Raw genomic sequence first — 72,089 nt, 5'->3', positions numbered from 1 at the left:
AAACTTTCTATGCTCTTCACATTGTGTTCTCCCTCACCTACTGCCACCTAACCTCTTCCATCTCCCCAGGTGTCATCACCTCCCTGGTACCCACCAGTGACTCCCCCTGGTCTGGCACTGGTGGAATGTTCCCTCACAGGGAGATGGCAGGTACTCAAGGGACTTCCTATGTCCATGTTCCTTTTTCTTTGTCTGATTGTTCCCAAGTAGAGAAATATCTAAGATATTTCTCAAATGACCCCATTAATTCATTAAAGAATTTAGATATTGTATCCAACAAAAAGCTCTCCAGCCCATGGGAGCCATTACAGGCCCCTGGGGCAGGCTTCCTTTACAAAACAGATACTTCCCCCTGATGTTCAGGAATAGCCCTTCCCGACAGATATGCACATGCCCTTTCATAGTGGGCCTTGACCTTCACTGCTCCCTCCTACCTCTCCTCTTCCACCCTAGCCTTTCTGGTTTTCTTAAGGCCATCACTCAGGAAAGCCCACCCCTTGCACACAAACTTTCCATAGGAAGCTTTGCGACCCCTCCTTCTCCTTTTAACCCAAGTCAGTTTGGGGGTAGTCTTTCTAGGGAACACTGGCAGATTTCACACAAATTGTTTCCTAAATAAAAAGAAAAATCATTGATCTTCTTACTTCTCAGGATGGGTGGAAGCTTGCCCTACTGTGGCTAAGGCTGCAGAAGTGGTATATCTCCACCTCATAAATATTCCGATCATATTTGAATCTCCTAGGTGCAGAGAGTCAGATAATGGCCTGGCATTCATCCCTCAAGTCACTCAGCTACCGTCAAGAGCTCTGGCATCTTCCTGTTCCCTACTGCCCTCAGTCCTCAGAAGGGTAGAGAAGGTGGAGTCAACTCTTACCTCTTACCCTATTACCTCGAACACATGGAAGGCCGCACCCTCCCTCGTCCCTCAGCTCCCTTGAGTTAATGTACTGCTGTTCTATCCTAGGAAATTTACCTCCTCTCGACCCAAGCCACAAAAGTCTCTGATATTTACGTTCTCTTACTCTCTTAAGATACTTTCTCAGTGAACACACTAATTGTGTCTTCAACTCAGCTGACCCTATCACCAAGAACACCCTACCCAGGAACTGAGTTGATTTGAAAGTCTCTCACTCACATGCTGTTTACCCAGATGGATGGCTCTATATCTCATTACCCTCACTACACCAACAGTTCTAAGCTTCATGGAATCAAAGACATGTATCTATCTGTTACAGCTCAAACAGACCCTGGATCCCTTCTCCAACTAAGTACTCCTGTCAGTTGATGGGATTGCTAAAGCTAAGAATTGCTTGCCTCTTGGAATGGCTATTCTTGGTTGGCCACTTGGACTATATCCAGAACTAGCTAAAACACCAGTGGCTGGGTATACTTATGAGAGACTTAATCAAGAAATTAAATCACTTGAAATGGGTAAACCCATTTGTAATCTTCAAAGTTTAAGATGATAAGATATACCTCTATTGCAGATCTTTTTGAGATTGGCTTCCAATCTCTTCAATCTGGGCTACATTTTCTGCAGGCAGCCTAAATAAAGAACACGGGGAAAGGACGCTTTCTCTCTGCCTGCTTGCTGTTGCTCTCAGTGGCAAATCCTTCCATATTGGCATTAAAACTTACTTTTACTTACTAATGTTTCTGGCACATACTGAAGGTCAGCCAGGACCCACCAGGGCCTGGCTTTACCAGGAGCCTTGGTTTTGCTGAGAAACAACAATCTGAAGCATTCTCAGAAAATCCCTAACAGCTGCCTGAACATTCTTATATTTTTGGTTGTGAGCCTAGCCTCTAGTGGCTGAGCCATCTCTCCAGCCCTGCCTGAACATTCTTGACCAGAGCAGTCACACTTGAACACTCCTGACCCTAGCAGCAGTTGGCACCTGAATGCTTCTGATCAGTCTCCAGAGTTTCCATGGTTACACACCTGGCTAGTCCAGTGTTTGAGTCCTCCATCGAATTTGCCCCTATGGAATCTAACAACCTGTGCCAGCTTGCTGCTTTCTTATCCATAGAGTTTGGCTGTATTCAGTGGTTTCCTGATGCACCTACTTACAAGCTAACTATTTGTTGAGTCACATACACAGAAAAAGACAATGTTTTCTAGATGAATTATGATTAAGACACCAATTTAAGTTATTTATTATTTAAATACATCCAAGACTTGGAGGTCATTATATACCCATATTTTGGTAGACATTAGTGATATCACTTCTTCATAGCTACTTCCTCCGTGTCCTTCATTGTTTCTTCCACAGCTGCAGTCATCTCACAAGGTCTTCCACTTTGCTTCACATGGATTTCTTTATGTGGATTGCCATCATTGCCTGATTTTGCTGGGATATTTAAAGTGACAAAGAATTAATTCATGGTTATGAGATATCTATGCCACTATCACTATCTCTCCAATATTCATTATGACAATAGTCTGTGCATTGTTTATAATTAATAAACAGAATGATTAAATAGTACATCGTGTGTGTGTGTGTATGTGTGTGTGTGTGTGTGTGTGTGTGTGTAAATTTAAAAGCAATGCCTAAAAATATCCAGGGTTTATTTTGGTGCATTTGATATGACTCATATATTTTTAGATATTGCTTCAGAAGGCAGCTGAGCAAACAGAGACATGATTTTGTACTTAGCTTTGGCAAATATGTGTAGCTCATAACACAGTTTATAGAGCTCTGATTACTCTGTCATCCATTCTGGGCACCCAGACTCCAGGTCACTCCGTTCTAATATGATGAGCCAGTGGCAACTAAGAAATGTGCATGAGTTATCCCTTCAGACAAGATTTAGGCAAATAAATACAGGAAATCAAGAGCATAACTTAGTTTTAGTGTTACTTGGGATTTTGTATTTTAGATTCAGAAGAATCTAACTTCACTGAGATTCTAACCAAACCTAAACAGCCAAGTTCCTGGACTGCAGTACTTGTTTCTCCTCCTTCTACAAAGAGTGTATGAATTCTGACTTGAAGAGATAGTCTGCATCCTTTTTGTCAAAAACAACTGAACTGGAATTAGGTGAATAAAATCACCTAATGTTTAAAATAGTGCACCTATGTTAAATGACCCAAATCAAATTCACAGCATTCCTTGTGTGGCTAGAGTAAGAATCTAAGCAGCTAGAACAGGATTGAGAAATGTAAAGTGTGACAGTGTGTGTTCAACATCCCATTCAAGTTGGCCTTGTAGAGTGAGGGTATCCTTCCTCATACCCATAAGCCATTTTGAAAAGGCCATCCAGAGAGTCACTAATGGGAAGACTGGAGGAGGATAGATATGCAGTAGTTCATTTTTCAAATGGGAAAAGCAAACACTCATTCTCCATGAAGTGCTTTCTGCAGGAAAAAGAACAGGCCGTTTGCATTCCCTTATTTCTTTTATGTTTTACTTTCTGATTAATTTGTTTAGACACAGCTTCTCACTGTGTAGTTCAAGCTGCTCTAAAACTCTGACTCCTCCTGCCTCAACCTGACAAGTGATGGATTTAAACACAGACAGAAACCATTTTACCTAGTTTGGCATTCAGACATGAGTAGAGCAACTTGGGGCGGAACCTCGAGGCAGAAGCTAAGAGCTAAGTTTGTTAACAGTTCCATATATCACCTCATTAACAGTAAGAGCAGGAACTCAAGGAGGGCAGGAACCTCGAGGCAGAAGCTGCTACAGGGGCCATGGAAGGGTATTGCTTACAGGCTTGCTTCCCATGGCTTGCTCAGCCTGCGTTCTCATAGAATCCAGAATCACCAGCCCAGGGATGGCACCACCCACCATGGATTGGGCCCTCCCTCACATCAATCATTAAGTCTTTCAGGCTTGTCTCCAGGCCAATCTTATAGAGGTATTTTCTCAAATGGAGGATCCCTCCTCTCTGATGACTCTAGCCTTTAACCAGGTGACATAAAGCTAGCTAGCACAACACAGGCCGGCCCTGTTGTAAATTTTTTAATTAGTTAGTTAATTAACTCATGTGTACCACTGTGGGAATGGAGTAAAATCCAGGAGTTTGTATGCTGCCTCTCTTTCTTACAAAGGAAGGAAACCATGGTGAGAACCCAGTGCTCCTTCCCACCGTTTCCCATCCCGAGTCAGATCGAACATCCATAAGAAAAAAGAAGCAAAGAGATGAGGAGGGAGCCAAATTCCCCTCATAGTCTTCATCCCATTCTATAATTCCTTCCAGTTCTTCTTCCCATTCTATACTGTTCCTACTGACAGCCCTACCAAGCTGGAGCCAATTCTCAATCACATGCGGAAGGCTTATGAAAGCTGAAAGACAGACACATTTCTGGAATTTAAAGAGCAACTCTGGATGATTTTTCAAAGAAGCATCATGAGTCATGTCTGTTGGATTCTAACATACTAAGTGTTGTATGTTTGAGGTAGATGAATACATTAGGGGGATTGATGGGCAGCCTCATGTGTGGGTATTCAATCTGGGCTCTGAAGAACACTTGTTCTACAAGGCCATTAAACAAACCAAAACTAAATAATAATAATAATTTATGAGTTTTTAAAAGGATTGAAATATTTTTAAAAATAATTATGATGCATTATATATTGTATATATATTAAAGGCTACCAGAGGTCATAATTCCTTTCTAATAGACCTATTGAGATTGCTCTATCGTATCTGATGGGAACAAGGAGTAACCCCTTGAGCTCATTAAAATTTAGCACTTAAAGGAACTTGCTCCAACATGAATATGTTCTATAATGAACTTGCTAATATTTTAGAACTGTCAGATAAAATATAGAGTATTCAGTAAATGCATATTCAAGAGAAGCCCTAACTTTTAAGTGAAAATGTATAATAAGCAAATATACTATTCATTGTAGCCAGGTATGGAGCTAAATGCCTATAACCAGACATTCAGAAGGCTGGGGCAGGAAGACTGCTATAAATTATAGCCTGGGCTCTAAAATGAGATGGTGTGTCAAAACAAAAACAAAACAAAAATTAAATTAAAAAAAAAATAAGAACCTTGCTTTGGGGGCAATTACCCTCTCCTGCAAAGCGAAAGAAGTCACCACCAGGCAGCAAGCAAGGTGGGCAGGTATGTCTGTCCTGTGTAGTTTATTAAAAGCAAAACTTGAATTCCGGGGGCTGGAGAGATGGCTCAGTGGGTAAGAGCACTGACTGCTCTTCTGAAGGTCCTGGGTTCAGATCCCAGCAACCACATGGTGGCTCACAACCACCTATAATGAAATCTAACTTCCTCTTCTGGTGTGTCTGAAGACAACTACAGTGAATTATGCCAGCGGAGTGTGCGGGGCCGTCCTGAGCTCAATTCCCAGCAACCACATGATGGCTCATGGTCATCTGTACAGGGTACTCATACACATAAAAAATATATATCTTTTTAAAAAAAACTTGAATTCTATTACATGTTGTTGAGTCTAGAAAAACTGTTTCAATTTTTCCAGCCATAGAAAATAAAAGGTAAAAAATAAAGCTCTTCTTAACTGATTAGCTACACAATAGCTGGGAACGGCTGACTTTGTTCTCATGAACTGTGGTTTGTTGTAATTCAGAGGTTTCTGTGTTGACAAGGTTTAAATAAGTGTCCCCTTGTCATCCCACTCTGGGAAGTCCAGATCTCCCAGTGTCTTCCAGTCACCCCTGGACTGGCTCATTCCCCAGGGAATGAGTTTTGAGCTTGGTGGAGCTTCCCTTATTTCAGTCAGAAGCACTTGAGGATATATGAGAACTCCGGTGGTTTATGTTAATGTGCGTTGAGAAGAAAACCTTTGACTATGTCGTTCTCCTTGTCGAGGAGCACTAAGTTAATACCTGGTTGTATTGTGAAGTTCAAACCAACAGTTGAACTGATTCTAAAACAGTAAAGGAACAGTCTTATAAGCTCAGCTGACAAAAAAGACTTACACCCAAAACTTACGTAAAGAGGCCGCAGCTTTTTCCTTTAAACCTTTTGACTTGTATCTGCGCTTATAGCTATGGGCAGGAAGACGGTCGATTGTGATTTCTCCCACTGTTGGTTTGACATCAAACCACCCTATAAAATACAAACACCAAAGGCATTTAAAAAAATTCCTAACAATCAATGGGTCCATGCTGGGAGTTTAACTCAGATCCTCTGGAAGATAGATCTGCCAGTGCCTTTAACAGCTGAACCACATCTCTCTATTCCTGACCTCCTGGTAATTATTGCTGAGCAAAGGAATCACAGTATTTTAAAATATTACTTTAAAGGTAGTATCTTTATGTTTCTGTAATTTTTTAACTATTTTGTTGCTTGTATTTGTTTATTTGAATGTATGTGGGGGGTGGGGGGAGGGTGGTCATGCGTATCATAGAAATGAGACAAAGGCCTACGGGAGTCCACTTTCTCCTTGTGGATCAAGCCCAGGTCACCGTGCTTTGTGATGCACTTCCTTTCCCACTGCGACTTCTAGGTGGCCCCTTCTGTTTTAATACGGTTTTATTTGAGATCTTACGTAAAAAGATAAGCCATAAGTATAATTCAGTCCAACAATCTTTCGGGAGAATGAGTCCACATACTACACAGCGCGAAATAAGTCGCAGAGTGCCAGTACTCCAAGCCCTCCACTGCTGCCCGGACTTCCCATGAGGACATGGACGGCAGGAAGGTTCTTCTACCCATTTCTGTCGTTTGTGTAAATAAGTCATACAGCATCTATTTTGTTTTGCAGACCTGTATCTGCTTTTGTGATAAAATTATTTTCACATTTTTTTCAGATTTATTTTAAACTAAGTTGTACACGAACATTTTCTCTTAACCCCTAAAGGCCCTTTCCATCCTTGTAGCTTATCTTACAGGAAGTGTTCCCACTCAGGACTCATGCTTTTGGAGGGAAAAACAAACAAACAAATCCACCACCCCCCCCCCGTGGGAGCATTCCTAGAACAATAACAATTGCTATCAACTGCTTTGGGGATAGATTTTTAAAAACAACTTTTATAATCAAAAGTGCCAAAAAATCAAGATGAGCCCAGTGACATGGCTCAGCAGGTTAAAAAGTTCAGGCAGAAGGAGAGAACTGATTTCACAGAGTTTTCCTCTGACCATGTATGGTGTGGTCTACACACACACACACACACACACACACACACACACACATACACAGTTGGGAACCATTTTGCCTGATTCTGTGAAAGCCTGCCTGTCAGGCAGAGTCAGTTCAGGCCAGGGTCTACTGGCAGATTTCCTGGCCTGCTGACGCATGGAACTATAAGAGGGGATGTACTTGAAGCTCAGGTGAGGGGTTAAATGTTCTGTTAATCCTGGAGGAAGGAGTAAGTAGGAATAGGGAGGCCTCTGGATGGATACAGATATCAAATGTATGTCAGCCATTGTCTCTGCTGGCTTGTGACTTTGTTTCTCACAATACTGTAAAGTATATAAAGCCTAAGAGAATTAAACTGGGGGGTGCCACAGCACTGGACAGCCTTCCCAGTTTCTAACCTATGTCTCTGAGTCTTCTGTATTTCCTATAATCCTCACTCCCCCCTCAGAGGACTGTCAGACTTTGTACCAGCTGATCGGTACAATACACATACACACACACACACACACACAGAGTCACACACACACATACACACTCACACTCACATTCACACACATACAACATATTCACTTACACTCACAAAATGAAAAATACAAAACACCATAGGAGACTTGAGTATTAATTATTTAAAGAGGGAGAGAAGTGATAATGGCTATATGAAGGTATATTCAAAAGAAAACCATATACAGGAATAAAGATGGACTTTTAAATGAAATAAAACATTCAGTCGGGTCTGGTGGCTTGGTTTAGAAGAAACCTAGCCAGGATGTGGAGACTCATGTCTTGTGCTCCTAGCTTTTGTTTTTATTTGGTTGTTTTGTTTGTATTTTGAATTTGCCTGTTCTTGAGAGAGAGAGTAGGAAGGTACGAAGCTGAGAGTTAGAAGAGCCGGGAGGACCTGGGAGAGGGTGGGGAAAAACTGCAATCAGGATATATATTGTATGCACATAATTAAAAAAAAAAAGAGAGAAGACAAGAAGGAACCAGGGGGCGTTGAGAGAGGGGAACTGTATCAGGATATGGGGTAAGAAAAAGTATTTTTCAAAAAAAGAAAAAAAAAGTCAAAGACATTCTCTGAAAAACAACAACAAAATTAAAGAAACCCACAAAGGGAGATAAAGGATTGTATAAAGCATAGAGAAATAACTAAATGGTAAAGGACTTGCTTAGAACAAATAAGGCCCCAGACTCAGTCGCTCATACAACACACGCACAACATGCAAACACAAGTGCGTATATGTGTGGCTAAAATTCAGAATAACATGATAGTACCTGTTGGTTATTTCTTATTTTAATCGAAGAAACTTTCAACAAAAGCAGGAAGGCATAGGTTTCCGTGGGTGGAGGGTGTGGTAAGCTCAGTCAAAGAGGGGGAAGGTATTGGTGATACTCCATTTCATAAACTCTATAGAGATGCACAAGTGCCTAACATCATCATCAGCTTTTAAAATTGTTCATGTATTATATAAAATGGACATGTGACACATTTTGCAGCAAAATTGTCATGTTTAAAATATTCACATTTTGAATATAAAATTCTGCAAAAGAATTAATGCCTCGTATTCTTTGTTTGTGCACACATTCATGAGTAAGGCCAGAGACCATAACAAGTCAAAGAAGAGAAACAATATAATATAGGAGTCTGGAAAATGAGCCTAGTAAGGGTAGACAAAACCCTGCACTGCACTCACTTGCGGGCTATCCAAGTAGCCCTAACCTGGAGAATAATTCAACTTCCATGGTTCCACTTTCCATATACCAGAGAGAAAAAGGCTCTTACATTCTAGTGGCATGCATATTTCTTGGATAGTTGGTATCTTACAGAAATGCTCAGTTTTCTAGGTGTGAAATATGGGTAGTGGATAAGATATATGATAGACATCAGAAAACCACTTTCACACCTGCCTGGGACAATTAATGAGCAGTATGGCAAGAGTTTAAGATGTCTTTTTTTTTTTTTTTTTTTTTTTTTTTTTTTTGGTTTTTCAAAACAGGGTTTCTCTGTGTAACCTTGGCTGTCCTGGAACTCACTCTGTAGACCAGGCTGGCCTCAAACTCAGAAATCCGCCTGCCTCTGCCTCCCAAGTGCTGGGATTAAAGGTGTGCTCCACCAATGACCGGCAAAAATGTGTAGCCCAGGCTGGCCTCAAACTCATGATCCTCCTGCCTCTGTCTCCTTCAGCAAATCCTACCAGTGTTAACGATTATTTGGGTGAACCTTAGGGGAACCTGCCCTTCCATCCACATACCAACGGATATACTACAGATAAAAAGATCTCTGACCATTTTCTTCCCAGTAGCATCCAGAGTGACTTGTGATAATCTAAGCTTTTCCCAACAGCTTCAGAATCACTTTGGTCAAACGTTCCTGCTCCCTTGAGTTAGAGTTGAAATGCATTTTCCACAAAAGTTTAATTAATAGGCTGACAAATTGTTTTTCTAAAAATGTGTGTGTATCTCTGTGTAACATACACTTCAACAAAAAAAGGAATTGACTGCAAAGCAATCCACTCCAATGATAATAAATCCTTTTACTGCATGATTTTGCTCTCATTTCAGTTTAGGAACTGCCTTGGTGATTTCAAAAGCGCTCACCTGCCTCCAGGGAAGGCTTACCTGGGTTCAATTTTCTGCTTAATTTTCTTTGCAGCATTTGCAAAAGGATGAGGAATTCGATCTTGAGTTCATTGCTGAGTGTATTCGGGTTGCTTAGTAGTTCTGATAACCTAATGTTATTCTTAATAGACTTTGATACTGTACTCCTGGGAACCAGGGGCAAACGCATTTGGTAACTGTAGTCTGTGAAGTTGGCGAGATCATCCTGGATACTTCTAATTCTGGAAGGAAGAAACAAAATATTGTTGGCAAACTATACCTTAGGAGCGAGCCTTCTAGCATCCTAAGTTTACGTTAAATTGTGCCATTGGAAAATTTCAAACTACTTACTCTTGATGTGTTAGTAAAGTGTAAATCTCCTGGATCAGTATCTCAGGAACCCCGGCCTTGCAGTGAATGGTCCCATGGATTAGTTCTTTAGGAAGCTTTAATTTCTTTTTCGCTAGAAACTTTGATAATAGAAAATATTTCATCAGAAGTTCTAGAAAAATAATCAAATGCTATGGATTTACTTTAACCAACTCTTTTCTCTTTTGAACTCATTTTTTATGTTAATTATCAACATTCACTATTATTTCTTCAAGAAAGCTACTATTATATATCACCTTAATTGTCATATACTAAAGATTTCATAATTTATAGTTTTGTAATATAAACAATTGGAATTTGACTAATCATTATATCCTAGACTTGACATAGCCTCTCTCTCTTCTCTCTCTCTCCCTCCCTCCCTCTCTTTCTCTCTCTCCTGTCTTTCTGTTTTTCTCTCTCACACAGAGATATAGTGTACTATCTAAAACAAATTTCACAGTAAACTCTTGTCAATTTGGGGCCTTACCTTTTCTATTTGTGCCCAGTTATCCAACTTGACTTTTAAGGAGGTACCATTTTCGAAGGATGATAATCGAAGGTCCCAAGGGTAATATATACAGAATATCTCTGCAACTAGGTAGCCATTTGAAAAATCTCTGATACATAACAATAAGGAAATGGGGGGAGGGAAGGTGTAGTTAAGATCATTATATAATTAATGGTTAAAACATTATATGGACAAAATATCTTGGAAAACTTGTGTTGGTTCGTTTCTCTGAGAAGGATTCTCAATGGGAAAGCAGTTTGCTACAATTAATCTAAAGCTTAGGTGTTCCTTTAATGAATCCTCCTAATTACATTTAACAATGTTGCCAAGTGATTAAAATGCTTATTGAAAGGTTCACAGATTTTTGAAAAACCCAATACTGGCATTACTCGTTTTCCCACAAAAGATTTATGGTTTTCATTCTTATGGAATTTTGTTCACATTCGATAGTAACAGCCGGCTACATTCACTGTCGTTTCCGTTAAACCGCAGCTTTTGGAAATTTCAGGTAACTAGATACATTTTTCTAAAGAAAGGTAAACTGATCCTTACTATGAGTAATACAAACAAAACAAAAACCTCATCTTATGTGATTATCAAAGCATTCCGGATTAGCTTAACTCTACAATTTAATGATCAGGTGAATAAAATCAATGAACAAAATGTTGCATGTTTTTCTGGAGTTTCCTATCTTGATAAGTTTGCTGAGTGGCATCAGTGAGCAGGGGGTTGGATGGAGTGGGGCTCTCTATGAGGAGACAAAGCAAGGCCAGGGCAAGGCTTAGGGAGAGCCTGAACTGAGTGCTGCAGGTGGCCTAAGGGAGAGTGACACCTGGGGAGGAAAGGGTGAATCACTTGGTCCTGTCTGGCATCAGCACCTGGTGACATTCCTAGGGAAGAAGCTGAGATCCAGGCCCTGGAGCCAGCGCATGACAGAACGACTCAGGCGGGAGCTCCTCGGGGGATGTGGATACACCAGACCTTTCTTCTGCTTCTTTCCGGTGGCGGGAACTGCCGGTGGTGTAGGTAAGGTTGTCTTGGATGATTCTGCCGCCGGCAGTGGTAAACACTCCTCTGCCTGGCCGGCGGCAGCCATGGTGCTTTGTGGAGTTTCTATGGCAACAGGCCAGCTGTGCGCTGATAGGGGTGGGGTTTGAGGTTTTAGCGTCGAGAAGCGAGGCTTGGGTCTCCAAGAAGGCTGTGTGTTAGTGAAGTTTAGGATGTGACTCAATGTATTGGAGTTCGTAATCTCTGGATCCATTGAACCTTAAGAGTGTGAGGAACTTAACCTGAAGATAGAGCTTCAAGTGTAAGTTGTTGGCTTCACTTGCACTATGTTGAAAAATGTTTTTATATCCAGTTCACAAATTTTATATTGTATGTATTATGGTTTGCCAGCCAAAGGCCATAATAAATATTTTGAAGAGAAATGTGAGAAAGCTCTAGAAGACAGGGAAAGTTGTTTTGGCTGGGGGAAGGGGGGTTGAGCATGGGAGATAGAACTGGAAACCACGGAAATTTTAAGAAGAAAACAAAATTTTAAACTTTATCATACCTATTTCCTTAATGATTATATAAAATGTACATTAAGGTCACATATTTTAAAACAATCTATAGATTACATTGGTATAGTTCAAGATATCCTGGGATGTATAATTCCATCCAACAAGTATTTACTGAGTTTTTCTTCTGTGCCAGTAACTGATGCAGACATCTGTATTTCATTAGTAAGTGATGTAGAAAATGAAAAATCATTGCAAAGTGGTCATAGGTTAAATATTAATTAAATATCACTTAAATAGCTATGCAGGAAGACCGTAGTGATTCCTTAAAATCTCTATAGCAAGGATACATTTACTATCGAATATGAATATACATCCCACATGTAAACCATGGGCTGGATCTTGGTGGTGCTATGTAATATTTTATTGAATGTTTATTTGTATATTTGATCATTTATAAGGTAGACTAATGTGACTTTGTATATGGTTAAAAAGAGGGCTAGGGAGACAGTTCAGACAGCTTAAGGCACTTGCTGCTAAACCTCATTTCTTCAGTTCAATGGGAGAGTGGAAAAACCCACCTCTCAATTTGTCTTTTGACAATGCATGAACACATGGCACATAAATGTCCTTACAAACACACACACTAGAAAATGTAATTCGTAAAGAGTAAAAATGAAAGAAGTAAAGTAGTATGTTTTCTCTTTGCCCAGTGATATGTCTAACCAATGACTTGTTCTTTTAATAACTGTTTTTAAGAAACTATCTTAAGCTATGAAGTAGACCACCACTGTCAGCTGTTGTAGTTCCTACTTTCATCGGGCCAATGCCCATGTATGATCCTCTCTGTATTAGATAACACTGATATGGGCTTTACCAATGTGGGAAATCATTAGGAGGTACAGATATATTTATATAAGTGAAAAAAGTCACCTACACTGACAAGTGCTGCCATGCTGGTATGGGTGCATATGTATATGTACATATATATCCACATATACATAATATATACATATTCCATATATAACACAGACATATACACATAACTACACTAATATTTTTTGGTCAAGCCTTAAGAGTTGTTTCTTCTTGCCGGGTGGTGGTGGTGGTGGCTGCGGCGGCAGCGGCGGCGGCATAATCCCAGCATTTAGGAGGCAGAGGCAGCGGCAGCGGCGGCGGAGGTGGTACACGCCTTTAATCCCAGCACTTAGGAGGCAGAGGCAGGTGGATTTCTGAGTTCGAGGCCAGCCTGGTCTACAGAGTGAGTTCCAGGACAGCCAGGGCTACACAGAGAAAACCTGTCTCGAAAAACCAAAAAAAAAAAAAAAGAAAAGAAAAGAATTGTTTCTTTTTCTAGTTAGCTATATGACTTGGGCAAAATATGTATAGGTATGTATATGCATGTATATGTATATATGGATGTTTGGGTTTGGGAATAGACACAAACCACTCAAATGGCAATCTTAGTCAAATTGGGGTAGGATGGTTTACTGAATGCCACACCCCAAGACTGATTGATCACATTCCAGGAGCTGAAATGTTTTTAAGCTTCAAGTCCAAAAAACTCCTGAGCCAAATTATTCTACCAATCAGGATTTAGGGATAGGGAGTTTCCTTAGGAACCTGTCTTTGTTGTACACTTATCCTGCTTTTACTGGTTAAGGTACTTGCCAAGCAGGATGTCAGTTCCCGGGGGGTCTTGGGAACTTAAATTTTACTCCATCCCTACTCAAAATGGAAGTCTTGATCCAAATAGTTTCTTACATTAGTGTAAGAATATAGTTTCTTATATCTTTACACTTAGGTCCATCCCAGGGACAGCTTAGCAAAGCAAATCCACAAAAGCCTATATACAGGTACAAGAGGTGCTGGTGGGTGGTTGCTTTGGGTCCAAACTTAGTGTGGACAGCTATCCAAAGCCATTCTATTGACTTCTATCATTCATGATTGGTTTCCTGTGCCCTTCTTCAAGCCTTGAGCAGGCTGAATCAGATCTTGCTTTGCCATAGTCAGCTAACCCGCCTAGGGTGGAGTCTTCCAACCTAGGTAAAGTCTACTCCCCTGCCACATCTGCAGCTTCCTGCAAGAAGCCAGCACCTGCTGAGCAGCTGAGCTTGTCTGCCTGACAAGATCTCCACAAAGCAAGACAAAGCAATGAGATCCTGGCAAAGTTGGGGATTAGTCTTCCCCCTCTACATTCAGACTCAAGTAATAAAGATTGAGTCTTGGTCAGAGAACTTTGTCTTGGCTCGTTATTTCTCTCGCCATCCTTTCCATACAACTCCAGCTTTCCTTTCAGGAACACAGGAACCCAAAGCTGCTGGCAGCTACAGTTTTCAAGAGCACAGAACATAACAGAATATGTAATCAACTTGGGCATTAGAATGTTTCCAAGTAACAGCAGAAAAAAACATATAAGAAAGTTTTCTTATAATATTAATAACAGCACAAAATGGCAACCTAGACAAGTGATAGTAACCTAGGCTTTAAAGTTTCACCTAGGCCTTAATATTTTTACCTAGATCTCAACATATATCTGTAGTGTCCCACTGAGCTGCTCTGCCCGCAACAGGGTTCCTGAGGCAGCTGCTCTGCCTGGCGCATCAGGTGTGAAGCACCGGAGACAGCACCAGAGATCAAAGACAGAACTGGTAGCCTAGACTTCAAAGGAACTGAGACCTCTAATCCGCTTTACTGCCTAGAGCTCTTGCTTGAAGGATGTTATTTCCCTGTTCTCATGTCTATGCTAATAGCTGAAGGATTGTTTTGCTTGAACTATATATATCTTGGTTCATTCAGTAAAAGACACACCTTGATAAATCTACTTGGTGTCGTGCTCTTTGTCTCCCGCCCCGCTTATTTTCACAGAAACTCAACTACCCCAGTTCGTGAGCACCCACGGAAGAAGAGAGACTGCAGGACGGTTTCCTTCATGTATCTTATATATAATAAACATTAAATATATAATAAATATATAATATATATACATTTGTGTGAGTGTGTGTGTATGTGTGTATATGTGTGTGTGTGTGTGTGTGTGTGTATGTGTAGTACAAGTGGGCTATGCTACCAGGCAGGCATAAGAACTGGGGAGGTTGAGTGAGCTCAAACCCCTGGAATCTCAGAGATTTGAGAACAGCAGGAATGGAGCTACTCTCTCCTTGTCTCTTGTTCTGGAACAGGTAACCAGGACCTGGAACTGAAAGGACCACAGGTACTCTGCCATCTAGCATAGTACCTGGAGTTCTTCTTCATGCTAATAAGGTATCAGAGCTTTAGCCTTCAGCCAATGACCTTTCCTTCTTGGATCTTCCCATGTCCTTCCTCCAAAAATATGTATGATTCTCTTGGAATAAAGCATATGCATCCATATCTACCCCCACTAAGGCAATATGAACAAGCAAGTATTGCCTCTGAGAGCTGGTTCATTAAAGATTGCCACAAGGAATGTCTTTGCTATGCCATTAGGACTCACAAAGGTCTTTCCTCTTCTCCTGCCCTTCTGATACTTGGCACTTGCTCCCTACTGGACATGATCCTGATTATCCTAGAGTCTGCTTTTATCTTCCTTTCTGCCTTACAGATGCCCTGAGGGGAAATATGGACTGGGGGCCATCTTTCCTGGCTCTCCTCTCCAGGTGGCATACCAGTGGTACCTAGATATCTAGGGAGGAGACTGGGAACCACAGTGTTAGTTCCAGACCCTGATTTCCCCTTCCAGTATTGCAAGCACTGGTAGAAACATGCAGGCAAGCAGACTGCCTCTCTCATCTCTGAGCTGGTGAATTATTGGTGGCACTCAAAAACTGCTGGTGAAGAAGTGCAACACTGTACCTTGTGCATGTGCATGTGTGTGTCAGTGTGTGTCTAGGTCCCACAATGGAACAAGGAACAAGTAATTTGGCCTGAGGAAATCTAACAAATACTCTCTGAGGAACTGACCTTTGAACTTTTGAATTGGATTTCAGAGGGCAGTAGTACTCTGGTGGATTAACACACAGTTTCAGAGCCTGGAGAGCTAGGGAGATGATTCAGGAGTTAAGAACATATACTGCTCTTGCAAAGGACTGAATTCAGTTCTCAGAGCTATGTCAGGGAGCTCATAGTCACTATAACATTGAAAGACTGGAAAATTTAGAAATTTGGGAAAAAGCATGCTAATGAAAAGGGAAATGTATTAGTAGAAATGTATGATACTGTATAACCTTTACTTAAAGGACATAGAAGGTCTCTGTAATGAGCCAAGAATGTAGACTAGCCAGTTTCAGAAACCTGTTGGCCACAAAGGCTCCCCCTAGTTAGGTCCAAGAACAAAAGGCAGGATATGAGCCATCTGGGTAGTTCTAGGAAATGGTCAGCCATAAAGTGAATAACATTGACCAGACCACATTCTTGTGCATAATAAGTGTGTAGGACGTCTTACTTATGACCCTGACTCAAATAGGGGCTGGGTCTCTTTAGAATTTTCCACTGTTCTCTTGTTATGTTTCCTTGGTAACTCCTTCACCCCCCTAGTTTGTGATTTTTCCCTTTAAATACCCCTCACTTCTTGTGTTTGTGGTTGAACCCCTCTGGCCTGCCAGGCTATGAGTTCGACCCAGGTCTGGCCTGAAAAAACCTCATGTGATTGCAGCAAGTTCGGTCTCTCGTGAGTTATTGGGTGGTCGAGTTATCCCGAGACTTGCGTGAGGGTCTCCCCAGCTATGGGGGTCTTTCAACATCAGCTCTGGGAAAATCAGACACCTCCAGCCTCTATAGAGGGAGCCTGCACTTAAATGTACATATCCACACACAGACATAAACACATAACTAAAATACTATTTTAAGAGGAGCTTTAAAGAACTGGGTCTTCTACTTAGTTGTGTGACTTTGGGCAAGTTGTTTAACCTACCTTATTTGTCCATTATGCAAATAAGACAAAACTTTGGAGGTTTAAAAAAAGATAGAAGTCAAATACATAGTTCTCAAAAGCAACAGAGGAAACAGGTAGTAATTTGCCCTCAATGTAAATTCTTATTTCTATGACTCTGGAAATATGTTTCATTAATAGGAGAGAGGCCAGGTTTCATATGGAATGAGGGATACAGATATATGGTTTTTAAAAACTTTTAATACAATTAGAATTACTACATTTTCTCCTTTCATCTCAATAGCCTCTATCAGCTGTCCTCTCTTGAACCCTTCCCATACCAACGGTCTCAGGTTGATAGCCTCCTTTTCTTTATTATCATTACATACACATATCTATATGCATGTGTATGTATAAACACAAGTACCTGAAGTAAAGATTTCCCCTATTGCTAGCTCACCTATCTCTTACTAAAGGTATCTGAAGAACTAGCTGCTTCCTGTTTGTTGGACTAAGTTAGTGTCGGCCGCCTTACCAGTCCAGCAAGAAGTAAGGAGACAAACACCGAGCCCTTCTCCATGCAGTTTAATCAGGAACCTTCATTTTTACTTCTTCTCTAGCTAGCTAGCTTCTTTTATATTATTCTTCTATATCTTCTTCTTACGTCTTTCTTATTACTATTTACATCTTATTAGTTACATCTTATTAGTTACATACTTATTCCTAATTATCACATCTTACTTACTATCCTTACATCTTCTATATCTACATCTTCTCTCCTATCCCATTACCAGCCCCAATTCTACATACTTACTCCTAAATCTCTCTTAACCTATCATCAGCCCTAATTCTACATACTTACTCCTAAATCTTACATCTTACCTCTAATTCTATCTATATCTATCTATATCTATATCCATATCTATATCTATCTCTATATATACTTACTACTATTCTTTCTCTACATACTTACTATCTCTCCCAGCCTATCACCAGCCCTAATTCTACATAGTTACTATCTCTACATACTTACTCAATACCCTTCCAGCCCCCAGTCCTTATGGGTTAAATACTTTCCCTGGTCCCAATCAGCATCGGCTACGTGGCAAAACATAATAGGCTGTGGGAAAATCATGCCAGCTTGCATCACAAACTAGAGGCACACAGCTTTTCCAACTAAGGCTTGTTTATCTCAATGCTCTCTGCTCTGGCCTGAGACCACGTGTTCAATATATATATATATATATGGTGGCAGCTGTGGCTCCCCACAAGTTAGTGTTGTATCTTAAATGCAAATGATATAATGCGGGGCTTGGTGGCTCACTGCTGTGGCCTGGGTCTCTCTTTCTCTCTCTGCAGCTGAGGCCTGTATTGGGGCACATTAGTCAAAAAAGAGGCAATGTATAAATGAGATACTTTATTATAGGAAAGAGAAAATAGGCTAGTCAAGTAGAGAGAAGGAAAGAAGAGGAAGAAGAGGAGAAAAGGAAAAATAGAGAAAGGAAACAAGAGAGCAAGAAGGCAAGAGAAGAGAACAAAGAGCAGGAAAAAGAGGAAGAAGGCAAGAGAGAAAACAGTGAGGAGGAAGAGAGCAAGAGAGGAAGAAAAGAAGCAAGGGGAGACGAAGAGCAAGAGAAGGGACAGAGCAAGAGAGGGAGGAAGAGGGCAAGAGAGGGAGGAGGGGGCAAACCACTCCTTATATTGTATGGGACGAGGCATGCCTGGCTGTGGTCAGATGTCTAGGGGTAGGGTCCAGCTAGAATGCTGGGAGCTTGGGGCATTGTCTGACAAATAGAGCACACATCTCCCATGGGACAGCTGTGAGGGGTTGTGACTAAAACAGGAGCCAAAGACTTAGGAGTTATAGCCTAACTCCTTCTGCCCCCTGCAGGCAGAAACTGACCACTAGGGTTCTAGGGCTCAAGGCCTATTACTCCACTGAGGCTAAGTTGCCTGAACAGACCCCTGCCCTACAATATAATACACATAAACACACACACACACACACACACACACGCACACACACACACACACACACACGCACACACACACACACACACACACACTGCTGAGTCTTTTTTTCCTAGTGGTACATACATTTTAAATTTTGCAGCTCTGAAAGGTATCCCAGCAGTTGGGAGCCAAGGAATACCAATACAAATTCACTCGGCACAACAAATTTCACACAAGAGATTTATTGGGAGGGAAAATCCCAGGAGGATGGCTGCCTCTGCACCAGTGAGAAGACAGCAAGGGATTCAATAATAGAGAAGACTTTATATAGATATTTTAAGGGGTAGAGTTTTCCAGGACAGAGACTTACAGTGTGAGAATTGGTGGGATTGCAAGTCCAGAGCTTGAAGAGCTTAGTGATTGGAGGATTTTTTCACCCCCCTTTTCCTACATCAGGCCCATGAGTCAGGAATGGATGACAGTCCCTGCTGTAGGTAGCTTTAGCTGAGGTGCTGTCACCGCAGAACCACTTGGGAAGGGTAGAGAGGAGGTGCCACCATAGCTACGGCAGCTCTTGTGGCGTTACCTCATTGGACAGAGGCAGTGGCAGTCCCTGCAGATCACCACTCATGAACTACATATATGATTTCAAAACTGACTACTTTGTGTTGGCTAACCAATAAAGGGGTTTGCCCCTGGGGAATGTTAATTCTAATCTCAGCACTTAGAAGTTTCCTGTAGTTCTTTGTCTAGGTTTGGGGGACCTGATGAAATTTTCCATGTTAACATGGCCATGGATATTTCCATTGTTCTATGAATATAGGGGAAATAAGTAACCCATTAGGCTTACAGAAAGCATTTATGCATGAAGACTAATACAAGATTTGGTTACTAAGACCTACAGATGCAAACTAGCCATGCACTGAGGTTTAATTCTGGAGTCTTACTCTGAAGTCAGAATTTTATTTCTGTAATGTGTCGGTTGTTAAGTGCATGCATCTCTGGTACAACATACTTTTTATGCTGCTAAGCTGGGATTCTGACATCTGTTTTGCTAAACGCGTAAACTCTGCCAGTAATGAAGAGTGAAAAACCCAGGAGGCTAACAGAAGAGAGGCTGGATTTGCTGGTCTCCATTTGCTTGCTAGTCATTTCCACGTTGCCATAACAACAAAGCCTTCCCTGGCACTGGCAATTGCTTCCTGTATCCAAACCATTTTTTTTTTTTTTTGTCTTTTCCTTTATTGTGTTGCCTGCTCCTGCTCTTTCCTGGTTTCATCATACTCTCACAGGGATTTTAGAGACCACCCTCAAGGTGTCCTGAGAAGTTTGAGACCCAGCGTTTGTTCTCAGATGGTCCCCTGGAGTTCCTGAACTGCAGCACTAGCTGCAGGGGATCTCTGCTCAGAACTCTTGGGTCTTTAGAGCCTCACCTCCAAGCTCCAGGCTCTTATGACCTCAGCATCCAGGGCGTTGATGATGCTTCCAAAGCATCAATAGTGATAGTAATTCGATGTTCCTGTTTTAGTTGCTCAGTTTTTAAGCATCTGATTAACACATTTCTTACCTTAGGTTCTCGGAAATTGGTGCAGAGAACAACTTCTCTTTTCTGAAAGAATGCTGACTGATAACCTGAAGAAAAGATTTCCCCTACTCCTAGGTCACCTACCTTTTACTAAGGCATCTAAGGAAATACATGCTTCCTGTTTATTGGGTTGTTCGAATTGTAAGTGTTAAAGACAATTTCCTGAGTCCAGCTATCTCAGGAACAAGTTTCATCTTGTTGGCTGAGCCCAAATTGAGTTTATGTTCTCAGGCCCCAGAACCCTCTCCTACCCTGCTACCTCAGATTTTCATATTTGTCTGTTGACCAGTAAAGAATATAAAGAGGGAAGTTGCCACTATCCCATTATATACACTAAGGAACACAAATAGTAAATGTATTATTGCTTGTCTTGAGTTAATTGACTGTGTACAGCTTGCCCACTCCTTTGTTCTCTGATCATTCTAAATTCCAGACCAGAGTCCAAGAGGGGACTTGACTGCAAAAGCAGAGTCAATATTCTGAAACCATGTGATCCGGATAAGATCCAGTCACCAATGTTAACTTCCTTGCCTAAGCCCTTGTGTCAAAATATGATTGGTCAATGCAATAGTTCACCCTGCTTCCCCCTCTATTTACATTGCCATCCTAAAAAAAAATGTACAATCTTAACAAAAACAAAACAAAACAAAAATGTACAATCCCCCTTCATGGATGCAGTGCAGATCCCATACTGGATGCCTCCCTGCCAGTATAGAAAATGAAGCTTTCTTTTAAAGCTTTCGTCTCTGAAGTAAATATTTTCAGCTTCTACCCCAAACCAACAGTAAGACCCGTGGGATGCAACTTCTCTAACAGTTGTAATGCCTATTTCTAGCCCCTTGATATGAGTGAGCGGCCAGGCCCTGCTCTATAGGGAAAACAATGTGGTGTGACTGTGTGGTATTCTTTGGCTCCCTGACTGCTGGGATACCTTTCTCTTCAGAGCTGTAACACTTAAAAGTATAGCATCATAAATGCAGGGAATAGTGTGACTGTCCATGAGGTGCTATGACCTCACAAATCTCTGCTGGCCTTCGGGGCAGAGGGCAAACACCTTTGCGCCCTCACTTGAATTTGGTCAAAAAATGGGGTGGGATTACTGGATCCCTCCAAGATCAAAGATTGAAAAAAAGTTTTATTTTTAATCACTGCGAACAGTTTACTTGCATTACATTAAAGGTTACAGTAAGAGACAATGCTGTTAAGCATTGTGAAGGGTGTGACGGTTTTGTTTCTTTGGAATTCCTATGGAATTTTTATTTTCTGTTTTCTGTAGAGATCATCTGAAGAGCATTACTCTGACTGTTTTGAGGATCCTGCAGAAGACTCCAGACTCTGGGAACAGTTAGAATACACTTCTTAAGAGTGATTATGCCGGGCGGTGGTGGTGCACACCTTTGATCCCAGCACTTGGGAGGCAGAGGCAGGCGGATTTCTGAGTTCGAGGCCAGCCTGGTCTACAGAGTGAGTTCCAGGACAGCCAAGGCTACACAGAGAAACCCTGTCTCGAAAAACCAAAAAAAAAAAAAGAGTGATTATAAGATTTAATTGTTTACCTAAATATTTCAGTCCCCCAAATAATATTAGGTTGAATAATTTTGAAGCTAATATGTCTAGAATCTCTTTTTTCATTCGTCTACTTATAGAATGAGTTACTCTACCATGTCTAGAGTAGATGTATATCTGAAGCATTAGCCACAATAATATTTGAAAATACATCCCTCCCTTTGTATACACAGATGAAACTGCATAATGTTGACTAATGGCTGTTGACTTCTCAGCCAAAATGTGCAGATCTTGTCTACTGGACCTGGAACCCAAGGACCTGAAAGAATGGGGCAGACTATAGTCTAACGTCTAGACAATCTCACTTTTGTTTTGGTATTCTTTTAGATGTGAATATAACAAAAAAATCAATGATCCAAGGAAGGTTATTTGAACTCAGCAAAACATAATTTAAAAAAATGTAAATAAACATTAGTAAGCACATCCTAAATATTACCAGAGTAGTCGTTTTCCAAAAACTTTCTGAGGACAGACAAACTTAAACATAATTGCTTGGCATGTACTAATAGATTATATCTGGGAAAGCATGAAAACAAGGCAGAAAGCCATATACAGGTTCAGGGTCCACTGACCAGGTATATTCTGAGATCCAACAAGAATAAACATGTCTGCTGGGCGGTAGTGGCGCATGCCTTTAATCCCAGCACTTGGGAGGCAGAGGCAGGCAGATTTCTAAGTTCGAGGCCAGCCTGGTCTAGAGAATGAGTTCCAGGACAGCCAGAGCTATACAGAGAAACCCTGTCTTGAAAAGCAAAAAAAAAAAAAAAAAAAAAAAAAAAAATGTCTTATAAATTGAATGTAAAAGTTTGTCACAGGAGGCATGAAATCAAGTCCAAGAACAATCCAGGAAACAAAATTCAGTTGAGATGAAAGGCCCTCTGTCCTTTCTCCTGAAGTCTTTCTTACCATTCCTTAAGGCATTGTTCACCATGTGTCATTCTTTTTTTTCATGTGTTCCAACATGTGGAGAGCCGTTCCAAGTGTGAGCGGTCTCATAAGCAAGCCCTCATTTGGCTAAGCTTGCTGCCATTGGTTGCTTCCGCATCTGGTGACCAATCTGCTTTTGCCACGTAGCCCATTGGGATTGGCTAAGCTTGGGAGTACTCAACGGCCGAGGGTGGGCCAGAAGGCGGAGCTTAAGTAATGGCTCAAGAGAGGCAGGAGAGGAGAAGCCAGAAGTAGGAGAAGCAGGCAAGAGGAGCAGGAGGTAGAAGCAGGAGGGAGAAACATTGTTAAAAGGTTCCTGAAATAAACTGCTGTCGAAGCGGATGCGACACCAACGAAAGGCAATGACTTGTTTTCCCAGTGGAGGAAACTGCAATGAGCTATAACTTGTCAGTTTACAAACGAAAACTCTAGTGGGAATAAGTAGCTTTCTTTTTCTTAACTATACAGAGTTTCTAGTTGTGTTTTTAGAAAAAGTGACTCAAGTGCTTGTAGAATGACCAAAGCTAAGCTATTGGATCTGGTACACTGGAGGGCTTCTGGGAGTCCCGCTTGGTGTCTAATAATAAAGACACAACAAGGCGATATCTGTGAAGTCTAAGGCTGTTGGATTGTTTTCTGGGGCAGTCCATCAGCTAGCCCACCACACTCAACCAGACTTCCCTGAAACCGGGTCTTTCCATGGGGGTCTGTCTCTCTGCTCTACTTCTCTGCCCTGTGCCCTTTCTGCTTCCATCTCCCTGCCTTTCTCTTCCTCTCTCCTCCCCTGCTCCACCCACCAGTTCTTTATTCCTCAAATGCCACACTTCTTTCTCAAACAAACAAAATCTAACTAGCATAGTGGGAGAGATTCTTCCCCACCAAGGCTGCTCGCCTGGCTTTTTAGGCAGGTGAGGTAGCTACACATATTTACATATCCTGGCACCTATAGCTTAGCAATTAATAATAGGGAAAACAAGGACACACCTTCATAGCCAGGTGATACAATTTGTGTGAGGGTAGATTACCCCAGCATTGGACTCGGATTACCTGAGGTTAAATATTGTTTTGTGCTGCCACAATAGAGAGAGAATCTCTCCAAGATCCTAAGCCTTACAGCCTCTCCGGGAAGACTGACACCCAGCTAGCTAACCTCCAGTTACTTTATTCAAACATCATACATGGTTAATAGGGGCTGGGGAAGGTTCCAGCTACCAAAGTTATCTTGCCCTTGCTGCCCATAAGAGCAAACCACACATACAAAATTCAGTCCCTTTTGACCGTGGCTAGCCAGAATCAAAAGTTAAGATCTCCAGATTTGCCAGACATAAAAGCTTTCCTATACATATTACCAAAGTTAACATATAAGAAAATTAGTTTTGTCAGAGTCCAAAATCGATGAAGGAAGATCCCAAACTCAGATAATATGAAAAAACAAAGAGCACTTATTCTGCCGAAATAACCAGCATGTGGGGTCAACCATTCTTTGAAATGGTGACCCTGACAAACACACACAGGCCTTCCTATAGGGGACTGAGCAAACTCTCTAGAAGGTTTAGGTAATCTAAAATTTCATTGGTAGGTGCTAGCGGGTCACGGGTGGTCTACATTCCTAGGTCATGAGCCTTCAGTCATATGATTAAATAGCGCTATCCGGCTCAGATGGCCCATTCTGAGATAAGATATTTCCCCATTTTTGTGGTTATCCCCAGGGTGTTCTTTGGGAGGGGATTGTATGACTTTTTTTTCCCCTGGATTTTATGGTCTGTTTCTAGAGTTGGTGTCTTATGACTTAGTTTCTGGGACTCATGGTATATTCCTGAAGCTGGTGCCTTATGGATTTTTTTTTTTTTAAATCAGACCTAGTCCTTAAAATGGAGACAAATGGGCTTTATATTGTCCTTTCAGTTTATTAAGGTATGTGATCCTAAATAAACTAGAAAGTCTTTGTGGCCTAATGCTGACATTTTGTTTGTGTTTTGTTTCATGGTTTAAGAAGCAATTTTTCTTTCAGGGATTGATTGTCTTAGTTGGGGGTTTCTGTTGCCATCATAAAACACCATGACCAAAAGCAACTTGGGAAGAAAAATGCCTATATCAATTTATAGTTCCCCATCACACTCCATTATTAATGGAAGTTGGGGCAAAAACAAAAATAGTACAGGATCCTGGAGGCAGGAACTGATGCAGAAGCCATGGAGAAGTAATGCTTATGGACTTGGTTTCATGTCTTGCCCAGCCTGTTTTATTATAGCACCAGCCTAGGGGATAGCACTGCCTACAATAAACTTGGACCTCCTATATCAGTCATCAAGACAATCACACACCCTTACCTATAGACCAAACTGGGGGGATTGTTTTCTCAATTAAATTTTCCTCTTCCCAAATGATTTTAGCTTGCATTAAATTGACATAAAACTAGCTAAGCACAATGACCCAGAAAGATTCAGAGGGCCCTATTGGGTATCTGCTGATGTTGTCATGTGACTGGGGAGATAGAGGACATACAATGGCTGTCACTCTGCAAATGCTGCAAGTGGAACACATCACTTACATTCCTACATTTCAAATGGTTTCAGCCAACATGTATAAAAATCTAAGTTAATCAGAGGAACCAGGGTAGTAGTTTACCAGCATGAGTGCCCATCATGGACATTGTCATTGGGTATTTCTTTGGAAAAAAAAATCGGATCCTCATTTGTAAACAGAATTTGTGGTGATGGAAAAATATTGGGTTTTCTGTAGATTGTCCATGAAGATTCAACCACAGAATCAACTTGGAGGATTCTAGGTGAGAAATGGTCTTGAGGATATTATGTTAATAATTTTATTTCTTTGTTTCCCCATTTTATTCTTGTTGGGTACTTCAAAATTCTTACATTACTGAACTGGATGATTGAAGGTGTTAAATTAGAGAAGTTTCTTGCCAGTAGGACAACAAGATTTTAATTTATTATTATCTGAATTAAATTGTCATTTAGTTTGCTGTCATTAAGCAGCAGTAGGTACTCTGTAGCCCACATACACTTGTAAAAGTTCCTCACAATTTCTTACAAGGAAGGTAATAACTGAGAAGTGAAGAGAAGAAATAAGATGAAAGTCCTTACAAACCCTTGGCATAGATATTTCTATCTTATTGGCATCTACTGCTATATAATAGAACTATTTTTATACTTATTGGTTAAGTCACATAAAAATGCATTTCTTTTATACACTTATGGAGCAGCATGTGGACTGGACGCAACTATTTGTTGGCTACACTTAAAGTTGCTAATATTAACAACTTTACTGCATCCGGGTAGCATGACTTAAGACGGCCACATGTAGTTGTTTTAATGAGGATGCCTCCCATAGGTTGTTCGTGTGCTTGAATATTTGGTTCCCAGTGTGTGTCCCTGTTTGGAAGACTTAGAGACCTATACATAGCCTTACTGAAGAATGTATATCACTGTATGTGGGCTTTGAGGTTTCAAAGCCTATAGTCTTCTTCAGTGTTCTATCTCAGTTTTCCGATTGTGGTTCAAGATGTGAACTGTCAGTTTGCTGCTACAACTGCCATGCTGCCTGCCTGATATCATACTGCCCTATTCTGATAGTGATGGACTCTCATCCCGCTAGAACGGGTGTTCTTAATCTGTGGGTCATGACCCCTATGGCAAACCTCCATCTCCATTATTACAATTCATAACAGTAGCATAATTACCATTATAAAGTCGTAAGAGTCACCACAACATGAGAAACTGTATTAAAGGGTCACAGCATTAGGAAGGTTAAGAACTATTGCTTTAGGACCATAAGCCCAAATAAGCCCTTTATTTACTAGTTACATTGGTCGGGGAGTTATATTAAAGCAATAGAAAATTAATGAATATACCACACTCATATGGTTGTTTTTGGTACTGGCTGTTACAAAACCAACTTTCTCATCTTCCAGTACTCCAACCAGGCTTCCTCCCTCCGTGGTCTCAAATCCTTCCCATGAAAACAGAAGCTGAAGTTTGCAGTGGTATTTCTTAGTCGTGGTGAGAAAGAAGACACATCCAAACATGAGTCACAGTCAAGAGGCAGTCACATGGCAAAGATGTATGCAGAGAGAAGAGGAATTCTTCTAACAGTTTCAACAACTATACAGTCCCCCTTGCCTCTCTAAAGCAAGTATAGTTTCATTTTCTCTAGGTAATTTTCCAAGGAATGATTTAAGGACAGAGGTTCTCAGCCTTCCTAATGCTGTGACCCTTTGATATAATACCTTGTGTTGGGGTGATCCCTGAACAATAAAAAATTTTTTGCAACTTCATCACTGTCATTTTGCTACTTTTATTAATAAAATGTAAATAAATGTAAATGTAAATATAAATAGCTGTGTTCTCTGATGGTCAGAGAACATCATTGAAGATCTCAATGAAAGGATGGTCTTATAAATAACTTTAGGCTCAAATACACTTTAAAATAATTTTGACCTATGGAAAACATATATTGGGAGTAAAAATTGGACAAACTAAATGCTCATGTTTGCGAAAAGTCTACTGTCAACAGAAATAATTTACTTTTTGCTATCTCAAGCTTCTCTTTGCCAAGTGAAATTTGGCCTAACTCAGCCAATTCAGTAATCTTTCACTTTCTTTGAGGGCAACCATTCCGATGACTTAGTTAATCTCACTTTTCACTTCTGTTCCTCTTTTTCCAGGGAGGACGTCTGACTCTCAGAAGTCAGTAGTTCTATGGAATCTACTCTCCATGTGTTACTTGGCCAGCAGCTGTCCTCTGCAAGCCTTGAGTGTATCAGGAAAGCAAGTGTTATAGAGATTCCATGGGGCTGGGATGTGTTCATATCAAAAGGATCTTCATATCAAAGAAGGTTCAAAATATTAAAAGCAGAAGATAGTAGACTTCCAGACACCATGTGGCTACATTACTTCCTCTGCTTAGAATACACTCAGTTGCACCTTACCTATAAAACTATATTTCCATGAACAATTAGCTTTAAAAAATTACTCTTTCAAGAAATAACTAAAGCTTTCAGTGTATTTATACATGTGTCCATATTTAGGACCCTGTGCCGACCTGTAGTTTATATAAATAATCTTTCATCAGTCTTTTCTGATGTTGCTTTTCTATAGGTGGTACTGTTTTACAGACATATGTCTCTCATGAATCAAAGACGCATGTATGCCATTTTCCTCTTAGGGGATGTTAACATGCCTCTTCTAACCTCCTTCCAGTAGGAGTATATGTAAAGAAAGCCCTCTTCCTCCTGGTATAAAACAAGAGGAAGAATATGGAATGAATTTGTCTGCTTCCTTGATCATTGGCCCTATCTCAAAGACTGAAGCCAAGGAATACATTTATCAAGGGAGTGACCCAGTCACTTAAAGTGTAGACTCTCAGGAGTTACGGGGCCCTGGCACACATTCTTCTGAGACAGTTATTGTGGAACACTCTCTTACTGTTTGAATGGATAGCCCAAGAATGCAACTCAGGCCTTTATCACTGAGGTATAGAGTTCATTTTCTTCAGTGTGTTATCAATAGGTTCTGAGAAAGTTTGAACTAGAAGAAGACTACAGCAATATAAGAAAGCTCTGAAGACATTCCTTCAGAAACATCTTTTGAGAAGGGCTTCAAAGTGCCCTCACAGGCGTTTAGCCTCCCACGACTGTCTGTGTAAGGGCAGGACTAACTTTCAGGCCTCCTAACTTTTAGTCTATAATGAAACTTACGATGCAAAAGTAAATTTGAGATCTCTCTGCAGAGGAGGAGAGATTCTCTTTCTTTTATGAATTGATCATTACAATAGCATGTGCATAAGTCATCTTTATTTCAAAAAGCATATTAATTGCTCTAATTTTTGACAGTATTAAAAACACAGGTAACCAATGACAGTAGCTGAAATTACAGTTAACCGAATTTTTTGAGAATACAGATCCTTCAAAATGTAACACAGGATGAAATTTATGATTGAACTAAATTTTTAGCAAAAGTATGCAATTTTGTTTCCACTCTATAATAAAAAAAACATAAAATGAATAAATTCCCATCTTTCCCCTAAATCAAGAAGCTACACCAAGAATGCTGAGATGTTATAGATATTTTAAAGATAATCCAAAGACCGTAGAAGTTGATAAACAGTACCAATGAGTATTCTTCAGATGAAAACCCACTGAGATTTTACAGCTTTCCTGGGTGAAGTTATATGTACCATCACCCTTATCATTCTATATTTTAAAAAGAAAACAAACTAGAAAATTTTGATTTCTCAAGAATATGAAACTATTTACTGTGTTATCGATACTGTAAGAAATTCTGCAGCAATGTTGGTAATTGGAGCTGAGGGATAAGATGCAACCTTTGTCTTCCTATGTAGTTGCGGATGCAGAGTCGGCACAGTTGGCAAAGAGAGCTTGGCGTAGCTACAAGACACGAATATGTTTATTAAAAACAAAATTAGTGTTTACACATGGTAAGACATAGTACCTAAAAGCATAAAAAAGAATTAAATTTGGCTGATGACAAATATCTTTTATTATTTATATTGCCTTTGTTTAAGAAATCTTGAGATATATTTCATGAGATCTTATGACTGAGAAATGTCCCGTACATGTTCTTTAAAGCCTTAAAGCATCACAGTACTGTGGCTCTGCAGTTAAGAGCTCTTGCTGCTCCTACAGAGAACTTGGCTTTAGTTCCCACCACCCACATGATAGCTGACAACCATCCTTAACTCCAACTCTAGGGTATCTGGTGCCCTCTTCTGGCTTCTGTAGGCACCAGGCATTCAACATTCTTGAATGTATACAGGTGAAACACGCAACATACAAATAAGTAATAAAAGACATAATTATCTTAAGACTGTCAAATTATTGTTTCATTGAAATTTTCAGAACAAATTCTGATCTTTAATGATATCTTAAACCAAAAGAACTAAGATATATACCAAAAAGCGAAATTTTAAATTATAATTATATTTCTGAACTAAGGTCTACAAATTTTGTTTAAGAGAGAAAAAGTCTTAAAGGTAAAAATATTTCCTACAGAACATGCACCGTGTCTTGTAAAATGGAGCATGGACGGGTTGGGGATGGAGCACAGTTGGGTAGGCAGCTTACTAGAGTATATGGAGATCCAGTTTGAGCCACAGCACTGAATAAACTAGGCATGGTGACACATGTCTCTAACCCCAGTCCTAGAGAGGCAGAGCATTAGAAAAGTTGCAGGCCAGCCTGAGATACAGGAAATTCTGCTCCCCACTCCCTCCAAAAAATAGCAACAAGGGAGGGAGTGGTTGGAGAGGTATTCAGGTGCCTGTAAATGTGGCTCGTTGGTAGAGAACAGCCCTAGCATGTACTGCTGTATTGTGTATTAGACCTAGGGCTCAATAACCCAGTACTCAAATATTTTTTAAAATAGTACATGTAAGTAAATATTGTATCAGAAAACTATACATTATACATTGTTGAAACAAATCTAACATATCTTACTAAAGAAATATAAATATTTAGATACAATAAAAAATCCTAAAATTATATTTTCCTTACATAGGACCTGATTTGAGTTTTTTTCCCCCTCAATAAGTAATTGGAATTTCATGCCATTGTTACTTTGTACATTAACAAAGCACTTTTTACTTTCATCTATTTTGGGGAAGTATATTTTTTTCATTCATAAGCATTCCCATATTTTCTTCTTACCTTCATGTTGAAGAAGTATTCTTTCTACAGCACTGTTAGATGTAGCCAAGTCGACAGGCCGCAAAAGTTCTGTGTTCTTAGCATTGATGTCCGCTCCAAATTCTAGCAGTAAGTTCACAATTTCGGTACTGGGTTGTTGAGCAGCAGCATGCAGCGGTGTGTCCCAGTATTTGCCTTTGTGCACATCAGCACCTGTATGTGAACAGGAAGGGATGATCAAAAGGAGATCATTACATGAGGAGTATCCTCTGTGGGGAAAAGAGTGCGACAATGTGGAGAAGGGCACATAAAGGACTTACTGATAATATATCGTACTTTCTTCATATATTTCATAAATTTTGCATACATAAATTGTTAAACTTGGTATCTCTGGAGATGCAGTATATACATTAGTTATTTTCAAATATTTCTGATCAGAAGAAAAGAGATTTATAATTTTGAATAAGAATCTTATTTATATACCATTACTGTTTGTGTGTGTGCTTAAGATGTCTGTGCAGGTGTGTTGGCCATAGTGTACATGTTTTGGCCAGGGACAAGTTCAAGGAGTCAGTTCTCTCCCTCCATCTTCACATGGTCTCCAGGGATGAAACTCAGATCACAAGGCTTGCAAGGCAAAGTGCCTTTATCTACTGAGCCATCTCACCAGCCTAAAGTCATGGTAAAGTTCACACATATTTTATTTTTCATCACAGGTATTAGCTCTTAAAGTTATTCAAAATAATATTACTTTCAGTATTTTTCATTTAAGGGATGAAAACTCATGGGTTTCTTTGAAAACTCATGAATACAGATATAATGAGTCATTTGGGTAAAATGTATATAGATACACCTGTCGGTTTTTGCCTGTGTTGTTTCAGCTAGTACACATGTAAAGACAATAGACTTCTGTAGTGGAAAAACACTTTAAGGATATCTTCATAAAAAGCCAAACTTGTGAAAATGTTTTCCTTAAGAGACATAAGCCTAGAGAGCTGCCTCAGTGGTTAAGAGCACTCACTGTTCCTCCAAAGGACCAGAGTTCAATTCCTAGCACCCATGGGCAGCCCAAACCTGTCTGAAGCCATCTTCTGGTGTGCAGATATATAAGCATAAAAAAGTAACCAGTTAACCAACCAACCAACCAACTAACTAACTAACCAACGAACTAACCAAATAAATAAATAAATAAATAAATAAATAAATAAATAAATCTTTTAAAAAACCATAAGCTTACACATACAAAATTCTCTGTTGCCTGCTTACTCATTTTAGCACAATTCTGGCATACAGGACTCAAGCCCTGTAATGAGCAGATAATATTTAACACTACAAAAATATAATAATATCATTGTCTAGTATATAGTCAGAAACCAGAAATGTCTACTAATAAAAATCATACATTTTTTGACAGTTTGTAAAATTATAGATACCAACAGGAATCAGTTTACCTTGAATTACTCCATAGCTCTCTTGCTACTTTCAACTTTCAGTAGAAATGATAGCTTTCAGTATTTTTAAACAAATATAAAACGTTAGTGGAGAAATATTTCTTGGGCGAATTTTCCTAAACAAGTCATAAACTTCATTAGATGTATCAGCTTATGAAAATAGCAACCAATTAACCATTGCAAACAGCAATCTTTCAATGTCCTTTAACATATGTTAAAAGTGGTGAAAAAATATTCCTAGCAAAATGAAGAAGGGTGACAAAGCATATACTGTATGGATTATACTAAATTTATGGTCAATCTGTCTAGAAATAACAATCTATCAATATTAGCAGAACTCATGTTTAAGCCTTTATGTGCAATTGAATAAAATAGAGAATTTAAGTCCAGCTTATAAGACTTGCCTTTGTGTTCCTTAGGTCGGCTAAGATCATGTGAGTAGCACATAATGGGCCTGCTAAAATCACAGGTCTGAGTATGCCAGAAGGAAATGATAGTCACAACCAAATAAGCAGCATAAGAGCACAGTGTTCAATTCATGTATATTCTAAGTATCTACCACGTAACAGAGGCATTCTTCTAGGGAAAACGGATGATGAGGGGAGGTCAAACTATCTCGAAGGGGCTCTCACTTCTACTGCAGGGAGGCCACTGTGGTGGCTATTTCTGGTTGTCAACTTGACAATATCTGGAAGGAACTACAATCCTGAATTGGAGGGCACACCTGTGATCCAGATCTTGAGGCTAGAAGACACAAGTTTCTGACTTGCATTTGACATGGAGATCTTGAGGTATAGCAGCCATGAAAAGCTTAGGTCTAGGGAAGGTAGTACACACCTTTAATACCAGGAGACAGAGACAAGGAGATCTCTGAGTTCAAGGTCATCCTGAGACAAAGCAAGTGCCAGATTCCTGGTGTGGTCGTATATACCTTAATCTGGGCCACACCTTCTGCTAGAGGCCTACTTGGGGAAATTGGAAGAAGGAAGATTCAACTTTCTTCAACTGCTTGCCTTTACTTGCCAGCACATCTGTTGGAACCTACTTCTATAGAAGACCAACTGAAACAAATTAGCCTCATGGGAATGAGAAACTGATATAGAGGCATTCCATAAGTTCTATAACTTTAGAGAACTCTGACTAATTCAGCCACCAAAGTATGAATGGATTAGGATTATTTCTCATGGAGCAAAAGCTGAACTTTGAGGAACTTAGTCACTTGATATATGTGGAGAAGGCAGTAGGCCTTTCCTAGTAACAAGACAGAACGTACAAAGTCTGGGACAGCCCATGAGTTTTTATGGTTGGTAGGTGTGATGGTTTGTATATGCTCAGAGTGGTACTATTAGGTGTGGCTCTATTGGAGTCGGTATGTCACTGTGGGTGTGGGCTTTAAGACCCTCCTCTAGCCTGGAAGTTAGTATTCTGCTAGCAGCCTTCAGATGAAGATGTAAAATTCTCAGCTCCTCCTGCACCATGCCTCACTGAATGCTGCCATGTTCCTGCCTTGATGATAATGGACTGAATCTCTGAGCTTATAAGCCAGCCCCAATTAAATGTTGTTCTTGTAAGAGTTGTCTTGGTCATGGTATCTGTTAACAGCAATAAAACCTAAACCAAGACAGTAGGCAATAAAGTTATTCAAGTACTTAGAATCTCTAAACTTTTGTGGGGTTTGCTTACATATTTAGCAACATTATATTCAGTCTGGAGAATCTTAATTTCATGACTGCTTACAAGGAAAGGCTTTTCCACTCAATTATGTAACAAATGTGTTCTGATTACTCAGCTGCAGCTCATAAAGAATGTATATTCATCTATGAGCTTTGACATATTCTCATGAAGTCTGAGGTTCCTTATTAGACTGTATGTGAATAAGTGAGAATGCTTATAGTAAGAAGCTTTTAGCAATGAGATGTGATTTTCAAAGAAGCTTAGTTAGATAAACAGATAATTATCTACATGTACGGATAAAATGGAAAAGTACCAGCATAAAGAAGCTTCCTGACACAATGGAACTGCTGTGACATACAAGCTACATAAAGAGGAGTTCCCAGGTGAGGAATGTCTTGGTCAACATCTATGCCCCAGGCTATCAAAATGTCGAGACATTCATGGTGACCTGCGATGCAAAGGAAAGACAGCTTTAGTTTTTGTTGATGCTCTCCACTTAAACACATACCTCCCCTCACCCATCTTTCCCACAGAAGTAGAATTCATAGAAAGACAAATAGGCATATTCATTTTCCAGAGATATTTTCCCTTTTAAACTCAACCTCACCCCGTAACTAACCTTTACTGGCAGCCTCATGTGTTGGAGATGGAAAACAGGACTCCAGTTGGGCTTTGGCGCCATATTCCAAAAGGAGTTCTGCACAGCTTGGGCTGCCTTGTGAGCAAGCATTGAACAAGGGAGTCACGCCATCTATTGTGATTGCATTTGCCTAAACAAAACCCAAAATCTGAGAATGAGATTTGAAAGTTGAGAACTTGTTTAATCACTGCCAAAAGTTCTATGATTTGCCTATTGGGAACTGTGGGGCGTAAGTATGATAATGTGTATTTATTTAATTCATACGCATCAAGGTAAGAAGCTTAAACCTTCAAGAGTTCATAGAAATGTGATGTGGAAGAGGAGTCATAGGAATGGGCACCCAATTATTGAAATGCATTGGAATATAAACAAGATTCAAGTATAGAACACAAATTCAATAGTACGTCAAAAAATAAAAATTAAAAAAATTAAAAAGGGAGAAAGAAACCAGTAATGGTGAAGGAAATGATAGGTCACATGATATTTAAATATGGCATATTGGTTGTATTCTGAGATATCATGAGTGTGTGTGTGTGTGTGTGTGTTTGTGTGTGTGTGTATGTGTGTGTATCTTACCTGCCACCTGAGCTAGCCTCCATCTTTCTATATAAGATGTTCTTGAATTCGTTATCCTACCTCCAAAGATACAGCAATACAGGTAGGCAGCAAAACTATTACTTCTGAGAATTTATTTCTAGAGACACTTCAGAAAATAAGCAAAAATACAAGATACAGATGCTCATCTTTTGTTTTTGTTTTTTGATTCACAGAAGCAGAAAATCTAGGGAGCCCCAGTGCACTACTCTACATAATGGCTGGGATTCTTCAGCAGGAAATCCTCAGGAACTGAGGCAGTTCTAGGGCACTGTTTGTTCCTGCATACTGTTGTTTTCCATACTACTGTGAAAAAGGAGAGGAAAACAAACAAAAAAAATCCAAGAACTTGGCTTCTGTTGGTCAACTGATGTGAAATCCTTAATTTACTTTTTAAACTTACATTAGCTCCAGCTTCCAGGAGAGTCCTTGCACATGCCACATGGTCACCCAGGCAGGCCTCATGGAGTGGAGTGACATGGTCTATGGTTACTGCATTTACGTTATAACCCTACAGTGAGAAAGAAGGTACACAATGTCATCCATCCCTGTATATGTCACATCTTGAAAAGACGAAGGGATCTAGTCAACTGGTTTTCAATTTAGCAGTTGAGCCAGTCAGTTGTTGAAACTCTTTAACCTACTGTGATGCCATCTGACTTACGTTCTAGAACTTTCTTTAATTTCAGCTAATCATTAGTCTATCTTCAAGTCAACATTTTAAAGCTTTTCTCCATGTGGTACTTGTATCAGTTGCTTACTTAATGTTCTATATCTCATTTTACTTCTAGTTCTGTCCTAAAGCTTTTTAGAGGAAATATCTAACTGACAGAAGGAGAGCCCTTTCATTCAGGATAAGTTTATGAGGTGTATCCTTGCTGCTTTTGTCCAATGTTCTCAGCTTTGGAAGTATGTGAATGTAGCCGGCTCCTCACTCCAGCCATAGCCCCAGCCACCTGGCCTCCTCTGCATGACAATGTAAGCCCGAGCAAACCTTTCCCCTGAGTGGCTTCTCATAAGATAATTAGTCTCAGTAAGGAGAAATGTAAGTATATCAATTATTTTGCTTTGCCCTGTCACAGGGAATACATGGGTTGAAACATTATATTGTACTCAATAAATATGCACAATCATTAAATGTCAATCAAAATTGATTTTGGAATATTTGAGATGGAAATGTTAGCTACCTTTAATCATTATATATGTATAGTATATACATATTTTAGCACAACATGCCTATAAATATATAATCATTTTAATATACTCCTTTTACAAGCCTGATTGAAGCTTAGGAACCCCATGATTACTATAGCACTGTCACCTAATGATGTCAAGCATTCTGTTACTAGATTTGTTACATGTTTTCTTTAGAGTTTGTTTTCTTAAGGTTTTTCATTTTATAGAATTAAAGACTTTTTATAAACTAGTAACTTGTTTTGATTGTGATTATATGATCAGTGATTATTCTAGATCAGGAAAATAGAGTTTAGTAAATGGATTTATGAATGTGTCACTCAATAGTTATTCATTTAATAGATAAGATTAAGTTATACAGTACGGTTGTCTTCAAAATTAGACTTGTGTTTAAGTTGTGACCCACAGAATAATCATGAACAAATACTTGGAGTTCTAAGTTTTAGGGTGGTCATAAGAGTTAAAAAGAATAAATACTTTTACAGCAATTATTACTATTCCCAGTGGGTAGAAAATAAGAGATTTCATTTCATCTTCTACCTTAATAAACACTTACTGTGCTCATTTAGCTTACATTATGAAACTAAATCATATAAAATTATTAGGATGTAAGTTTCTTTGCCTTCTAGGGAATCATTTGTAATTTACTGTCCATTAGTGATGATTTTACTAAGAAAGTAATACGACGTTTCAAGGCAACAACATCTTCCTAACATAGTACTGAATGTCATAAGCTGTAACATGGGGACACATGGAGCCATAGGCATAGACAGTCACACTGTATCTTTGCTGCTAACAAGTGGAGTTTTTAACCATCCTCATCCTTCCTAAGATCTCAAGTTCCTAGTAAGAAATCTGGTTTGAGGAGATGCTAGCGCCCCCTAGTGTGACCAGATGAACGAAGCATGTGAGAGGGCTCTGCCGGAGGCTCTCCCTCCCCTTGGCCAGCGTATCTGTGGACAGGAGGTACATTGAGAAACACTGTGACTGCCTTCCTCTGAAAGCACTATGTGACCCTCTCCAGAGGATTATCTCTTGAAACCACTGACCTTTTTATACAGGTCCTTCCCCCCGCCCCCCACCATGAAGGGATGAGCAAAACAGTCACATGGCTGTCACAGGACTCCAAGGGAACACCTCGGACACATGGTCATGTTACAGGTGAGAAAATGAAACTCCTTCGGGTAGACTGTGGCTGCCTCAAGTGTCAGAGTTTGTTAGGAAGTCTCCTTTCTCATAGCCATCCGAGGAATTCCTTTTTATGTGACACAGGGAGTTATTAACACCCCAACACTGAGTATGCATTACAGTCAGACAGGAGGTTGAGAATATGCAATGGGCTGATCCAAGCTAAGTTACTTTCTGCTTACAGGAGGAACCCTTGCTTTTCTTTCTCCTTCCACTCACGCTGAAGAAGTAGGCAGGTGTGGAAATAAACACTTTCTGGTGTTCACAAGCAGTTTGTCATAATATTTCATAAATTACCATAATGTAAAATATGCTATTTTCACATCTGATCTGACTACCCCTTTGGAGATAGTATATGACCAAACTAAGTCTATAATTAGCTGTACATATCACACCAAATTAAGTATATTTAGAGTACTTAATAAGTAATACATAAATAAAAACACTAATATCTAAATCCTTATTAATGAGCAAATATCCTATAAGAGAACGTTGAAATAGGAAGACACAGCAATATAACAAGATATCCATGAAGGAATTTCAAATGTAAAACAGAATCTATTGTCTTCTCTGATACAAGCTATAAAGAAAGAACAGTAGTGACACTTAAAGTTTATTACTTTTGGGTGGATTTGATTTGGAGGTGTTCTATGCTCATAGGAAGGAAGCTTATATAAAGTAATAGTTTACTTGTGATAATAATGTCCTCAGAGCAAGAAGACGACCTTGACTTGCAGCTTCATGCAGTGGTGATCGATCTGCCCAGGATCCTGTCCAAAAGAATGATAACAAAATCATGGAGGTCAACGTAAACTCTATTAAGTTCCATCAGTTCTAATATCATAGAAATTAGACACAGTCAGCATTTAACAAGATGGCCCAGTTACTGTTCATATCTTAGGAAACTTGATCTTTAGCTGAAGGATCCCGCTAGTGAGTCTGTGAATCAAGATGGCTATATATGCTTTAGAATTGACTTTGGACTTAATAGTATCTACTGAATTATCAACTAAAAGGGAGTGGTCACAAAAATGTCCCAAAGTTTGGACTACATGCTTTCCCATATATAACCAGAAATAAATATATTTATTGTATTTTTAGCAGTGCTCACAGCCGGACTCATATCTTTATATGCTAAGCCCGTTCTATTATTCCTCCTATCCATGGACCTCAGACTGTCCTGCTCCTGATGTGCATGAGCTGTAAAATGTTGCAAAGAAGGTCAAGTAGCTAATCCTCGAGTCTGAAACACAGTATAGCCTAGGTGGGTCCTTGAAAGGGTTATCAGAGGGGACACAGGGTCAGCTGTTTTTGAAATGGTGCTACTATTGTCAGAGGCTCACTGGTAGAGCATTCATTCTCCATGTATTTGGTGTGGGTGGACCAGGGCACTTGGCTCCCAACCTAGATGTCATGCCCCATAATTTCCTCTTCTCAGGTGTCTCTTACATCCCACCCAATAGGTAAAGCAGTCTTCTTGCATAAACTTTGTTCTCCTCAAAAGGACACACATCACCTGCTCCTCCCTCTCTCTCCCTGCGGCCGCTCAAGCAGGAAAGACGGATGGTGGGTATTTTTCCTGCATAATTCTTCTGCAATTAAAAGATCCCAGTCCTGCCTCTATTGGCTTAATTTCCTGGATATTACAGATAACATCTATAATATTATAGATTTAATGTGGTCACTTGAAAGGGCTTTAAAGTAATTAAGCAGACTAAGATTGCCAGCAAACACCTATTTAGAAAAATTTTAAGAAATAAAAGCAACACTGATTAAAGAGAAAATAGTCACAAAATATTTTGATTACAAACACTAGTATCTACCTTCTTCTCTATTTTTCTTCTCCTGTTAAATTCATAAGACAATAATTTTTAAGGCTTCTGATGAATTTTACCACATAAATTGTTAGAAAGCTACTTGAATGTTTATTAAAAATGCAAGTTTTATAAAACACCACCTAAAAGTTGTTTAAATAAATGACAAAATCATTGGAGCTATAAGTACAGAAGAATGTTGAATTTTAGAAGTGATTTCATTATTTCTATCTCTTAGAGAATTCAAAAGCCCAATTTGACTCTACCCAGGAGTTAGTATTATCCTCTTGCTGCAAGCTTTACCAGAACCCTGTAAATGATGGCCAAATAATTCCAGTGACCAAAGTCTGTATACATAAGAAAAATAAGAGAACTCATGAGTGTGATATTGAGGATTGAAGTCACTTGTCAATCAACAATTAAATAAATTTAATGGCATAACAATATTTTACTGAAAATACAAATATTGAAGTAGGGGGGTAAGAGAATGTTTTCTCTTTACTGTTGACTTATAAATCATGATGGTATTAGTTTATGTTAATAGACTCACTATGTGTATAACACTAGATCTAGGCACTTTACACATGTGCACACCCATATACATGCAAACTGACATACACCCAGGCACACACAGACATCACACATACATATTCAAAGAAGGAAGGAAGGAAGGGAAGGAGGGAAGAAACGAAGGCAGGGAGGGAGGAAGGAAAAGGAAGGAAGAAAGCAAGCAATCAAGAAAAGAAAATTTCATGGCTGGTGATGTGGCTCAGCAGGTAAGGGTGCTTGCCAACGAGTTGAATCCCTGGAACCCTCAAAATGGATGGAGCTAACAACTCCCATGCCTTCCATATATGTGCTGTGACCTAGATTCCAAGATAAATGTAATGCTTCGCAAATCATACACATTTGTTTGTTTTATCACTAAAGATTTCAGTGCAAAATGAAATGTGGGGGAACTTCAAAATGTAGATTAATTCTTACAGTGAGCATTCAAACAAGAAAATGTTAGCTTTCAAAACAAATCACATATTGGGACTACTATACTTAGTTTCATCCACAGAGAGGTAGAAAAGCAATGAGTTTCAAGTAATCAATGCTTATTATTATTATTATTTTGAATGCAATCATCTGTGATATTTGCAATGTCAAGTTTTTAGTTCTTTTATAATGATGCAATAAGGTTCACTATTTTTATTTGTCCTAAAGACAAATGCCAAATTATATGATCTGCCGCATTATGATTTTCCCACTGCCTCTGACAAGACAGCCAGATGCTAAGATTGACAAAGGTCTAAAATATGACCCCTGAAGTTTATTTTAGGCCAGGTCCTCTCCAGTGTTTTGAAGGCTTTTAAGAAGCATCAAAGCTAACAAGGTTTGTACCTGAGGGCTCCTCCACTGCCTTCTCAGCAAGCTTGCCTCTGTATCCTAATGTTTTGTTCATCAGAATGGACTGTTCTGATGCTCAGAACAATTGGTCCCATCTCCATCAAAATAAATAACTGCATTACACTTTTTTCCTGGATTAATCAATAAATGAACCAATTTATTAAAGAAATGATTTATAATATGCATACCAGCCTATAAAAAAATCATTTGTTAGCCAGAAGGTGATGGCATACACCTTCAAGCCCAGCACTCAGGAGGCAGAGGCAGGTGGATCTCTATGTTTGAGGCCAGACTGGTCTACAGAATGATTTTAAGGACAGCCAGGGCTACACAGAGAAAAACTGTCTTGAAACAAACAAAACAAAACAAAAAATATGGTTTGTTTTAAATTCCACTTAACTAATTCCCAAACAACCTCATATCACTTGCTTCCTCTAATTTCTTAGGAAAATTTCTGTAATTAATCTTGGTAACATGAAAATCAAAAGATATTAGATCACATTCTAATTCTGTTTCAAAATCTTTTCACCTATCCCTTCTATTCCTAGTCAATATCAGAAACTTAGCAACTATAAGTTGCAAGTATCTATTCAAACATATTCGGTGTAAAGTGTCATACTTTTCCATATGGACATGATTTCTATTATTTTTATATTTTTTCTAAGATCAAACAAGATATAAATCTCTTCATATGCAGCTATTTCAATCCCTGTCTAGTATCTAGGATAAAGGCAACAAAAACCTTACCTGAAAAATATTCAGTTTAACTTATCAAGATAAGTTATCAGTATGAAATTGTTTTACAAAATATCTGTAGACTCATATTGCTACGGTCTGCAGAGCTATGTAGGCATGAGTGTCTGTATTTAGAAACGGCAATAGTTCTCAGACATCTGGTTTATTATTACATGGTGAGAGCCTGCTCTGCTTTGTAAATATCACACCGAAAGAGCCAAACATTCATGGTTTAATGTCTATCTGTATAAGGTTTCATAAAGTTCTATACCATACCTAAGTCACCATCTCCCCATGGTACTTCAAGCCAGCCACTGCTGAGGTAAATCCGACTCATCTTTTTTTAGCAGCACGAAAAAAAAATGTGTTCAGCTATTTTAAAGACCTTAAAGCTTCTTGTAATATGACGACTTGGTGCTTAGAAAATCTGATCCATCTTCAAAAAGGCTTTCCCACCGCCTCACTGAGTGCCCTCTCTGAGAAATAATAACCCTAGCTTATTTCTATCCTTAAGACTATGACTCCTATCATGAAATGAAAGCATTTTACTTTTACTTCTGCCCTTGCCTAGGGTGAGATCGTGTTATTTTGTCTTTGCCTGTTCCAAATCGTGGCCCCATCTAGACTCCCTGAGGAGCCAACTTAGCAATCAATGTTCTAGAGGACAAAGGACGGGAGTTTAGGAACGCTTGTTTTTGTTTTGTTTTGTTTTGTTGTTTTTATTGTTTGTTTTCCTAATATTTTCCCACATAGCAATTGCACTACACTTATCTTGACCAGGGAATTGTAAGCAGGTGGCAATCAGTGGCATTTTCATGTAACATGTTCATTTTGCTGGGAAACTTGGAGGCATTTTATAGTCAACTTAGTTATAAAACATTAAACCAACTGTGTTCTTTGCAAAGGGTACAGATTCACTATGAATTCAAGGCAACTTGACCATCGCTGACAAGAATCTGTAAAACTCTGTATCCTGAAAATTTAAAGAAGTTCCCAAACATATGTAAGCTGCAGGCCCAACAGCATTTAGTTCATATCCTTGGACATGTTTATAAATAAGTCAGCAGACATGCAATGAGCTATAGTGTGCTTTCAAACAAACAATCAGATTAACAGAAACTCTCAAGGTCTCAATTGCTAAGAGGGAAGTAAACTGTCAAAACCAGTGTCTTCAAGAACTGTGACTGATCTTGTCTTGCTACTATTACCATCTCTATGAAACTTTCTTTATAATAATGTTATCCTAGATGTAGGTGGACCCTCCTTTGCTACAGAATGATATACTGAATTACATGGTCATGAAACTTACTCTAATTACTATGAGTTATTCAGATTCTCATAAGACAGCCTATGCATATGCATTGGACAGAAATAGAAAAGCTAAGAAAAACTAAAACCTGTTATGGTTTATCCTAAGGAAACGAACTAAATGTTCGGTGTCTTCCCTCATCAGTTTTTTTTTTTTTCCTATAAATATCCCCAAGTCAAGAGACATGAATTTGAAAATCATTTTCAGGAAAAAGTTTTAATTTGAGGGAGATAATCTAATCATACCAGTTAACCGCTGTAGATCAATGGCACTTCCATGCACTCATGTTGATCTTGGACATCTGATAAGATAGTCTTGTTTTTAAAATCAAGCATATATATGTAACTACCTATGTGAGCTTTGGAAGTCAGCACCTGAAAGTCGGGTTTTGATAACTGCAAATGTTTCAATTACTCCACCTCCTTCATGGGGTTGAAGTCAGTGTTAATAAAATACTTAACCTAGCTAGTGTCTAAATAAATGTTTAAACACAACTTTTATAAAATAAACATTTTCATGTTTCTTTCTCTGAAGCTTTTAGATGTATATCACTTTTTTTAAAAAAATTAAAATTTGTTTCTAGTTTCTGAAATCATCCTCAAAGAAGAAAATAGTTGATTATATATTCATATATATATATATATACTTCACAGAAAACAGCTAACACCACTGCTGAGTTTATTAGAATCAAATAAATAAGTTATAACTACATAACTATACTCAACCGACTTAAGGTCAGTTTATCTTTAGGCCATAATTACAAATAATAATAGATCCTACTGGAGTCTTCTCAGTAGTCCGATCTGCACTGGAATCAATAGATATTAGTGGTCATTTTTATGATTGCTGATTAAAATATTATGTTAAACCAATGAAATGAATTATCACAGCCAAATAGTGATGTTATACTTCTTTCTTTAAAATTACTATTAATCATGTTTCATATGATGTTTTAATCATGTTCTTTCTCCTTCCTCACTCTCCTCACTTCTCACAGATCCTCCCCACCTACCCCACCTAGCTAATTTCGTGGTTTTCCTATACCTCTTCTAAAAAACAAAAACAAAAAAAGAACGAAAACTAAAAGACAGGGGAAACTCCTCCTAAAAGAAAAAAAAATGGAAATCAAAATAGAAATAAACTAAATAAACCAATAGGACAAAAAAATATCAAAACCAAACACATACACAGAAACAATGCAGACAAGAAGAGGGCTAGAGAGAGAATTCAGTAGTTTCAAGAATTTGTGCTTTCAGAAGACCCTGTTTGGGTCCCAACACCCACATGGTGGGTCACAGCTCCATAACTAGACTTCCAGAATAGAAAACTGCCTCTTCTGGTCCCCGCTGGCACCAGATGTGCACAGTGCACATACACACATGCACAGAAAACTCTCATCACTCTTACACATAAAATAAATGTGGACAATTGTTTAATGTTATACTTTGATATGGGCTCCTGGAATTAATGAGTTTCTGAATAAATATATTAAAGAGACTAGCGTCGTATAAACTGGCAGCCCTCAATGTGAAGTTTCCCATGGTTTCTATTCACCATCCAGCGTCATTTTGATCCCCCTTTCCTAATTATGTGTGAGTAAATGTTTGGAAATGCCTAAGCAAATACAGACGGAAAAGGTTTTGGCATGGTATTTCAGCTTGGATTACTGGCTCCTAATTGTTTTTCTCATGGTGACTGCCTCTTACAAAAAAGAAATTAGCTCTGTATAATGAACAGAAGAAAGAAATAACATGATTATGGAGCTCTGTATCAGCTAGCCTTTTTTGTCTATTATCCATAAGTGAGATGAGTAGATATGGAATGATTACAGTGCTGGGCCAGGCATCCTGCATATACGGACAACTCCATACTCTAGGGGTCTGCCTGACTCCTCACAAACCTCAGTGCCCTTATTGGGGCACTCATCTAGACAATGTCCCAACTTCTCAAAGTCTTTCTAAAAGCAAACCCATTGTTTTCTTAAAAGCAGCTACTTTTTGTTTTGTAGCTGTTTCTCCACTGGTTTAAACAGAATTACCATTCTTCCACATGGCCATAGTAACATGGTCTTAAGGTTAAGCTTATCGTTATCAAGAACTTCACAAGCACTGACAGTTCTCGTGTTTTCTGATAGGGACCAGCTCTTACTGGCTCAGATGTTATCTTTTCATCATGTCATCTCTATCTTGGATCCTCACTGTCCCAAGCTAAGGCTTTGTGTTTCTCTTCACTAACTCATGAGATCTGTATCAGTCCCCTGGGTATAAATATCACCCAAAGGTTGGGTGCCCTACTTGTGTATTTCTAGACCAGTCCTTTCTTCTAAAGTTGAGACTTCATTTCCATTTGGCTATTCAACTTCTTCATTTAGATGTCTAAATAGTCAATTCAACTTGAGGGGATCCTTCATTTGAGGCCCTTAAAAAACCCTGCTGTTGACAAACAGCAATTTTAACACTAGTCATAACTTTTTTAAAATTAGCATGTCAATTTGAGATGCAACTGCATTGTTCTCACTGCTCTGAATGTACTTGTGGTTTTATTTTGTTTTCAAGGTTTTTGGATAGTGTAGTCCAGGCCATAGTGGAACTCGTTAGGTAGCTCAGGCTGGCCTTAAACTCAATGACAATCACTCTGCCTCAGCTTCCAATAGGCTGAAGTTACAAAGTCACCCACTATGTCAGTACTCTGTTTCATTTAGTTATACTGATCATTGTTTCTTATCACAAAGTAAAATTCTGTAACATTATACATAACCACTATATGATAGATACCATTTATGACAGCCATATAACTACTTACCTCATCATATACCAACTAATGATAATACATTTAATTACATTTAATTTTATTACATTTAATTATTTAATGTGTGTTTATGTGTATTCATGTATGTGTGTCACATGTACACTCATGTGGGTGGATGTCAGAGAACAACTTGTGGGAGACATTTCTGTCTTTTTACTATGTGGATTCCTAAGAACAAAATCCAACTTGATAAGCTTGGCTAGGGAGCATATTTCTTTTATACTTTGAAGCATTATTCTGGGTATAAACCTTTCCCATATATTGGTTACTCCAATTGTCTTCTCGACCTGAGTTTCTATTTCTATCTGACTACTCAATGACTCCCTTTAGATATCTAAATAGACAAGCCAATGTAACTGAACCCTTGATTTGAAGGTCTTAAAAATCTCCTTATTGGAGTTAGAGAAAGGACCAATGGAGCTGAGGGGTTTGCAGCCCCTTAGGACTAACAACAATATGAACTAAGTAGTACACTCAGAGCTCCCAGGGTCTCATCCACCAACCAAGGACTGCACATGGAGGGGTCTGATTGTTCTGGCAGCATGTGTATAGTAGAGGATTGCAAATTTAATCAGCAATAGGAGGAGAGGACCTCAGCCCTGTGAAGGTTCTGTGCCCCAGTGTAGGGGAATGCCAGGGCCAGAAAGTGGGAGAGGGCGGGGTGGCAGGCATGGGGAAGTGGGAGGCAACAGGGGTTTGTTTTTGTTGTTTTTGTTTGTTTCTTTGTTTTTTGGAGGGGAAACTGGGAATGGAGAAATTTACATGTAAATAAAGAAAATATCTAAAATAAAAAAAAAAGAAAGAAAAAAAATCTCCTTATTGGTCAATCATAAAATTCTACCTAGCTATAGTTTTCCTGGCCCTCAAATAGCGTCTAGATTTAGTAAATCAGCAAAATCACATATCTTTGTGAATATCCCTACATATATGCTTAGGATGAATCCCTAAAATTGTGATCTTTATTATCAAATGACCTGCTTCATGACTGGACCTATTTACACTCATATTAACATATTAACATATTCTGAACCTCAGTCTAACAGAAGTTTGCTAAATAAGTCTTGCCTTTTCCCCTCAAAATATATGCAGGCCATTTCTCATTTACCACAATTTTGATATGTCTAAAGTAGGTCAAAGGTCATTTATCAAAGTTAGACTTGGAATGTAATTTTATGGCTTACTTTCAACCTCCTATGACATTTCTATCAGCACTAAGATGCAAGAGACTCATCAAGATGAATTTAGACACTAGATTTTTGCCATCTCCCACACATAAATTATCATTACTTTCTGAGGTCTACCACAGAAATCTTTTTTCTCCATTTAGGAAGAGTCTGGACGATCTTCATTTCTACCATAATCACTGTAGTCACTGAAGACATAAAAGCTTATAATGTGCTGTGGGGCTACTTATTGATGCTTCCCGAGGACTGTCACTAACCCTAGCAAGTAATAAACACACAATAAAATAACAACTTATATATCGCTGAATTGGGCTTTCATATTTTAAAATGACAGCTCATTTGTTTCTGCCCTATTTCCTTTGTAGTTAACCTTTCACTCATATCATTGGGCTGTTTTGTTGTTAAGCATATTGATAACTTTTAAAAGGGAGATGGAACAATTCAATTACTTGTTTCAATCTTTTAAAGAAGATAACACGTGTTCCTACTTAAAAACGCTTTGTCTGAAAATCAACCATCATTTGTAAATAACTATCTTCAAACCCTATCATATAGTAAACATAACTGTTATGATGGGATGGCACTTTCAGACTCTCCATTTCCAACATTTAAATCTTTTTATGTGTATATAATATAAAAAAATTTATTTACCATTAATATTTTAATAAGTAGATAAAATGAAGTACAAATAAATAGGCATATGACACCTGGGACTAAACCACATTTAAATCTTTTGTGGACTATACTGGTGTTCTGTTATTTCTAAGGTATTTTCTCTTTTTAACATAGAACACCCTCCCATAACTGCTCTTTTAACTGCTGTGTTCATTTCTCCTTATACCTAATACGATTTTCTATTATTAATATTCACAAAGTGTGATGACATTTCTACAAAGGCCTCGCACTCATTTTCTTAAATCATCCTTTCAGCTTATGGTCTAATTTACATGATTTTTAAAAGTCGAGATTGCTTGTAAACAGTCTTTTCCTGCTTTTACTAGCCTGTATTCATGTCCATGCCAGTTAGAGATACCTGACAAAATGAAAAGAGGATTAAGCCAGACTCTAAAAGTTTACCGTCATCTTTAATATACAATCAAAGTGGAGAATCAGCAGATGCATTTTCACAAAACTAGAAGATGAGAACGCTGTGCAGTCCTATGCCATGCTGTACAGTCACACCTCAAAATCCACATTCTGTAAAGCACCCACAGTTTCAAGTTAGTATTTGCAAAAAAGAGGTCAACATAGTTTATTACAATGCCTGCTATACTAACCTTGACTGGTCAGAATACCCCAGCTAGCTTTTCGCTTAGAAGAACATTCCTCTACATTTGCTAGCTTTCTTTTCATGAGGATTTGCTTAATGCCGTTCCCTTCAACAGCAATGTCTGTAGACATAACTTGGGTTGGTGTTTTTTTTTTGTCTGTAACAAGCAGATGTCACAGGAACAAGTGCTCTACCCAGAAGAGATAGTAGCATCTGGCTTTCTACCTACTTTTCCTTCCCTTCAGACTATCACAAAGGTTCCTGTGAGCAGTCTGGAATAAGGCTTCCACACTGAACGCTAGTCAGAAACACTTGGAAAGGGGCTGGTAGATGCAGTGTGGGGGATGGGCCAGAAATGCTGTACCATTTTCTATTTTTAAAGCAGAGACTCTCTCGGCAGCAAGAAATATTTAACTCTTTGTGTGATCCAAAAACGACAAAATTATTAAAAATGGTGTTTCTTGGTAAGAACAGAAGATGAATAAGCTGTCACTTTTGATGTCAAAGCTTATTTGTATGATAGGCAAGTCGATCAAAAGTAAAATTGCCCACTGATAACGGCTGCAAACTTCAGGGTCATGCAGCTCAGTGATCAGGGAGTGATTAGGGAGCCCTTAGGCTTGTTCCATCATCGTCAGACATAAGCATTATATGCACATTAGGACTGGATGGTATCTAACTCATGTCTTAACTTTGTGAGGCTATAAGGTTAGAATTTAAAACTTGAAGACATCTTATTTATATAGGCACAGCTCACTATTGTGCTTTTTTTCCCCCAAAGGTCATTTCTAAACCAAAAGATGTCAGCAGGCAATTTAAGTACAGCTGAGATTTTTCACCCTAAAAGGTAATGGAAGGAGAAGCTGGAGGGGTGAGAGGAAAAAGTAAACATGTGCCTGTTCTCTTTTGCTGGCATGTTGAGCTGAGCAGGGCTCCCGGGCCATGATGGAGGGACGAATAGCAACTGAACTGCGACGGGACTCCAAGGATTAACTGAGCTGCTCATCATATTACCGGGTATTAACAGACTGAGAGCTGCCCAGGTGAATGCTGGCAACAGAGCCTGATATCTGACTTTGTTATTACCATCGATAAGGGTCCAGCTCCTATTGGCCCACTGAGGAAATGAAGTAGCCAGAGCCCTGTCTTCCTGCAATAAATCAAGTAGGAGGAAAAAATATTTAATAAGGAAAATGAGTTTCCGTGTTCTACCTGTTTCCATCTGCTGCTACATTACAGTGCCGGCATTGACATCAAATGAGTCACTAATGGATACCAAAAATATGCTTCTCTTATCTCAAGGTCTGGACTCACTGTTTGGATGTCTCTGGAAATGTCACCTAAAGACATCCCGTATCCATTGCCTTTACTACAGGTCATGTGGACGTTATCATAGTCTCCTAACTATAAGTGTCTCTGATTGAATTTTTAGCAGTCACACACAAAAGAAAAGTTAGTACATGAGTTTTAGGTACAAGATTTTTACCACTAGATACATACCACTAGAGGGGCCTCAAGATATTTCCAATAAAACTAAAATTCAGAGACAGCTCATCTTGGGCAATTTGCATGGATAGCTCATTCCCCAGATGAAATAAAGGCTAAAAAGTTCTATTCAGTTTTTAGTATTCAACTTGAGCCAGTGATTTAACTATTGTGTCCTTACTGCATAGTTTATTCTCACAAAGAAAGTATGAATTCTTTACAATAAAAGTAGATATTATTTTTTTGTTTAAAAAGTAATTAAATCAGTGAAAGGAAATTCAGCACAGGGTTTTTCAGCTTCATATTTTCATTAATGTACAATAAATACATTATACAATAAATACATTTAAATAAAGCCTCAGATACTGAAGTAATTTTGTTCTTAAACAGTTGTAGACATGATACACTACATTGAACTATCTCTGTGTCCAATTCTCCAATCTATGTTATGTGTAGTATGACTGCAAAGCCTGAGTCATTATGTTATTCCCCAGGCTGTTATCTCTTGAATGGCATGCCACTTTAAAGAGTAATTGACATAGAAATTTAAGAACAGCTCAGAAATTTTTCTATGGCTCCGGTGAAGTGAACAAATTTCCAGTGCAATAAAAGGCAAAAAAACCCAACCAACCAAAACAATCAAACAAAAACCTATTATAGCTGGGCGGTGGTGGCGCATGCCTTTAATCCCAGCACTTGGGAGGCAGAGGCAGGCAGATTTCTGAGTTCGAAGCCAGCCTGGTCTACAGAGTGAGTGCCAATACAGCCAGGGCTATACAGAGAAACCCTGTCTCGAAAAAACAAACAAACAAACAAAAAAAAACCCTATTATCACCACTTTGCTAGACCAGCATGATTCCTTACTACTTTCTAAATACTATCTTTATACCCACAGATAAATGTAGCAGATAAATGTAGCTCTCACCCCTCTCTAAGCTCTCTAAGAAGCTTCTCTTTGGAGCAAATGGAAACCACCACAGGAAACCACATTTAGGCACAACTGAGAGAGCAACAGATTGTGGGAAGCCTGGCTCCAACGGATACAGCTCCATCACATCTCCTGCGGCCATGGCTCAGAAACATTAGGGAAGAGACTGAGGAAAGGCCATTAGAACTGGAATACCAAGCCTGGCTCCAACGGATACAACTCCATCACAGCTCCTGCGGCCATGGCTCAGAAACATTGGGGAAGAGCCTGAGGAAAAGCCATTAAAACTGGAATACCAGGAAGGCTTCTGTGAATCCACTTCTCCTATAAATGGCTGCATGAGCAAGACCACAACATCAATGGATGTGTTAATGTGGAAGGGAGAAAATATCACAGGGTCCCACTCCTAGACAAAGAACTATGGGCAACAAATGACTTCTGGGAGAAAGAGAATCAGCTTCTACTAAGAATGAACACCCTTACTGATTTTCTAGTCAGAGGGGCCAGCTTTGAAACTATATACACATCACTAACAAAACATGTTCAATCAAGATACATATACAAATATAAACATATATATGTTCATATATTTGTATATATAAAACCTGTGCATACACACATGTATGTATGTGTTTGTGTGTGTGTGTGTGTGTGTGTGTGTGTGTGAGAGAGAGAGAGAGAGAGAGAGAGAGAGAGAGAGAGAGAGAGAATAATTGTCAAAGAAAAAAGTATCAACTTGAGGAAGATGATTGGAGTTGGAAGGAGGGTAACTGGGAGGGCAGAAGGGGATACAATTCTATTTTAATCAATAAATATATATATTTTTTAAAAAAAGACATTAGATTTAACCATGTCTATATACTTAACTGAGTTGAGTTATGTGCTGGCTTGGAGATCGACTGAAGCAGGTTTTTTTTTTTTCCTTTTTAATATTGTAAATTATTCAAAAGAAAAGTAGATTTTTAAAAGTGACTTCACAGATTATGAGATGTGTTATAGATCACTCAATTAAAAAGTACAAAGAGTTGAAGAGAGTCTGATTGGTGTATGCATGCTCTGCTTAGCTGCACGTATCATTAAAACAAAACACATTAAAGACTTGAAGCAGATCGCTTTAGATGTTGATTATCTATGTGCAAATGAGGATGGACTCTGTAATCTCCTCTAATACAGACAAATATACGATCTTCTCTAGTGCAAATGGAAAGAGCAAGGCTGGATATATTATAGAGTCTTATCATTAGGCCTCATAAGTAGGTAGAAGGACCAAGATAAAACCAAACAATAAGGAAAATTGTATCTTATAGAAGATGATAGACTCTAAACCACTAAAGTTTAGAGAAAAAGCAACAACAATATTCTTTGAACTAGAGATGACCCAGTATTTATACGGACAGTGTTGGGATATGGAAGGATCTGATTTTATTTCCCGGACATGTTTTATTCCCATTTTTTATTAGCGCCAATGTGTCTGAACACACAGAAATCTTTGGTGTGATCACCAATCTCCAATAAGATAGTGAGGTTAAAGTGAGACACATTTTATTAGGAACCTACAACATGGAAGTTCTTGAAGAAGACAGAAATCCTTACTTTTAGGCACTGCAAGCCAAAAAGCTAAAACCTGAAGCATTATGAGGAGATCTACATAACAATGTAAAGCAAGATTAGGAAAGAATAAACTTCAAAAAAAAAAAAATTGTAAGTGCGTCTACCTTCCGATCACTTAAAAATCTAAATTCAAGGCATACATTTAAACTCTTTTTTTAAGTTGGCATAGCCAATCACATAAAGAGACTATTGCTTCTGAGAAGTACTGTTTAGATAAGTGAATGAATGCCAGACAACCCCCAGATTAGCATTTCTGAGGACATTTCTGAGTGATGGGACTTGGATCCTGACCAGCTTTTCTTCCACTGCCAGAAAGAGACAGAGTAAACAAGCAAACCCTGCTTACATCTAGACTAGCACCTTCCCCAGTGTTTTACTAAACTGTGTTTCACTAAGCAGTGTTTCAATTACATCAGCAAAAACATCCCCCACACCCATCAATTACCAACTCTTAGTTTGTCTCATCATCTACAATGTACTCTGAAAATACTTCTAGGATTATTTGGAGATAAATCTCAGTATATCATTTCATCTATAAATATTTTGGCATCTGTATCTAACAATTTCATTATAATCACAGTATCCTAATCAAGGAAAAACTAATTTTACTATAAAAACAAGCATAGGTTGACAGTTTTTATTTCCCATAGAAGAGCTCAATTTATAAACTTGCTTCTAAGGGGATACTTTAATTATATAACCCTTACTATTGGGAAAAATAATATATACAAGATACACTTGTGATCCCCCCAAAAACACTAGTGTCTTTTATTCTTTATTATATTTTGTGTATATGGTGTGCTTTTGTATTTGTATGTGTGTGTATATATAGTGTTTGTATATATATATGGAGTATGTTTGTGTGTGTGTTGTATTTGTGTGCTTGTGTCTATGTGTATATAGTATATGTGTTTGTGTGCATGTGTTTTGTGTGTGCACATGTGTTATGTGTGTTTATGTGTATATGATATATATGTGTGTCTGTGTATGTGTTTGTATATATGGTATGTATGTATGTTTGTGTGTGTATATGGTATGTATGTGTGTTCATGTGTGTGTGGGTATATGTGTGTTTGAATATGCATGTATGTATGGGGGGTATGTTTGTGTGTGGTATGTGTATGTTGTATATTTGTGTGTGTTTGTGTGCATATATGATATATGATTGTGTGTATGTATATGGTGTGTTTGTGTGTATATATAGTATGTCTGTGTGTATATATGGCATGGTTATGTCTGTGTATATATGGGATATATGTGCTTGTGTGTTGTGTATGTTTTTAAGGGTGTATGTCTGTATATTGTATGTGTATCTGAATGTGGAATGCGTGTCGTGTGTATAGTGTGTGTATGTTGTTTGTATGTGTTATATGTGTATGTGGTATGCATATACATACATGTCTCACATGAACTCAGGGTGCCAGACATTCATATCAACCATTTTTCCCTTTAAACAACTCCTTTGCCCTCACTCTACTTTCTAAACTATAACATTTTCATCCTTAACAGATGTTCATTTAGTCATCCAAATTACTGATGGCCTAGTGAGTCCTAGGCAGGATCTTCTTCACTTAATGGCATCACAGAAGCACCTCAGAAGGACTTACCTCTCAGGGACAAGTTTTGATCCTTAAAGAGCCGCATGGCTTACTCCCAAGAGGCTGCGTTGGGGCTTCCTTACAAGGCCACCTGTTCACCCAATTCCTAGGAGACGTTCCTGAGCCCCATTCTTGCTTCATTTTACTTCCTGTTCAATTTTTTTTTCTTTAAACATGAATAGCACTAAAGTCTGTTGGCCCAGAGAGATTCAATGACAGTAGACTGGGCCTGGGTAAGTCAACCAGGAGTGTCTGGACTGATTGTTATCTAACAGTTAGCCTCTGTTTCAAAAGCCAGGGAAACCTACAGTGGCCTGTCTTGTGGCCTGTGATATTTCCCCTCTTGACTAGAGGAGATTGGGTAGAAAAGGGCAGAGGCAACTTAAAAGTCACACTTACAGAAAAGATGGCTGGATAGTGACAAGCTAGCACATACGGCTACATAAACTGTGTGGCAAAAGACATTTAATCATGTGTGGAGAAAATTTTGAGAAGATACGATACGTAAGTGAGATCTAAATTTTGTCAACTTAGGTACAATCTAACAAACGTACACAGGGTAGCCCAGGTCCCAGCTGGAGAGATGGCTCAGGGAATACAAGCTTTGCTCGTTCTTCAGGAGGACTTGCTTTCAATTCCCAGCCCCCAAATGGCAGCTCACAACTGTCCATAATTTCTGTTCCAAGGGATCTGACACCATCATACAGGCACACATGCAAGCAAAACCAATGTACATAAAAATAAAAAAAAATATATTCAAAAGTAGGTCAAAATGATTAACGGGTCTATTAGCACACCAAAGCACAGGCTGTCTTTAGGCTCTTTCTACAAGTCCCTGTTATAAAGGCTGCTGGCATCCTGGCTCCTCTCAGCTCTTCTCACCCCATCCACTACCCTAAATGATTTTTAGGAATCCATGGGCTTCCCTTCTCCCAGCTTCTCATTCATTTATAGCCCTGTCATGCAGGTTGGCGTGTGCACTCTTGGTTCTCCTTGGTTTCCTGGTCCTCCTGACCCTCTCTCTCCACCCCCACCCCCACCCACCTCCTCTCACAGCCAGGTGAAGTGTACTCCTTTTTCTCCTTGCTGTGAGCTCTTCCTAATGCCTTTAGCTGTGCTCTCCCTCGCTCTACCTATAAAATCCTTCTCCTCAGCCACAACTTGGAGCCGTCATGTCCTCATTTCATTCAGGTATAAGACACATTGTCTAAAAGATCAGTCATTTTCATGTGAAAAATTACCTTTCGGACTCATCTCAAGGGGAGGCTCCAAGGCTGACACTGTCACTGATGCTACGGTGTGCTTACAGACAGGAGCCTAGCATGACTGCCCTCAGAGAGGCCCAACAAGCAGTTAACTGAGAAAGAAGCAGATACTTACACTCAACTAATAGTCTGAAGTCAGGGACCCCTGTGGTTGGATGATGAAAGGCTAGAAGAAGCTAAGGAGTAGGAAGACCCAAAGGAGGACCAGCAGTCTCAAGTAACCTGGACTCCCAAGATTTGTCAGACACTGAGCCACCAACCTGATACGAGCTGATACGAGAGGCCTCCAACACATACAACAGAGGATTGCCTGGTCTGGCCTCAGTGAGAGAAAAGGCACCTAACCCTTGAGAGACTTGAGGCCCCAGGGAATGGGGAGGTCTGGCAGGGTTTGTGTGTGTGCGTGTGGGTGGGGTGGGGGGTGGGAACATCCTCTTCCAGTCAGGGGAGGAGGAATGGGTTGAAAAACTGTCAGAGGGCAGAACAGGAGGGGGATAATGACTGGACAGTAAAAAAAAAAAGATTAAAGATAATAAAAAAAAAGATAAAGTGAATACTTTAATAACTAAGAGTAAGGAGGTATTCTAGGTTGTTTTTTATTTTTGCTTTTAAGACAGGGCCTTACGTATCCCAGCTGTCCTTAAATCCTTCTGTAGCTGACAGGCTGGAATTACAGCTCTGCAGTACTATGTCAAACTCATAATTTTTTTTTTAAATAGCATCCAAGAGAGGACACAGAGTTCAAAGCAAATTGAAGTAGCAATACCACTGAAGTCTAGAAGTCTCCTGATTATTATCCTGACACCATTGCTATTAGGTCTTGATAAACTAGCCTAGACAATGTCTACCACAGGTTTGCTGATTTGAATTGAGTGCTGTTGTCTGAGCATTTCCCTAGGTATCCTTGAGATCAATAAAGGACTAGTGGTAATTAAGTACTTAAAAATGTAGTCTCATGTGTTACACTGGAAATGTCTTAATAAACTTGATTATCCATACCCCAAGGCTTTTACTGAAGTGGAAGCGTACATAATCCGATTCATTACTTCATTATGTCAATTCACCACTCATGAATTTTCCCTGATTATCTTCATATTTTATTTCTAATTCCATTGCTTCTGAGGCCAAGCTACCAAAATACCATCAAAGAGCCTATGAGTGAAGCTGGCTGGAAAGCTCTTGCTTAGTACATACAAGACTCTAGCTTTGACCACAAGCCAAAAATAAAATTAAAATGAATTAAATTGAATACAGGAATAGCTGCTGTCAGTGCTTGCTGCCATCCTCTGGTCGTCACCCAATCTGCTCATTCTCTACCAACTAAGTGAAATCTCCGAGGTTGTCTTCAAAATACGTGTACTTGGGAGAAACTTCACATGTTTGTCTGTGCTTTTCTACAAAAGCAAATTTGTATGTATTAAAACATTATTTATATTTTAAATATAAATTTAAAACCAGGGTGATACTTCAAATAGAAAACGTTCACAATAAAATCTGTTGAAAGCTCCTTCATCATGCTGGATTTAATTAGTGAATACTTATAATTTCCCTTTGTAAATATCTGTTAGCTGTATCTCTCAGAGTATGAAGGATATGTTATGTTTATATCTTCAACCTTGGTAAAGTCTGATTAAGAAATCTCTGTGCCCAGTGTTGGGCTTGGAGTCACTGAGGTTGACCTCACTAATAGCTGGCTCTGAGAGCTAATGTGAAGAGGGGAAAGGCAAAAAAATGAAGCAGAACCTATGGGGCAAGCATATGGCCATGTCTCTAAATATGTTCCTGCTCAATTACAAAGAATAAGAGGAGGAGCTGGTATCCTACGTAAAACTGCTTGTTGGCCTGACCTGGGGACACACGCTGATCAAATTGGGGTTGGGGTAGGGACCAGGTGGAGCTTAGCTAGCTGTAGATCTGGATGTCTGAACCGACTATCGGGATGTGCAAACAGCCACAGGACCGGCCGCCCTACACTAGCTTCATGGAGTGAAACGGACAGCTTTGTTATGCTGCTAGCAAACCTTACACTAAGTTCTCCGGTCTGGCCAATTACATTCAGAAAAACACAAAAATGAGAGTAGTATTAGCATAATGAGGGCAACACAGCACAAAGCCTCATAACTGGCCTAACAACAGCAACAACAACAACACAGCTAAAATGATTTTAAAATAGAAGAAGGCATCACCAAGAAACATATAGCTCTATTAAGGTAAAGAAAGGTCAAGTGTGTTTTTTATCTGATGACCTTTATTTACCACGTTGAGTATTATTGGGTCTCCATGCTTTCTCTGATTATCTACTAGTTCTTCTAGTATACCTGTTCTTCTAGTAAGAACAATAAGAAAATAGGGTTTCTCCCCCATGTACTCCAAGGAGTATATGTTCATCTTTGTGGAGCAATAGGAACACTAAAAATGACCTAACCGCATTTTCTAAGCACATCAAAGTGTGCTTGGTGGATGTGATGAGAACATATGCAAATTAAAGAGTAATTTTCGCCCACAATCTGCTCCAGCTCGGCATGGAAGATACTGGAGAGGAAGTAAATGACAGAAGTATGCATCATTTGCAATGCCACAGGAAGTGCCCTAAAATAGCTGCCTTTTGCAGGTCTGTCGAGGATATTCTGAATGTTCACTGTAGCAAAATGATGCATGAGATAATGAGCAAGAAGTAACGTGGACTCTCTATGCTGAAAGTCTTTCTGGGACAGAAATAATTGACTACAAGTCAAAATATGAGCTATAGCACATTATAACTAAAAACAAAGGTACTGTCTATTTTCGGACTCACAAATGCCTTCAAAGAGCCTTATGAACTTAATAGGACTGATAGAGGGTGCTGGGGTGGGCAGGATGGTATTGACACAGGGGAAGTATGCAAAGTATAAGCTACTGAAATGAGCTTCCGATCATTACAGAAAGGGTCAGTGAGGACGGGGGTGGCTGGGCGGGATTCAACACAACTGATCCTGTGTAAGGCATTTTGATAACAAAACTTGTGGTAAGAAAGATAAAGTGTTATCCTCAAAGTCACCACCAAGATGGAGAGCAAAGGAAGAAGGAAGACCTAGGGTAACTGCTCTTCCCAGCACAGGAAACGGCTACCAGGCACTGCAGGCTAACATACCTGAACCAGTGAACAGAACACAAGGGAAGTAAAACCATACGTAATCTCCAATGCCACACATGTCACTAAATGTCTAATGAAGTGAACTCATAAAGGGACATGTTTAGGATAGCCTCCAGCACTTGTGTGAGAGCAAGGTGTTTAGTAGTCTTATAAAGTAACATTTTCCTTACATGCTGTTACTGTGGTAACACACATTTATATCTCTGCCACTTGCCTGCTTGAAATCTTAGAAGGGTCACAAATCTGAACAGGGAGTAAAATTAGCAACTTGGGTTCTCTAGTCTGAATACAACTGCTGGCAGGAAAACAAATACAATGTGTACCTTAGGTAAAGTCTTTACAAGTCTCCACAGACTTGTAGCCACAGAAACTATACCATGATGAAGGATGTGCATATAGAAAACATGAGTTTCTGGTAGCTGTTAAGTTGTTTTATGTTATATTCTTTTTTCACATAAATTTGAGTTTGTTAGCAAATGTACTTAAGAACAGAAAACATAGAAGACGATTAATCATATGTCGCAGGATTTTTCCCTGTCCAATTACATTAGTGCAGAGGAGGTCTGTGATTGGACAGGGAAAGGGAGACGGAGCAAAGAGTTGCCGAGGGAGGGAGCGCCTCAGGGTAGGAGGCGAAGGAAGATTAACCCACGTGGCATTTACCAGCCACAAGTAGCTATGATTTCACAAGGTTAGAAATATTGGGATAAAGCTTTTATCATTATCAACTGGCTCTGAAATTATTGTATTGGCATCCTGTAAATTGTGATTTTATTTATGCATGAATCTGATTGGTTAATTACACTCTAAGAGTCTTGATTCTATTGGGTAATTAGGTGTTGAGTGTAGGGTGCATGGGGTATTGCATGACAGTGAGAGAAACTGGGGTTGGGGGAGGCACCAGAGAGAGTGGGAACCCTGTGGTCTAGCGTGGCGGGAGAGTTGGTGGGCCAGCCGGAGTGCAGGAGCATGGTCGGGCCCCGTAGAGAGTTGGTGGGTTCATTTTTTAATATTTCCACAACAATCTCAATTCTAATGTTAAGTGTCAAGCTTGTATCTCATTCACTTTGGCAGATCAGCCTTGAGTGTTGGGCTGGTACTGTCTTTGTGAAACAGAAAGTCTGACCCACGAGAGAGGCTGCTGTTCTCTCCTTCCCTGTTACTAAGATGACTACAGAAGCATCCCTAGGATACCCAACACTAGAGATACAACGTTTCCTCTTCTTGTAGTTCCCAACAGATACCCAAATGAATAAAGCAGCTGTGTGTGGGAGGGTGTCTAAAGTAAAATGTCTAACTTTTGCTAATTAAAACTGGTCCAAAGATTCAACAAGAGTCCAAAAAGAGAGTAGATAATAGATAAAATCTAAAACTGAAGTCTAAAGTACTTACCATATAACTATTTCCTTTTAACTCTAGCATTCCCTCTGGAATGGGTGGTTCATAAGTCCCAGGAAGCTAACTGAATTTACAAGGCTCAGGAAACTCATGACACTTAGGTGTCTCACAAAAGTTACATGATTTAAAGGGTCCCTCTCCCACTTTATAAAAGCAATAAACAATTTCAGGAGAGAAAAAGTTCTTTGGGGGAGCTGCCTACAAGTTGAGCAGGGAGCTACAAGAATGTAGCTTTTGTGAATCACCACACATGATTTATATTTACCTGCAGTCTAGTAAGACCAGATGTTTAACAAGATTTTAAAAACAAACAGTAATTTACAAAATGAGTGATACCTGTTCAAAGAATTTCTATGAAGAAAAAAATACTTTAATATAGTAAGATCACAGAAAACTTCTTGCAAAAACTTTTATAACTCCCAACTGTGAGCTAGACTGTCTAAACATAACTCCTAGCCAACTAGCTAGCCGTTTGCACTATTATTCCTATTCTCAGGATGGCTACTCTTTTTTCATGAAGGCAATCATAAGACCCAAAATAAGTAAGGGTATCCTGAATCTTTGACATAAAATTCTCTGCTTACGTTTTTGGGCAGCTTTGTGGTTTGTAAACTTTTTGAATAATTCAGATTCTCTGATACTCATCCTTCTATTGGTGGAGGCCAGTAGAGAGAGCAGGCAGTGTGGGGTAGAGAATCCTGAATTCGAGCACTGAGTTTTTTGTTTTTGTTTTTTTCATTCACTTTTCATTCACTCTGCTTTTTTTGTCACTGTAAAGTACTAGAGTGGAAGCTACTGTCTAAAAGTTCATCAGCCCACAGAACCTGGTTTGAAATTGTCCAGCCTCTAGCTACATTATAAACATATGACAACTTAAATAAATACTCCAGGGGCCCCACTGATTAGAACAAAATTGACAAATATAATAGAACACTTGAATTCTGAAATTATTTATCTAATTTATTAACACAATATTAGAGTATGAAGCATGCTTAGTCGATACAACCAGGCATGCTTACTTCCCTTATAACTACTTCCATGTCTCCTCTATCCTCTCCCAAATTTATGACCTCTTCTTCTAGAATAATTATTGTTACACACACATAGACACACAAACACACACACACACACACACACCCATCTACTGGATCCAATTAATGTTGTCATTATGCACATATATTTAGAGCTGAGCACTTGGGATTGAATAACCTATCAGCACTTTTACTACTCAATTAAAGCATGTTATATATCATTTTGAAAAATTTCCATAACAACATATGTAAAAAGGAATCATTTGTGTACTATAACCTCAAAGCTAGAGAGAGTAGGAAGTGGTTTTGGTAATTTTAGACAATTTATCTCTCATATAAGTTTTACTAACCATTGGAGTAAAGATTGTTTTTTAATTTTACTGAAGAGGGAATGGAGGCCTATAGACGTTAAACTACTTCCTATGGATCACATAGCTAAAGCAAGCTAGAACCATGATAGATCCTGTCTGTTGGCCATCCATAATGTAAGTTTAATCTCCATTTTCCTTATAAGGGACTCTCATTCATTTTACAAGTAGTTGCTGAGTTTCTTTAATATGTAAGGCATTGCTTTTCCTCTATCCCATGAATAGCTGTTTCAAATATCCAGGGACATTTTGTCTAGAAAGTTGTCATTTCCATCTTCAGAACAGCAAGAGCCCTGAAACAGCTTCTTTACTTGTCATACTTCCTCTAGACCTTACTTGTGATCACTTACTCCCCACTTAAGCACTTGGTAACACTTGCATTTGAGCCAAGAGCACCAGGTTAAGTAAGTATGCACTAAATACAATTTTCCTTTTCTCATGAATATTTTGTCTTCTAAAAATATTTTAAAATGAAAATAAATATTTATCTTAATTCTGTATACTTAAACAGAATGAACCCCATAAGATTAAGTTCTGTAGTTATATATTAAGTTCTGTTAAGTTCTGCATAATAATACAATTGACATTTAAGTAATTATTTCCATGGTTTAACCCAGTTGACCTTCATAAACGAAATTTTAAAAATAAAATCAGTTTCAGTAGAGTTTTATTGCACAACTTACTTAAAGAGACTCCTCCACTTTTCATATCCTTGGAATAGTGAGTCAATTAGGTACACAAGTGTCACTGTAGGACTTAAAATTCAGAGACTCTTTTCAACCCAAACCAGTCTTGCTTTGATGAGTTGTTTATTATTATTATTATTATTATTATTATTATTATTATTATTATTATTATTACAAAGTCATAAAATATGGCCAGTGAGTTATTTCATCATAATTGTATGAACTGGGAATGACAGATGTGAAAGAAGGAAAAATCAAAGTTGTATTCAACTCCTTGTCTTGTAATGCTAGAAGAGCCACTATGAAGACGGTATTCATTGTCTTCTGTGTATTCAAACTAAGAAGGAATTAGCGTTTTGTTTTTTCAAATTTACTACTGTGGATAAATTCAAGAAGGAAATAAGGTACAAAGCTTCCAAGACCAGTCATGTATATATACCATGCCACTTCATTCTAAAAAGTCCATTTTGCTTTCATTTGATGGGTGTGGTAAACATTATTATTTTTCTAGTAACCGAAGTAGGATTACTAAAAGCATGAATGTTTTTAAGTTTTCATCTGCAGTTAGTCAAGGATGTGTTTTGTTGTTGCTGGGTTGACTCACAGGGACAGTCTTGCTTTTGAACTCATAGTTGAAGCACCATCGTGGTACAATTAAACCTTGTGAGATGATGGCTTTCCTCACATGTGAGCAGCCTCACCTGGCTCGCTCGAATGAGGGACTTTTTGATGCTATAATGGAGAATTTCAGTGAACAAACTTTAGTTTACTAATTGTCATGTTTTTCTTTGACTTTCGCTGCACACTTGACAGGGGATGGGAGCCAGTGCTTCTATTTAAGAACACGAGAGGCATTCCGGTGTTACATTTCAGTTTGTTTGTTCTTTGCCCGGAGTTTAAGACTATAAGCCTTCTGGAAAGAGTCTATGGGTTTCTGAAGGTTTCTATTTACCTCGGTACGTAGTGGTGCCATGGAAATTGTAGCTGTCCTGTTGGAGAAAAGCTGCCCTCGTGCCACTTCACAGGCACATTCCTGAAGGGCCCAAATGTTAACTGTTCTTCTAATCCCCACCAGAGACTGTTGAATGGATATGTGGTGATGGTCGGCCATATTAGAAGGTTTTTAGGTTCTTTAACACTGTACATAACGTATTAAATTATACCTCATGAAATAGGATGGTTTGGTTGTAAATATTATCCTATTCCTTGAAGAAAACTTTGCCTATTGCTCCGTTTAGGAAGATTCATGAAGATAGATTGATTCCAGCTAAAGAGCAAAAGGAACGCATGAAAAACCTTCTTTTCCGTATACCATCCTAGCCCCTTAGACTTTCAGCCTCTCTCAGAACTCCCTTAAATATAATAGGATAACTTCCAAGTTCCTTTCTCAAAGAAACCAGTGGGGTTTTAGGTGATCACAGAGTTATATAGCATTCAATTTGATTCAATTAGATTCATTAATCTAATCCTAACATGGACATCCTAACTCAGAGAGACGCTATCTGTTGCAACTGGCCATTCCCAGTATAGAAGCCCATGGTTTACTTTGTAGAAAGAAAAATGGTTCCTTATGTGGCCAGCAAAGAAGAAATGCTATACATTCCTCATAGTCCGTACATACATGCTTTCTTCCTTTACTCCTTCCTCTCCTCCTCCCTCCTTCCCTCCCTCCTTTTCTTTCCTCCATACTTCCCTTTCACTTCAGTGTGGATTTAGAGGAATAGACATTCTAAATCAATAAATAGATTCTTGATCACATCACTTTGGGCAGGGGGGTTCACTGAGAAAAACTTCCCCTAGTTTAGGAAATGTGCTTAGTATACTACAATTTTGATAGGATCTATGGAATACCCATGGAGCCACTATGAGGGCATATACTGCTATGCCCATAACAAAGAGGCCATCCACATTCTCTGATACATATTTCACACAATGTATACCATGACACACTGAATCACCCAAACAAAGATTTTACAAAGTACTTATTGTAGTAATTATTTCTACTGTCAGCTAATGGCACCTTCATATGCTTAATCCAGTAAAGACATCAGAAAGCTTTGAAAAGAACAGTGAGTGCTTGTATCCAGGATTTGAGAAAGGGTGTATCATCTATTCAACCAGCCATCATTACCTCTAAGACTTATCCTTCAGTCTTTGGTTAAAAAGAAACAAACCAAGATTCTTATGATTCTCATTTTAAATTTGCCCTCTTTTCTTTGTATGCAACGAGGTTTTTTTTATACTTCTTCATAAGCATATATTCTCACTCTTAAACTATGTCATCTCTATGAATAGACCTCACTCTTTTCCCTTCCTGAATTCTAAGATAGCAGAATTTGCAAAATCTCATTTTCAATTCAGTACCTTAGGAATTGCCCCTTTGTTTGCTGTTTAGTTATTTTACATATTATAACATTTGGGTCTTAGTGACATTGTCTCATTTTATTCCAAAGTAACTTATTAATTATTATACCACATATATGTTGTAAATGTAAACATATTTAATAAATTGTGTGTCTAGACAGTATATAGGCATATATTATGCATAACACAATGTAAACACAACACTGCCAGGAATAACGCAGTATCCAATATTTGTTGGGCTGAGTTGACTGAGAACTATTTTAATTATGTCAACAAGTAAGAAAAATAGCTCAAGCCTTTAACAATTTCTAAACAAAATTGTAACACAGGAAATAACTTATTTTTTACTTTTTTACTGTCTAAATTGATAGGAATTTTTTATGAGTTTATGGATTGAGCATGCCATTTCTTAATGAAGCTTAATAAAAGTGAGAATACCAACATATGCCTTTCCTAGAAATATTAAGCAGTGAAGTGAATTTTGGGTAAAGCTTTATGTATGACATATATGACTCAGAATTGACAAGTAGATAAATGAACAAGAAATATGGAACAAAAGTGAAGAATTAGAAATTCTGAAGAAACCATGAAAGTAAACATGTGCCCAGTTGAGAAAGAGAACATGAGTACTGTTAGTACTGCTTGGAGCTGAAGTGTCCCAGGCAAGATTACTCCTGGCTGTGTCCTCTCCACCCATACTCCCATAGCAAAATGTCATTTATAGTGTCCTTAATTATTGGTTATTTATCTCTCCCACACATTAAGGAGACTGTGGGCTGTGGCATATTTTATCTTAATGACTATTATATACCTTTGACTTTGGACAAAAAAATAAATAAACAGTGAGGGTCTTTTAAGGAGAAAAATAGAATTCCTAAAAGAAGAAGGGAACAAATGCATAAGAAGTATATTCTAGCAAAACTTAGCCCATCGAAGCTGTCATGAGCTAAGTCAGGTTCTTTAACTCTGGAATTAATGTGTTTCTTACCAAAGACAGCAGGAGAAATTATAAATATATTAAAAATCTGACAGTTGCTGGAGAGATGGCTCAGCGGTTAAGAACATTGACTGCTCTTCCGAAGGTCCTGAGTTCAAATCCCAGCAACCACATGGTGGCTCACAACCATCTATAATGAGATCTGATGCCCTCTTCTGGTATGTCTGAAGACAGCTACAATTACTTACATATAATATTAAATAAATATTAAAAGGGGGGTGGTTGGAGAGATGGCTAAGTGGTTAAGAACATTGACAGCTACTGTAAAGATTAGTTACTAAAGTTGATATAAACACAGCATGAGCTTTATCAATACAGAGTAAAAGATATAAAGTGGCTTAGGGATATTGTTTAGTTGGACCACACTTGCCTCACTTGTATGACATTTGGCTTCAGTGTTGTTATATAGAATTCTAATTTCTTTTTATATATTGTTTGCATTATGTTTTCAAAATGACAACTCACTTTAACATTTGACTGGTGATGGCATAATATATACATATTATATCCTGCTTTCAATTCTCAACCATATGTGTGACAGAAAAAAAAATGCATGGTTAATGGTAACTATGAGGCCAAACTTAAGTTCAGAAACTTATGAAATCAAAATCACAGCGATAAATCTGCATACATCTTAAATTCCTCAAAGAATCTCAACCACAAAAGGACTTCCTTGTGAGCTTCAGTGTTCCCAGATAATTTTAAACTTACAGCGACACAGGTATAAATTTAAGTAGTTCCTCATATCCTTCTAGCAAGATCCAAGTTGGTCTACTTATTGCAAACATGTCCCCTTGTGTATCTTCAACAATTACTACAATGTAAATCTATAATAAATTATGGTTTTATTACATTATTTCTAGCTTCCCAACTTCATTCATACCCAAACTCTAATGACTCATACTAGCTTCAAAAAAAATTGAAAAATTTCTCATATTCAAATTCTTTCAAAATATATGACTCATTTGTTGCTTTTCAAGTTCATAAACTCTTTACTTTTCCCAGGGCCATTTTCTTTCTTGTGCATGATAAAATTCATACCTGTGGTCCTTCCTGAGATCAATAAAACAGCTGCCTTCTCTGAGAAAATATTTTGGAACATCCAAGTGTGAAAAGGCACCTCAATTCTCTGGATTCATTTCCTCTACTGTATCTGAGAGTGATTATTTTGGGCCACATTGCATGAAAAAAACACTTATGAAAAAGAGCAACGTATTTTCCATCCTTATCATCTTGGGGACTCGAGAAACAGAGGTTTAGAACTGCCTCCACTTGCTTGAAGGTAAAACTGCTGTAATTCTTACAGCTTTGGATTAAATTTGACAAATATTGCCCTTAAGACCAGAGAGAGCTCTCAACATGTCCTTGGGATATTTATTGGTATTTCATACCTTTATCAAGGGATTAAGGATTTTTATCAAGTTAACATGCCCTTCAATATTATATCTTCTTCACTGATAAATATTACAGGTGAAAATACATTCCAATTCTTGTTAGTCTGACAGTCAATTTCAAAGAATAGTGCAAATTTCCAACTGGCATCCTCTGAAAGGTAGAGGCTCTAGTCAGAGTGTTTAAGAGCGACAACGATATTGAAAATAGAGAAGCTAAGCAAAAAATGCGTCCCTCCAGTATGATGTGGGGTCAAGAAGGCTTCAGAGATGAAAAGGCAGGGTTATGAAGCTTACTGGAGTTCTTTGGGGCTCAAGAAGGAAATGTCTTTAGCCAGTTCTTCTACCATTTAGCTCATTAGGCCTCTGGTTTGTAATCAGACCATCTCAAAGGCTTGATAGAGCAGGACTTAGCAATGCATGACAACAGCAGCAATAACAACAGGACAGCTGGTGCTCGTCTAACACAATGAGCTGCCTTGAGATAGCAATCAGGTAAGCAAAGGAGTTCTTTATTTCCTTCTGAAGACATTGAAGATACCACCAATGACGTCTCCACTATTGTAAAAGACATGAACTACATGTTATCAGCCTTACTTCACGGATTTGGCAACTGCACTCCAGAAATTTTGGGGAGCAATCTGACTAAACCATGAGTGGAAATGAAGAGCTCCATTCAAAGAGGGATGACAGTGACAGCCTAAGAAATGAGGAGGAAACTGCTTGATTAAGCAACAATGCTTAAACCTGCGTCATCAACATTAGACAGAAACAAATCAGAAACAGTATAACTATGATTTAAATTTTATAAAACCTACATAAAATAGAGATTATTTTTCAAGACTTATTTTCCTAATGTTAAAATAAAACTGGGCACAATTATGCTTACCCTGAATAATAATTATAATTAACTACCCCTGTGTTAAATATATAGTGAACACTATATGGTGTTGAACAGGAGAAGTTTTGTTAAATAGAGTAAATGTTATAATCACAGCAAAGGTTTTCAAAACTCTGCAGGAAATATGCTTCTACTACTGAGTATTGATTTCCATCTTACTATCTGGGACAAAATCTTAGTTCTAATACATTTTAAAGGGCTATAGTAAGACAATGAAACATGAAAGCCATTTCATACATGCCCAGGAATTGTCTGATTGATCACACCATGATCTAATGGGGCATGACTGGTTCTCTTATTTGCCAAGATGCACAGAAGGTGTCTCATTGGTCTCCTCTGACATGTTGGTCAAGGCACAGGCATCTTTCTTCTTTTTAGCCATTATTTCACTGCTTTATGTAAGATCAATCTCATAAGACAGAAACAAGGTCTAACTCTGAAATAATGAGCTATAAGGTTCCTGTGATGATAATTTTTATGATCTTATAACCTCATAGTTTGTTTACTTATGTCTGGAAGTGTGACTTATATTTTATAATCTACTTTTGTGTTTGTATTTGGTATACAAATAGTACATTCACCAAATGACTCTTTAATTATCAATGGATCATAAAGTAAAGTCGCTGTTTTTAAATGCTAGCTCACAATCAGTGTTGGAAGATATAGGCTCGCTGCCTATTTCACCCTAAGGTTCATTTTCCCTCTGAGAATTTCATGGAGCACTTAGATTTTCCTCACTGAGTGTGTACTCAAGTTCCTCCATTTACACAAGTAACTGTTTTCCATAAACCAATGATGATTCCCCATCTTATTCAACATTCCACCACACCAATAGTAGTCTAGATTTTAAAATGAATTACATTAAAAAAATTAAAACATATAGAAAGATTGGTTTCAACACAAGCTTAAAATGCTCTTTCTCAAAATGCAGTACTTTCTAACTATGTAATGTTAACTTTTGATTCTGAACATTTAAATGGCCTGAGAGGTATCAGGAATACAAGGTTGGAGCAGGCCTTGACTGATTCCAAATCAGAAATAAACAGAAAGGTTACAAGAAATTAAAGTGTCCCTTTTCCTACCAATAAATGAATAATTTTTACTATCTAGAATATTGCTCCAATAAATGGTCTTATAAAATTTAAAATCAATGAGTAGTAGTACTATTGCCAGTTTTCATTTCACTTCTGATTTCAGTTTATTCTAAGAAGCATCGATGCACCTGGCTGGACAATCATCAAATTTGCTTATTCATGATCCTATCTTGTAACGAATGATTTCCACAATCCAAGTAAAGCAGTTTCAATCCTTTAGAAAATATATATGCCAAAATATTGTTGCTTTATTTGACAATAAAATTATAACATCAGAAGAACAATTCTGAAACCCTATACTTTTAATAATAATTCTTTTATTTTAATTATGTTTTCAGTACTGAGGACTGACCCTACGGTCTTTTACACTCTAGGTGAGCTCTTTCCTATTGAGCTATAGCTTCCCCCACCCTGCTTCCATTCAGTTCTCAAGTGAGACAGTGTCTCAGGAAACTACTTCATCTGGTCTTGAACTCACTGAAGAAAGGCCTTCAATCCTCCTGCCTCGGTCACCTGAGTGGCTTACATGTTGCATCATCAGGACTGACTCAACACTTTTCTGCATTACTCAAATATATTGTTTAAAATATTACAAATACTAACATATGCTAAAGGAGACACAGCAAATCAGCTATCTCTTCATTATTCTCTGAAACAACAATATGGCAAGTGAAATATTTAAAGTTTTTAAATGATTACCAACAGGTGAAGGCCTCTATGCTTAATGCTGCATTTTCATATTGCCCAAATATTTACACTGAAAAGCAACTTTCTTTTTCATGAAGCCAATGAGATAAGTTACAAGAACTCCCTTCCACAGAAGTTTACAAAATGTCCCATAAAGAGAACCTGTGATGTTTTCTTGGATTGCAGATCAAATGATAGTTCTCCTCAACTTGAAACAGGAGCTTGCTCTCATAAACATACCTTGTCCTTGGCTTACTCCATAAAACTCAGCTGCTATCCTCGCGGCTTCCTTTCGGTTGCCTTTCACGATGTAGAAATGACTAAGGATGGCAAGGCTGATTTTCACAAAAAGTTTAAAACAGAAAAGGGAGAGTATCGTAAAATAGACATTAGATAGCTGTTGAGCAAATGGCCGGCTTTCTTCTAACACCGACATTGTTGCAGAGGAATCTGCCCCGGTGTTAGGTCCCAGCCAAGTCTCAACTGTGTCTGGCTCTGTTCCGAGATGCTCTTGAACAGCTGGTCCGAAGGAAAGAAAATGTCAACTGGTAGTGATGCCTAAGGCTCAAATTATTTATACTGTCCATAAAAGTTCTTCACCAGCTCCTATTGGTCTGACAATATTCCATGGAAGCAACCGAATCACGTTTCGCAAGCCTCCTGACTTTCCATTCTCAGTATAAAGTGATACACCCTCTTTCTCTTCTGGCTTTCTGAAGTCGACTATTGAAATAACTAAGGCTGACGGTTTCCTTTTTTGGTATTTAATTGTCAAGAACAACTTGGGCTCAGTAAATGCATCTGGCACCAAGCCTGGAGACCTGAGTTCCATCTCTTGAGCCCACACAGTGGAAGGAGGGTCACAAGCTTACACACACACACACACACACACACACACACACACACACTCTAAATAAATAATAAATAGATGAATAAATGTAACTTTAAAAAGAAAATTGGTAGTTCTTGTGTATTTTATCCGCATGGTTCATGTAATAATATTTATAATATTGAAGAGAAGTCAAATATTCTAACTCAACTCTTAACTTTGTTGACCATGAAATAAATAATTGAAGTAAATGATTACATTGAGTTAGTTGTTAATACAATATTTTAATAACTGATTAGCCTGTCCCATCATCTATTAATAGGTTTACACCTGCAATATAACACTTTAAAACACCTATCAGCTGTTTTCTATCTGCTAAGTAGACTAAGAAGAACTTAACAGTTCCTGCCACCAGTGTAGCATAGTTTTACAGGAGAAAATTCAAGAACTCAGATAAATAAAAGACAAGGCATCATAACAACATACCTAAGAGGGACCTAATGCTGACAGGAAGGTCTGAGAGAGCTTCCTGGGAGGTGGGGGATAATACACAAAAGAATTATTAAACAAATATAACCATGTCACAAAACTGCAAAACCAACCAAACTAAACTTAATAATAGATCTAGTTATAATACACCTAAAAGGTACTTTTTATACCTATAATCTTAAATAACTATGACCTATTCAGGAATAAAACTTACTTGGGTATCCTATGTATATGTGGCTAGTCTTAAATACACCTACATATAAATAATAGCTTAAAAGAGAAATAGAAGCAATTATTTAGAAACACAATATTCAGTGCCTTTGTTTTCATAAATTCCTTTGTTTCTATTTCCTTTTCTTCTTTTGAAATGATATTTTTCCCTGACAATATTTAGGAATTTAACAAAAAAAAAGGCACTAATACAAAATATTGTGATATATCTTTACATCACCAGATTTAGGGTCTGCTTATTTTGGAACATTTCTTCATGCTGCTAAATTTCAAAGTCACAAGCAAAAGACATAAGCAACTGTGGCTCTGGCTGAAGGAAGGATCGTATCTGTGATGTGGCATCCTGATAAGCATGACACGTCGCTTTCATGCTGTGTATCTTATTGGGTTAAGTCTGATTTACTACACCAAACGCTCCTAAGGCAAGGGAGACAGGCCATTGAATAAATGTCCTAAAAGAGGGAAGCTGCTTCTGCCACGGTGAATCCCTTGCTCCCAGAAACACAAAGTAGATTGAAGTCTTAGAAATCATCAGCTCTTTGATAGTGGTCCTTGGTGTCCTTCCCATCAGTAATACAGGCAGGACAATTACAAATGGACCTGTGCACCATGGCTCATGCTGTCTGGGACAGAGTGCCAACTTCCTGCTGAACTGCTGAAGATAAACTGCTACATGTTCTTCTCTACCGCTGATGTGGAAACTGTGTCAAGAGAGTGAACTCATCGCAATTACGTTCCGGTGAGTTTTCTGTCTGGCATGGAGACGCTTGAGCACACACTGGCTTGGAGCCTGTGGACAGCTGGCTCATCACAATGCTCTGAGTCACTGTGTGACTTCCACTCTAGTGCTTTGGAATCAGAAATAAACCTGCCTTAGTCACATCTAAGTGCCTGTCTAAGGTTTCTCCCCTTTCTCTTACCAGTAAGTGTTATTAAAAATAATTCCCTCTGTAGCAGCTACTCAGCAGCCTGGATTCTTTGGGGCTAAGAAACACTCCCATTCATTAAGGCTGTCGTCATCAGTTCAGGAAGCTTAAATCCCTCATGCTTTACTGAGAGAAAAATGTTACCACTCAATATTTAGAATTTTATTCCCAGATGTCAAATTTAGGTTTTACAAATTCCTTCATTCGTTCCTCTTTGTTTCATAAAGACAACACTCACCCATAATACAATTTGTCACCTGCTAATTTCTTAACCCAATATGAACTCAGAAATACAAATCAGATGTTAATTTTCATATAAGACTCTTCAAAACACCATCTTCAATGATTGGTGATATATAAAAGACCATAAGAACTATTTGAGCATCCATTTTCTTGGCTTTAGATTTTTTTCTGAGTCAAATACAATTTTTGTTTTTTTCCTTTATAAATATTTTTTGACAATTTCATACATGAGCACTGTTTTACATCATTTCCATTCTACCTCCGCCTATGCTATTGTTAAGTCTATAGCAGGGGTGTAGGGTTCAGGTGCTATAGAATAGAAAATAGAAAAAGATTGGGGGGTGGGCTGTGTCTCGAGAGTGGGAGGGAGGGACATATGGAGGGAGAGAGTAAGTATGAATAAAGTGCAATATGTATGTTTGAAAATGCCATAGTGAGTTATATTATTTTATGTTTATTTAATATGTATATATATTATGTATGTATATGCATACATAATGTAAATGAAATTAGTCACTTGTGGTTATAATGTACATCTCTCCCACAAGAGTCAGAGACTAACAGAAACCCTAGTGCTAGGCATCAGAAACC

The 72,089-nt window shown here is 38.6% G+C and overlaps 2 protein-coding genes and 1 long non-coding RNA gene across 7 annotated transcripts; 1 reads left to right on the top strand and 2 right to left on the bottom strand.

Moving 5' to 3' along the window:
* Positions 1-2,122: 2,122 nt before the first annotated feature.
* Positions 2,123-11,670, bottom strand: Spata4 (spermatogenesis associated 4). The gene is made up of 6 exons (XM_031339827.1): positions 11,424-11,670; positions 10,525-10,654; positions 10,017-10,135; positions 9,687-9,907; positions 5,921-6,037; positions 2,123-2,351 (listed from the first exon to the last, which is right to left on the bottom strand). The coding sequence occupies exons 1-6, from the start codon at positions 11,639-11,641 to the stop codon at positions 2,224-2,226; spliced, it is 933 nt and encodes a 310-aa protein (XP_031195687.1). The 5' UTR covers positions 11,642-11,670; the 3' UTR covers positions 2,123-2,223.
* Positions 11,671-23,158: 11,488 nt separating this feature from the next.
* Positions 23,159-27,215, top strand: LOC116069292. Of its 2 annotated transcripts, none has more exons than XR_004109958.1 (3): positions 23,159-23,207; positions 25,670-25,715; positions 26,859-27,215. It is a non-coding gene; the product is annotated as an uncharacterized LOC116069292 (long non-coding RNA). The 2 variants fall into 2 exon arrangements; XR_004109957.1 differs by having other exon boundaries at positions 23,160-23,334.
* A 1,507-nt stretch (positions 27,216-28,722) lies between these two features.
* Positions 28,723-69,330, bottom strand: Asb5 (ankyrin repeat and SOCS box containing 5). Of its 4 annotated transcripts, none has more exons than XM_031339823.1 (7): positions 69,021-69,330; positions 38,022-38,101; positions 35,353-35,460; positions 34,335-34,485; positions 34,029-34,163; positions 30,612-30,803; positions 28,723-29,333 (listed from the first exon to the last, which is right to left on the bottom strand). In XM_031339823.1, the coding sequence occupies exons 1-7, from the start codon at positions 69,214-69,216 to the stop codon at positions 29,206-29,208; spliced, it is 990 nt and encodes a 329-aa protein (XP_031195683.1). In that variant the 5' UTR covers positions 69,217-69,330; the 3' UTR covers positions 28,723-29,205. The 4 variants fall into 4 exon arrangements, with proteins under 4 accessions (XP_031195683.1, XP_031195686.1, XP_031195684.1 ...); XM_031339826.1 differs by lacking the exon at positions 69,021-69,330 and adding an exon at positions 53,475-53,696; XM_031339824.1 differs by lacking the exon at positions 69,021-69,330 and adding an exon at positions 47,851-48,143.
* Between the last annotated feature and the right edge of the window lie 2,759 nt (positions 69,331-72,089).

This window comes from Mastomys coucha, unplaced genomic scaffold (assembly GCF_008632895.1).
Source record: "Mastomys coucha isolate ucsf_1 unplaced genomic scaffold, UCSF_Mcou_1 pScaffold22, whole genome shotgun sequence".
In the NCBI taxonomy this organism is placed as follows: Eukaryota; Metazoa; Chordata; class Mammalia; order Rodentia; family Muridae; genus Mastomys; species Mastomys coucha.
Note: the sequence above shows the minus strand (reverse complement) of the source record. Positions and strands in the feature narration are given on the sequence as shown.

What these genes read in the sequence shown, in the direction of transcription:
- Spata4 (XM_031339827.1), bottom strand. Translation starts at nt 11,641, where the DNA reads ATGGCTGCCGCCGGCCAGGCAGAGGAGTGTTTACCACTGCCGGCGGCA. An exon ending in TTCCCTAGGAATGTCACCAG is followed by an intron (nt 10,655 to 11,423) that starts GTGCTGATGCCA and finishes GTTATGTATCAG; the next exon opens with AGATTTTTCAAATGGCTACC. An exon ending in AAGCAGAAAATTGAACCCAG is followed by an intron (nt 6,038 to 9,686) that starts GTAAGCCTTCCC and finishes TGTATTTTATAG; the next exon opens with GGTGGTTTGATGTCAAACCA.
- Asb5 (XM_031339823.1), bottom strand. Translation starts at nt 69,216, where the DNA reads ATGTCGGTGTTAGAAGAAAGCCGGCCATTTGCTCAACAGCTATCTAAT. An exon ending in TGGAGTAAGCCAAGGACAAG is followed by an intron (nt 38,102 to 69,020) that starts GTATGTTTATGA and finishes TCTTTTGGACAG; the next exon opens with GATCCTGGGCAGATCGATCA. An exon ending in TCCTGGAAGCTGGAGCTAAT is followed by an intron (nt 34,486 to 35,352) that starts GTAAGTTTAAAA and finishes GGTTTTGTTTAG; the next exon opens with GCAAATGCAATCACAATAGA.